Genomic DNA, 72,089 nt, shown 5'->3' with positions numbered 1-72,089 from the left:
TACGTCGAGGGATAATAGTGACGTAGCCGGACTCATCGGCTGAGGCGGTATCGCGGAAAGATGACGATGTTGACATACTGGACTGTGACATAGTTTCAATGAGATATGAAATAAATGACAATGCATGCCTATAATATGCAATGCTTACACACACCAAAATTAACCTTTTGAATTTTTTTTTGAAATAAAGTTTTCTCAAATATTTTTTTTTGTTAAACATATTCCCATTATAATTAGCTCATGCTTTGTATAAACCTTTCCTTAATTAAACATAGGTGATCAGGCTATGTTTAATCGAGGTCCAATGATACAACTTCCGACCTAATTATACTAGTAATATATTTGATGTAAAGAGAATTTCTTTGTAAGTTTTAATTATAGGTTGCGTTTTCTTAAAGAAAAACCGATGTTCTCTATAACTTTAGCTCTGATACCACTTCTGTCACACCCCGCTAAAGCGGAAACGCAAGGTATGACAGCGATAACGGTTTCATTGCAAATGATATAGATACATCACCATAGCAGTATTTAAAAGTTTACAACCCATAGCTTCAAAAGAAACAAAATACAAGTTTTTCCAAAATAACATTGTTCAAAGATAACTTCATAATTAACTTCAACACGATGCAGCATGCTCTATGATGATGAATCTTTACATCCACTTAGTAATTATTTCCTGAAAAAGCATGTAAAACGAGCGTCAACTATGAAAATAGTTGGTGAGTTCACAAGTTTATAAAATCGAGCGTACAATAATGCTTTTCGTAAATACAAGTACATTGCTTCAATGATAAACAGGTTGATTACTATTAATGAATACAAGTTTATTGCTATAACGAGAAACGAGTTTGTATGTGTATGAGCAAACAATGAGTCTCAACCAAACCTATGACTGAAGCCCTATCGAGATCTATGCTTATCGTTCCATAGATGAATATGGTATCATGCACTCCAGCGATTCGGGCGAGTGAGGAGTTGTCAATTCCTAATAGCGCTATCCATAATGACCATTGGCTCAAAGAGTTAATGGTTAGAGATAAGGGAAGGGCCTTAGTACGGTAAGTTCTCATGTTCCGTGTTGCATAAACATACATAAAGAAACATAGCAATACAATAGCAATCATGTTTGATAATAAACAATTTAAATACATCATGCAAACAATAGTTTTCTGGACATGCTTTTCCACCCCAAAACATAAAAACTGAAAATAGGGGATTGCGTGAATACTCACGATGTTTCGTGTAGGCACAAGCGGTACTTCGGGATGCACCAACGTCTTACTACCGGGATCCTACGACATCAAACACACACACTAGTGAGTTTCCATGTCGATATCTAATGCTAATATACTAAACTCTACATATAGGGAAATGCCAATTTATGTTTTAGTGTTGGATTTTATATCAATTGGTTACACTTTTTCTGATATATTGAAATTTTACAAGTCGTACGATTAATTACAACTTCGGAAGGTTAATTTTCCAAATTTTAAGTCTCTATAACAACATAAATTCACGAAAAATAGCATTCGAGGGATAAAATTCTCAAACTTTTTATTTAATTGTTATTACACAATACTAAGCTGGGAAAAATATAAAAATAGATTTCCAAGCTGTTTAATTATATTTTATGATTTATGAGCATTTATTCCAATAAAAATTGAAATAAATAGAAAACAGTTTCCAAAAGTAGCCAAATGTTTTATTTAATTGTTATTATACATAACTAGGCTAGGAAAAATATAAATGATATTTTTCAGTGGGTATTTCTATTTTTCCGTGTTTTATTCCTTTAAATAGTCATTAATTAAAGAAATAATATTAAACAGTTAAAATAAATCACCATAAATTTTTGTAACATCATTTACAGTATAAATAACCAGGGAAAAATATCAAAAGTGGTTTTCATAATGTATAAACTAGTTTTGGGTATTTATGTGTATTTAGGTGTATTTTAGTTCAATTAACTTTAGAAAATAAGAGAAAAATAGTTTACAGTAGAGAAAAATCCTCAAAATTTTTATGTAACCTCCTACTGTACAATATGATATCCTGGTAAATTTTCATGAATTTTGGATATTCAGCACTATTTTCCCATTTTTAGACCATTATAATTACCAAAAATTGGGAAAAATAGTAAGACATGATGAAAAATCTTGAAATTATTTTCTGGAGTCACTCATCACAGGTAAGGTATGCAAAAATTGTTAGATACAATTTTCACATTCTCTAAAGTAGTTTTGTGATTTATTATGCCCTAAAAAAAAGAAAATCGGAAATCATATCAAACTGTAACAAAAATTGATGAAAGTTGGTGAGGGGTCATTATTCACCATAAGGATCATCCATGAATTTAGTCAGGATTTATTGACCTCTTGAAGTATTGTATGTGATTTATGCCCTTGGTTTTCGCAATAATTTTAATAAATCAAAGATATAAAAAAAGCTCTTGAAATTTTCAAAAGGAAAATTGTTAGAAATGTATTCAGAAGAGAAATGAGGGTAATGAATCTAAACAAATTAAGAAAGGTTGCATGCAATGATGCATGAAATGTAGATGTGGCTGAAGTTCATGAATTTGTGTAGCCCATTTAGTGAGGTTTTAAGTAACGAAATTTCAGCCATCATTCACTAGATATGTTAAGTTTCTAAAGTATTTTTCCTCAGATTTATGGTTGGGTTTAAGGCCATTGATCATGCAAGACAAAAATAGTGATCACAGAAAAAGAGCTGTATGCGCAACCATTTTGTAAAAATGCCAAAAATCGGATATTTAATATTTTACAGTAAGACCAGTTGGGTTTGAAAGTTAACTCGTGTAACTATCCAATAAAAAAAGAATATCATGATTTGGTTAAGAAATGACCGAGTTATGGCAGTTCTAAGTCGAACAAAGTAATCTGGCAGGTTGCATGTTTGTTTTTGTGCATTATTAGGGTATTTTGACAAGAACATCATGCATGCCTTTGTTAAGATCTGATTTCTAACACATGAATGGAGTGAATGAGCATCCAAGATGTACTAGAAATGGTTTAAATGCTTTTGGTCATGCAAGAACACAAAAGAAATGGAGAAGAAGATGAAACATTCGGTTTTCATGTCACATGATCATATGTGCATCTTTTCATTCCTTGCATGGGTTTGATCCTGGATTTTCACCATCTCAAACACATGCATTGTGTTATGGTGAGAATCCACAAACCACAAGGGAAGATTAAAGATTTCTAGCCATGGAAAGGCATAGAATCTGAGAAGTAGAGAAAACTAAGAAGAAAAATAAGTTTAACCATGAAACTATGGAAGAAGATGTTGTTGTTTACCTTGGTTTTGACCTTGAGAGAAGTAAGAACACTTCAAGATCTTCAAAATCTCTAAATTTTGCGGATGAATGAGAGGATTTCGTGAGTTAGAGAGAGAGAGGAGGAGAGTGAAGTGTGTGAAGAGAGTGAAGTGTGAGAGAGTGAAGAAAGAAGAGGTGGAGTAAGGGAATAAGTTTAATCATTGAGTTTTGGGTAAGAGAGAGTGCATGGGGAGAGGGGATCGCCGGTTATTGAGTGGGTTAGGCCTCCTCTCTCCTAATTAAAATTTTTTAAAATTTAACTCCATTATTTATATAAAGACATTAATTTTTATAAAAGTGCTTATTAAGCAAATTTGATTTATTTAAAAATCTTGTTTTCAACAAATAAATTATGATTAATACTTGATAATTTAATTTCTATTTCATTGATTATAATTCATAATTTGATTAATAAAAATTTGATATTAGAAAGTTTATAGCCAAATTTTATTAAGTTTTTAAGCTTTATAATTCATAAGTTTGGATTTTTGGCTCTTTAGGGTTTTTGGAATATTGTTTGATGTTCATCAACATGTTGAAGTATAATTAGAATGTTTTAATTTATTTTTAGGGTTTTATACCCTATTTCAATTATAACAAAGCTTGAAGCTTTATTCTAATTATAGTATTGGCATTTCCTATTGTAGCTAAGCAACTTACTAGAATTGTAAGTATCAAGTATATTAGTCCTAGACCTTAGTTGGATCCTAGTTTATGCTAGATTTTGACCTAATTTATACTACTAGGTCATGGCATGTTGTGCATGAATGGTTTTTATAAAGATGCATGAGTCCAAAAATGACCTGAATTGACAGTTGTCACAGAATACCAGAAGCCATCGGGTCTCCTCCAACAACCGGAGATACCATAATGGAAGTGGGAGCGGATTACAATGGATTTCATAACCAAACTGCCAAAGACAGCGGGTGGGTTGGATACCATTTGGGTCATCGTCGACAGATTGACCAAGTCTGCACACTTCCTACCCATCAAGGAAACGGACAAGATGGAGAAACTCACAAGAGCATACATTAAGGAAATAGTACGGTTGCATGGCGTCCCTATATCTATTATCTCCGATAGGGATAATAGGTTTACCTCGAGATTTTGGCAATCACTACAAAAGGCACTAGGGACGAGGCTGGATATGAGTACAGCCTACCATCCGCAAACTGATGGACAAAGCAAGAGGACGATCCAAACTTTAGAAGATATGCTACGAGCTTGTGTGATTGACTTCGGTAAGTCGTGGGATACACACTTATCCCTTGTGGAGTTTTCCTACAACAATAGTTATCATACGAGCATCAAAGCAGCTCCATTCGAAGCCTTCTACGGCCGGAAGTGCAGATCCCCTCTATGCTGGGCTGAGGTGGGTGACACTCAGCTAGCTAAAGGACGAGTTCCTGACAGTGTTCTCACTGGTTCGGAGATCATCCAAGAAACGACCGAGAAGATAGTACAGATTCGCGAACGATTAAAAGCCGCTAGGGATCGACAGAAAAGCTACGTAGAAAAACGAAGAAAACCCTTGGAGTTCCAGGTGGGAGACCGAGTCCTTTTGAAGGTCTCACCCTGGAAGGGCGCGATACGCTTCGGAAAGCGTGGAAAGCTGAACCCGAGATACATAGGGCCTTTCAAGATTCTTCCTAGAAATGGCCCTGTGGCTTACAAACTCAACTTGCCCCATGAGCTAAGTAACATACATCCTACCTTCCACGTCTCAAACTTGAAGAAATGCATGTCCGACGAGACTCTTGTGATTCCCCTCGACGAGATCGAGGTCAATGAGAGACTCAACTTCGTGGAAGAGCCTGCGGAGGTTATGGACTGAGAAGTTAAACGAACGAAACAAAGCCGCATCCCAATTGTGAAGGTTCGGTGGAATACCAAGCGGGGACCAGAGTTCACTTAGGAGCGTGAAGACTTAATGAAACAGAAGTATTCGCATCTCTTTCCAAATCCATGATTTGTACCGTAACTTCGAATTTCAGGACGAAATTCCCTCTAACGGGGGGATAATGTGACAACCCGAAACTCCTAGCTATGTAATTGATCCGTGTTCAACACTAAAACTTGAGTTCATTATCTTTTATTACATCTTGTGGTTCCATATGAGTGCTCTAGACTTAGTATAACCTGGATATAAGCCCTAGGAAGGCTTGGAAAGTGCTTAAGTATCACAAAATCGGACCAACCACACCAAATAAGGTGTGTGCAGCCACACACTTGTGTGTGCGGCCGCACACCCAACAGTACACACCCTCAACCTCACATTCAAACTCTTATATGGATGGATACCCCTTCATTCATTCGTTTGGATGCTTCTTTTCCCTCTCTCTACTTTCTCTCTCTAAAATCATCAACCAAGAACACTTGGAAAGCTTCCTAATTGTGATCTACTCCATCTTCAAGCTAAGTATAGTGGTGAACACTTGAATCCCAAGCTTAAAACTTATCATATACATCATGTTCATCATCCCTTGAAGGTGTACGGCCGCACACCTTCATAAGGGGGCAGCATACCTTCAAATCTACTAAGTGTGAAGAGCAAACACATCAAAAATCATCATATGGACTCAAATGAGGTGTGTACAGCCGCACACCCAGTGCTGCCTCACACACACTCCTAGCCGCTCATTCATTTTCAAGGCCATACACTCACTTTAATGCCCACATTTGGACCTAAACTTGCATGAATCATTAATTATGGATCCTAGGGCACTTATTCTTAGAAATTCCAAGTCCTAAGGATGTTTTCCTATCATATTAGTCATGAAACACCTAAATTCTAACTCATTTATATGTCGTCACATGAATAATAGGGGCCATAGGCGTTCAGGGCATCCGTAGACACTCGGACCCTACATTAAGTGGTGAGTTCATACCCCTTTAATGAACCTTTCAAATGTTTTTATATGTTTTAGGGGGGAGATACAAGTCAATAATACATGTTTAAGAAAATTTATCACATGTGATTCACTATCCGTAGCTCAAATCACATGTGATTTACCACTATGACTTATAAAGAAATTCGCGTTTTCGAAACTATTTTGGATGAATAAACAATTTTCTAAATGTTTCCCTTTTGACAAGATTTTTATTAAATAGATTTTCCTATAAAAATTGTAACCGCACTAATATAATTATATAAGTAAGACTTGAAGGACTTAGGACCGATGGCTCGCCTTATTTCCTGTTCTTGTTTGATTGTGGGCTTAGGGTAGATGTTATCCGTCCGACTATCGTTGATTTCTTTAATTATATATCATGTATATTAGTGTTGGATACAAGTATTTTCATTCCATTTGATGACTAACCCACTAAATTGACAAGAACCATATACATTAACTTAACTATAATAGGTATAGTTAAGGCTACTGCTACTACTCGCTACTGCTACTACTTTACACACTATAATACACACTATTACGAGTCAATATACGAATAAGAGAACACATGGCGAACAAGATGAAAGGCCACTACACTATAATACAAGATAAATCACTAATTCGGAAGATACACACCAACTCACTACAAGATACACTATTCGCTACATACTATGCCCATAGTTTTCCGACAGGAAGACGACGCTACATGTATAGATCTATACGGGGCAGACACTATTACATCCCGACTGTTAACTTCAGTCCGAGCCGTGCAAGCCCAGGGATGACACTACTTTACTACACTGTGCATGACCGGAATGGTCATGGGGTTCTCTATTACTCATACTATCAGACGTATACAAAGAATACACTATAACCGCACTAAAATACTAAAATTAAAGTTTAAATAAATACCCCGAAGTAAACAAGTATCTATTACTAATGGAAGTTCACACCACTACTTCGGATGGCTTGCATAACCATTTCTTATTCACACTAAGTATTGGGAAAATTATTAAGGTACTCTTACAATAAACGATTTTTATTTCGAAACTTACATGCAACTTAACGATTTTCACTCACGATGTGTTTCTGGAAAATATAGGATTTTCTAGAGTATTTCTACTACTTTTAAACTGTAAATTACAACTTTACACACTATATGTTCTAATTCATTTTATACAAAAATTTACACTAAACTCGTATGAACTCACCAGCTTTATGCTGATACTCGTTTTCAAAATAACTTGTATCTTTAGGTCAAAGATAAACATGTACAGGTGCAGTATTTTGGAGAAGATGGAGTGTACAAGATCCATCTCTTATTTTTGTATTACTTTTGGTGATTGTTGAACTTACAGAACACACTTGTAATTCAATTCACTATGAAATGATATGGTTGTATGTTTTCTTGTTTTTACTATTATGCAACTGTGATGATACTATACATGACGTCCTCCACCCCGAAACGTATTCCGCCATTATCGATTTTGGGGTGTGACACTTAAACATGGCTTAATGAAGTTTACAGACCTTGCTTTGCGAAGCCTGATACTCACAAATGTCACACATGAAACCTGTCTCAATTGTTTTCACTCTATCTCTCTTTATCTAGAATCTCTCCCAAATGTCTCCAAGCATGTCAAATCTCTCCCAAATCTCTCTTTGTATGAGAAATCTCTCCAAGAATGTGAAATCTCTTCCAAATCTCTCTTTGTATGAAAAATCTCTCTAAGTATGTGAAATATCTCCTAAATCTCTCTTTTTATGAGAAATGTCTACAAGAATGTGAAATCTCTCCCAAATCTCTATCTAAAGTTCCTGAAACTTTTATAGTCTTTTGGGCCATCTCGACCCTTAACCGGGTCAAAAACGCCTTAAAACGGGGTAAAAACGAGTAAAATAGGCTTAAGGACCCGAAACCTCTTTTAAGGAGCCGAACCCTCTTAAGGACCCGAAACACCTCTTAGGAACCTAAAGCATCAGAAGCGAACCCATAAAAAGCGAAAGCATAAGAAGCGAACTAGTCAGAACCGAAGCACGCATAAGGACCGAACCCTTCCTTCGGATCGAACCTTCGGTCCATTTCGGTCCATTTCTCTCCATTTCACGCCTTACTCTCTTTTCGCCTCATTTCGCTTTCGGACCGAACCACCCTTCGCTTCTTGCTGTTTCGCTTCATTTCGCCTCTCGCCCAACACCAGAAGTGACCGAACCTTCGGCCAGGACCGAGAGGTCTCGCTCGAAGCCCTTTTCTTCCCGGTTTTCAACTAGTTTTGCGTTTTAGGCCCGTTTTTAATTGTTTTAACGCGGGATTTTCACCCAAAACTTTATTTTAACATATAAGACCCCATATTTACTAATTATCTATGTTTTTGGGAATAAACCTTATCCATGAAGAGTGGGTGAAGTACAATATGTGGAATGTTGACTTTGCTTTAATCTATGACACAAGCAACCTCCGATACCCATTCCAGGTCACTATTCCCCATGAGCCCATACCTAGTCACTTCATTGTACCTTTCCCACCTCTTTCCAACCATACACTTGGTCAAGGGTGAGAAAACCCTCCTCTCTCCTCACATTTCTTTCATTTCCTCTCATTCCTCCATCAAGAAACAAACTTTACTTTCTCTCATCTTCTCTCACAAAAATTCGAGATTCAAGGCTATACTCCAAGCGTTTCTTCTACTTTTGGTAAGTATTAACATCCTCCATATGATTATTTCACTTCCTTCTACTCAAATCATAGATATTTTACACAAACTCTAGCCTATTGTGTTAGATCTTCAAATCATCAAGCAATCTCCCAAGTGTTCTTGAGTTGAACACTTCTTTTCTCCATCATCCATCTACTGAAATCACTCAAGGTGAGTTCATACTCCTATATTTTCATGTTTTCTTAAGTTTTAAGGGGGGGGGGGGGGTGGGGAATACAAGTTAAAACACCAAGAACATAACTAAACTTTTCTAACAGCCTTCATCAGAAAAGTTCAACTCCATTCACGGACTGTTTTGGGAAACTTAAACATATTTGTTTTCAAAACGGTTTTAGGTATAAGTAGTTCCAGGTCTTAGATTTAAAATGAATACTTGCACATCCCTATACGAGTTTTCTACAATTTATGGTGATTTTTACAATATTTCCTATCATTTCAAACACCAATCCAGACCAGTCTATGATTATGGACTTTTTCACCCATGTTGGAGGTCATTAAAAATCGTGAAAAAAATTATGAGTAAACTAGATACATTTTGGGAACTCTCAGAATTTACAAATTTAGTTTTTGACTTCGTATGATTTTTCTATGACATTTCTAAAATAGCGTAGAAAGGTTAAAATTAGTTAACTGCATATAACTTTCATAACACTTTGTATTATGTTGAGCAAAGTGTATAACAATAAGTTTTACATATTGAATGTGTTTCCTTGTTAGTTGATCATCATAAAATGAAACTTAGTCATTCATGATAAGATTATTCATTCATTTAGAACACGAATATTAAGCTATAATAAGCATAGTTTATGGATTCATAACACTAATGCATCTTCATAAAAGAGTTCTTATACATTACAAACGTTTTGGATAAACTATAATAGGTATAGTTTATGTATCATTTACTTATCAAACTTATTTAGCAAAGGTTTTTAGTTTAGTTCACGTAAATCTGTTAATGAATAAATTTGTGAGTCATTCGCTTCGGGTTACTTCCAAAGTAACCAATTCAAAAAGTCCTGTAATTGTAACAAGAATCTCTAGTAGGGAGAAAGTGATAGTTGTGTTTAGATCTATATTGGGTTTGACAAACCCACACCATAGGTGCTTGCAACAGCTAGACCGGCAGGTCTGTGGTGACAAGTGTCATTTAATGGCGACGCCTGAAGAACGTCGAATTACGAGGCCGTCAAAGTCAAGTATGGTTATGATAGCTCACATGTGGTATTAACAAAACATAAGATTTACGGGTTCTAACTTTAAATTAGTGAGTTATGTCGATTTAGCTCACTGAAATTACTTTAAGTATGGAAAAATACTTGTACGCCTTCATATTAAAAAGGGTTTTATGTCGATTTAAAATCACTTTTTATATCAATAATTACATATATTGCTGTATATTTTCAGTCTTGGCATTTAAGACTACACACCATTCATTACGGAAGTTTTCTCAAATCAAAAAGGGTTTTTACGCCAATTTGAAACCACTTTTATATCTTTAAGTATGACAAATACTTGTTCATTTTCGGTCCTGGTATTTAGGACCACATAACCTTTATAAGGAAAATATTGGACTTTTCTTGGTAACATACATCTCTTTACAAAGATCGATTTTCAAACTCTTACTGTCAAAAGCTTATGAACTCACCAACCTTTGTGTTGACACTTTCCAAAACTACTTTTATTCTCAGGAATCCAATGAAATAGGAAATCAACAGTGTTTTGAGGATGGGACGATAATCGTCAATCAGTCATTTTGTATCATAATGTAATTGATTTGAATCATGTAAACATATACTTTGGTGTAACTTTTTCAATTATATTTATGATGGTTGTATTTACTTTGAGCACTATTATACTCGTTGTTATGATACTCTACGTGAAGTCCTCCACCCCCGAACGTTTCTGCCATCCTTGGTTTGGGGGTGTGACAGATTGGTATCAGAGCATTGTTTATAGTGAACTCAGTATATCGAACCACATAAGATATACAAACTATAAATGCATTGGGACTGATTTAAAGTTTTCAAAGCAATCATACTTTTATAAAGAAATAGTTTCTTGTTAAAAGTATACATACATGCATACATACTAAGGTCAACATCATTCTAGAACAAAACAAAAGTAACGATTGTTGGATATCACCGGTAAGCTCGGGGATGTATGGTTAGTCTTGGGAGTGGCATATCTTGATCAACTATGCTGGTTCAACGAGTGATTAGCACATGACCAAGAATGGTTGTGATATGGCAACAAGTCTAAAAACTTACCAACACTACCATAATGAGAACATTAGAACATAACATGAGTTTAAAATACTATAGGAGTATTTTGTAATATCATAACTTATATGAAAACTAAATGGATCCTTAATAATAGGTCTATGGTCCCTAAGTGGATACTTTAAGGTTATATATAAATTAGAAATCATAGACTTAGAATTTGTGGTCATTGCCTTACTTCCTTTTCCTTGTTTGGATGTGGACCTAGGATAGGATCACTTATTCGAAGGTCTATCGTATTTTGTTATATGTAATTAGTATGTACTATGTCATTATAGAAGTAACTAATAAGGATCACCCCTATAAGAAATTAATTATAGAGTTAGACGCCTAGTAATTATCTCTTCCACTCCTATTCTCGCAAGTACAACATAGCAAGATCCTACTTACCAGACGACCCTTACTTTCCTAATCCGAACCCAAGGAATGGTGAATGGTTATGTGAAGAATCAAAAGCGGAACCGGAGGTAATATGAACTGAACCACAGGGGACTGACTGATAGATCCCTCTCGGCGAAGACCCGACGGATCGCAAACATCGGGGATTAAAACAGGAAGACTACAACCCGAGTTCAGAAAACTGCACGCTACTACGGACCCTACCATCTCACGTACCCGTGACTCACAATTAGACTACTATTCCCGAGACCAACTCTCTTTTTAGGACCTTATCGCTGCTCGTGAAGAGGATAGAGAGTAACAGGGTAGACACACAACATTCAAAGAGAGGATGATTGCAGCCAAGCATCGATTGGCAAAGCTACAAGATGCATCGACGTTGCCTTAAGTGTCACAAGGGATGGATCGTCGTGAGTAGAGTTCATACCGCTCACAAGACCAAGTAAATTAGGTTCATGAGTATGCATTGGTGCTACTCTATTATAGTTAAATGCACGACACTGCAAATTAAGTGGTCATACTAATCGAGAGATCTATTTACTATCAAAACCCGTCCATGCACAAATGTGAGGTAGACCTGCATCGAGGTCAAAATTTTCACTAAAACCATGATTACTAGAGTCATATTAGAAAGATGGGCATAGGATGTAGCTAATAGACTCGAAGGTCTATTTAGTCTTAATTATATAACTAAGCATACATCAATCGGTCATGATAAGGACCTAGCTTGGGTCAAGTATAAGGTTTCACTTGGATACATAACTACTAAAATACATGAGTTTACCATATAAAGAATCTCGTTATGAATTGTTTTCAGAACACCCTTAACAACCGAATTACGTTACAAATCGATATGAGATAAACTTAGTTAGAAAACTCGCGACGTATAGCCATTCTAAAAACACATTTCTGTCTCACCTTTAAACACCTTGGTTGGGAGGTGCTTCCTTCGTATACCTATAGGGTGCGATCATACCAGTGCTGATGCACCGAATCCCATCAAAACTCCTCAGCTAAGTGTGTGGAAAATCATGATCCTAAGATGAGTAAAGCTTAACGCCCGTATGAAACCCACTCCTACCTACTTCCATAACTCCATCCCAGGAACGTTAGCAGAAACACTGAGAAAAATACAGTAATGTGCAAGAATTTATATATGTGAATATAAATCATAAGGATGCACTTGAGATAATTATTTCCACTCACAAAGTTGTTTTTCATCATGAAACAGAGCTATGTCTTCACCAACAGGCAACCAACCAACTAGCAAGGCGCCAACGCTGCAGATAGACTCTGCTACTTTTCAAGTTGCAGTCACGGTAGCCGTGACAGCCATCATGGTGCAATTAAATGCTGACAACGCCAGCAGAGACGAAAGCGGTACTAACAATGTAGATTGTTGTATGTAACACCCGTAGATCCGGACTAGTCAATTTAGAGACGATAGACGTCAAAAATGAATTTTTGATGAAAGATTATTTAGATTGAATAATATTAACTAAGTTATAGTATATGTTACAAGGTTTCCATGATTATAAAGAACGCCGAAATCCGAGTTATAATGAAGAAGTTATGACCTGTCGAAGTTTCGCGGCAGAACCGGCACGACGCTAAATAACGTAAAAAGTGATTTTACGTTAGAGTGATATATAGCATTAGAAATCTAAACTAAAGTCAAAGATTTCGTTAAACCATGAGCGTGCATAAAAAGAACGTCAAAATCTGACTTCGTATGAGGAAGTTATGATTTTTCTAAGTTTCGACTTAGCGTTATGCAACCCGAATACTCGATTTGAGATCGAGCGGTTTTTAGCCGAAACAATCTAAACGGGAATTGAAGATCTCATTAATTGTAGTGAAACGATGAAAAGATAGGCGAAAACGGACGTCGGATAAAGAAGTTATGATTTTATAAGGAGTTTTCCTGTTTCGGCCTACTAAAAATAAATAATAAAAATAAAGTAAAAATTATCCGACGGAGTCTAAACGAAAGTTATAAAGCGTAGTCTCACCTACGCAGGGATATAATGAAAGTCGAAAACGAAGTTCGTATGAGGAAGATATGAATTTATGAAGTTTAATAAATATTTTTGATATTTAATTTAATTATAAATTAACCGATATTATCCATGGGGGAAGTCAGCGATCTGAAGTGACAACCCAAGTTGCCCCGTTACATTTCTCCGTTACTGTTAACGGAATATTCCACTGTTCAAAAGTTCCGTTAATGAGAAGTCTTCAAGTTTAATAAACATTTCAATTGTGCCGTTAAGTCGTGATAAAAGGAAATGAAATACATAGCACATATTTCCATTTACTTGGAAAGTATTAGTTTATTATTACGACCACTAAATCGGGTGCGACCAAAAGCCCCGTTTAACGGCAGTATCGGGTAGACTTCCACTGTGTCCCAACTCAAAACCCTATATAAGGGTGAGTGGAGTCTATTGGAGACTTTTTACACTCTCTCTCTATACTCTCTCTCTAGACCCGTTTTCGCCCCGAAACCGCAACCAAACGCTTCCAAATAGTAAGTCCGCTTACCCTAGCTTATTCTAAACATATTGAATTGAGTTTATACCCCAAAAATCGGACTTAGAAGCAATGAAAAAGGAGTTTACGGTCTAAGAACCTCCTTAGGCCGTAAACACCCAAAATGAGGCCAAAATGACCCAAACTTGTCCCTATAGGCTTGGAAGTAAATTAAGGGGATTTCCTAGGAGTGTTTAAACATCAAAACACAATGATTTAGGGGACAAAAGAGAGTTTATGGCCCTAGCACAAGCATAGGCCGTAAACACCTCAAAATCATGTTAAAAGGCCCCAAAAACACTCCCAAACCACCCTTAGGCTTCATACATAATTTAGGGACTTGGTATTTTGGGTTTAGATCACTAAAACACATCAAAATGATAGATAAAAATGAGTTTATGGCCCAAGCACATTCTTAGGCCGTAAACTCCCCAAACATGCCCAAAAATGTTGGTTTTTGTCCCCCAAATGGCCTTAGACTATTTCTATAAAATGCTAGGAAGGATTTAAGGACTTAAACACAATGAAATGAGGCTTGATTTGGAGTTTACGGACCAAGCAAGTGTCTAGGCCGTAAACTACCCAAAAACCCCTCAAATGTTGGTTTTAATCACCCAAAATAGCATCAAACTTCATAAGAAAATTCTAGGAAGGCAATAGGGGCTTAAAACTTCACTAAACTCAAAGGTTGAGAGTTTACGGCCGTAAACTCCCTTGGGAGAGTTCCTAGGCCGTAAAATCTTGTTTAGTACCCTTAGAGGCCTCAAATCCACTCATGCCCTTTAGGAAAAATGCTTAGAATAATTCAATGAACAAGCTAGAAGCATCAAACACCCAAGAATAGAACCTTGGGAGTTTACGGCCGTAAACACCCTTAGGTTGGGCCGTAAACTCCTTGTTTGGTCGATGTTGGTGTTTTAAATCCATTTACACACTTGATATGTGAGTATAGCAAAGTCCCACAGCTGATAAGAGACCCTTAGCACCCGTAAACGTTACCCGGGACCCCAAACACTCAACCAAAAGTGTTTTCCACTCCTTTGAGTGTGTATAATTGTTTAATTAGTATATTATATGCTAATTGTATGTGAAAATATGTTATCATATGTTAAAATAGGTCCTTGTGTGTGTTCAAGTCCTTGCGTGACCCCGAACGCCCAATCGGCACTTTCGTCGGACCTACTTACACCAGGTGAGTTCATACCCCTGAATGAACCTTTTAAATGCTTTTAAATGTTTTATAGGGGGGGGGGGGAATACAAGTTAAACATGCCAGTTATCATGTCAATCGCATATGATTGATAACCCGCATGCACAAGATTTTACCACTTTTACACTGTTTTACCGAGTGGGACACTAAAATGACTTTTACCTGTTTCATAACTTTTACTTATACTGATTTATTCAAATTCATCCTAAATTGGTTTATGAAAGATCCTATAAGGTTTAAACGTATTTTACAAAGGAATAAAATTTGTGATTTTCTCTGTACATAAAGGCTTTTTATTAAAGATTTCCCTTTTTGACGTATACTTTTACTTGTTAAACAATGCTGCTTCACTTATACTTTTTTTATACTCTGACTTGGTAACACTTTCAATTATACCTATAGTCGATTATACTTGATGACGCTTATACTTATTCACGCTCTTACTTAGTGATACGATTTCTCCTTCACTTATACTGGATAACGACTTTACTCCACTTATACTTGATAGACGTTCTTACATCACTTATTGTCGTCTCTGCTTCGTGATACACTTATACTTTGTATGCTTATACTTCATGGTTCGATTATCCCACACTGTACACGTATACTTCACGACTCAGATGTTCCACTGTACTCTTATACTTCACGACTCAGATGTTCCACTGTACTCTTATACTTCACGACTCAGATGTTCCACTGTACACTTATACTTCACGACTCAGATGTTCCACTGTACTCTTATACTTCACGACTCAGATGTTCCACTATACACTTATACTTCACGACTCAGATGTTCCACGGTACTCTTATACTCCACGACTCAGATGTTCCACTGTACACTTATACTTCACGACTCAGATGTTCCACTGTACACTTATACTTCACCGTATGATACACACTCAAGCGTAGTTAGATGTATGTTTATGCTTGTATAGATGTATATAAATAATGATTGGAAGAATTAGGAAGGCTTGTCCGCCCTATTTCCTTTTCTTCGTTGAGATGTGGTCTGGTGGGATCGGATGTCCATCTGAAGGTCGTTCGATTCATTAGTTATATATTATGTATACGAGCATAGACATACGAGTTTTCTTCAGTCAATTCAGTTAAGAGTCTATACCTCTAGTCTACACTTACATAAGAAACCCACACCCTCCTAGTAACACATTATCCTCTATTTGGGATGCATCTTCGGGATGCAGCCTTCTCCGTCGTCTAGTTGGTAACCGGAGTCTCCTGTAGGGAGAGCGGACATTGTGTGTATAGGCCTATACGGGATTGACAACCCCGCACCCTGACTGCTAGCTACAGTTCACGGCCTACCAAGCCAAGGGGTGACAAATGTCACATTATATAGATGCTTGTAGGGCGTCTAGTACTCTAGTCAGTATGGTTACGAGTATCCTGGGTTGCCTTATAATTCATGGCTTTAAGGTAATAGTATTTCGTCAGCGATTTACACTGTATGCTGATGTCACCTTTTTCAGAGTCACACTGTTTTGACCTTGCTAGATGTATCTTCATTTGATACCGTCTGGGGTCTGTTATCTCTGTTTGACCTTACAAGATGTATCTTTCATTTGATACCGTCTGGGGTCTGTTATCTCTGTTTGACCTTACAAGATGTATCTTTCATTTGATACTGTCTGGGGTCTATTATCTCTGTTTGACCTTACAAGATGTATCTTTCATTTGATACCGTCTGGTGTCTGTTATCACTGTTTGACCTTGCAAGATGTACCTTCCATTTGGTATCGTCTTCGGTCTGCGTTCACTGTTTTAGACCTTACCAGTTGTACCTTTCATTTGGTACCTTCGGGGATCTGTTTCTCCATTTGTTAGACTAAACCAGGCGTGTCGTTAGTTCGATACTTTCCTGGAGTCTATGACTCTTTTGCCTTAGTCAGCAGTCCTCACTGCTGAGGCATATGTTATTCACTGATGCCTCTGCTTTCTTTAATAATCAAATTCAGTATTTTGATATTATTAGCAATTAAGGGAAACTTCTTCTTACCACATTACACTGACCAGTCTTGGTAGAAGGCTGCTTTTATTAAAGAAAATATAGGATTTTCTGGAAGGAACTCTAATACACTGAAATCTCTTAAACTATCACTTTATTAAGTTATTTGAATGAAATGTCACTAAATGCTTATGAACTCACCAGCATTTGTAAAAATGTTGATACTCGGTTTTCAAATAACTTGTATTCTCAGGTTAGCATTAGACAGGTACATCCCCGGAGCTGTTGATGAAGATAGCTTTGTACCATGCTGTATTTATTCTATTACTTGTATTACTTTAAATTGTTGTAATGTAACCTTGTAAAACTATTACTATTAATGCAATGTTTTGTTGTACTTTGATTACTATAATGCATGTGTTGTGATACTTGACATGACGTCATCCACCCCAGAACGTTTCCGCCGTTCCGGTTTTGGGGTGTGACAGATTGGTATCAGAGCATTGTTTATAGTGAGCTAAGTATATCAATTCATAAAAGATATACAGCCTATAAATACAAAAGGGATAAAACACTCTGACCAAGAAATTATACTTTAAAATATAACCATATTTTACCAAAGTATAATAACATCCGGAATCTAACCACTCGAACACAAGTATCACAAGAAGAACAAGAATAAAAGTCTTTGGATGTTGAGCACTACAGACAAATCTGGGCAGTTATGTAATCGTACGCTGGAATAAATGTAACCTGATCAACTACCTTTATTCGAGATGCGATGAACGTGTGCTCGGGAGTGATTGCGGTGTGCAACAGGTCTGAAACTTACCAACTAGGATTTGTTAGAGCCAAACATAAAGTTAAAATACTATAGGAGTATTTTAGAGCGCTAAAAGATTCACACTAATCCCAGAATGACATTCAGAAGATGAGAAAACGAACAAGAATTAAAATACCATAGGGGTATTTGGAATACATAGATAACCTGGTGTGAGAATTAAAAGATCCTTATTGATATACCTACAACTACAGAGGGTATACTTCCAAGGTTATATATAACAAGGATCCCATAGACTAAGAATGTGTGGTTTCGCTCTATTTCCTTTTCCTCGTTGGGATGTGGTTCTAGAGTAGTATCACATATTCGAAGGCCTATCGGATCTAAGCTATATATGATTTGTATACCCTGTGTAATCGTAGCAGGACTCGATGTGGATCATCCAGCGAAATGTTAATAATCTTTTAGGATTCTTTAGACATTTCCATTCTCGCATGAACCCTGTAGAAAACCCTACCCACTTCAGTGCATAACAGAAGAGTTGATTCCGACCCCGAAGAAGTTCATTTAGAAGATTTCCTGTTCGGAAATAAATGAATTGGGTCGAGACTATTGAATGCACCAAGTGCCCGTGTTCTTTTAGGGACAACGGCGAGAAATTCGCCTAAACTTCGGAGATTCCCAGTCATCCATCATGAAGTGATGACACCCATAGTCGGAGTCAGAAGCAAGGCGGAGTAGAAATTCAATATGCCCGTACGAGGAGAGAACCCTAGGAAACTACCCGAAGGAAACCAACGCCGATTCCAGTCAAGGATACGAGGCAGACCGAGGGAGCCAGTACGTGGAACCCCGAGAAGTGTCTTTTTCCTCGTGTTCTTCACGCTAATACACCCATAAAATAATACAATTTAGTGAGTTAGGGATTACACTGCTCACGCTATGTGTTAGGTAAATCGCCTTGCTCCCGTTGCCAGTAATGCGCTTAGAGCGGATCCTCACACCTCTGTGAGGTTATTTAGCCATAAGCCCTCATGAGCCTCTCTTCCCGCAGCTTCGTTCCGAACTGTTCTCAAATCTCTCCAGACCGGAGAGTGAAACCTTTCTCAGTATAAAGGTAACTTAGTAGGAACGACTCGCATCTTATGGCCTTTTTCCGATATTCATACACTCACTTCGATTACCAGGACTACATCATAGGGATGTAGGTCGACACTCAGACAACCAATACCCGAGGCACGGGAAAAATATTATGCGTAATACGTTCAGGACAGAAACGTCCAGGGTTAACCATCGTCTCTCATTACCTTGTATTCCTTTCCGTGTAGGAAAAACCATGCCACCGAAGAAGCGTAACCAATCCACAAGCAAGAAACCTACTCTCCTATTTGATGAAGCTACGTTCCAAGCTGCAGTTTCAGCAGCCGTAGCAGCTGTCATGGCTCACCTGAATGCTAACAACGCCAATGTTAGCAAGGTGCCCGTTGGAAATTCCAATCCTGACAATGGACAGCATCAACCCACACTTCCATACTCAGCCACCCAAGAACCTCAACTGAACCCACTAAAGAGAAAACTCAAGATAGAGGAGGGAAGTACCTCGGCTCAAGGACCTTCCGAAGGGCAACGAGCTGAGGCAGTCTGTACGCCTGTCAACCCTTCCCTCCCGACTCCAAGAAGACCGTATCTAGGAGACCTTCCCCACTACAGCAGGTGCAGCTACCATCATCATGGTGCCTGCCGAGAACTCTATTGTGCTAGGTGCCACATGAAGGGGGCATACTGCTCGTGTATGCAGAACTCCGGTGGAATGTATTGCATCAATCGCCAATGTGGCGGCCACACAGGTTTGCCGCTTATGTGGCGAGTTCGGACACTTCAAGAAGGATTGCCCAACCGAAGGAAAAGACAAAGACACAGAAGGAGCCTGACACTACTGCTTAGGGAGAAACGTCAAGGAACTCGGTAGATTTTTGGTACGACTCTCGATCTCAGATAACAAAGCTAAATACATTAAAAGAATAATTCAATGTAAATTCTTTCCAGCAAGGCGAAAGTCGCAGCACTGTTATAAAATTTAAAATTTATTAGGTAAAACTATAGTGACTAAACATATACGTTACGACCATGTATATTTAAGATGGACAGACCTAGAGTGAGCGAATGCCGCCTCATCTCCTCTTCCTCGTTTGGTTGTGGATTTAGGGCGGGGTCGCTCAGTCAACAGTCCTCCCCACCTTAAATGTACATGACTAGTATATGTGAGGCGATTATAGAAACGCCTCGTGAGAACCCGTTCATGAAAAGATACTCTATTCGGAAACACTTAGAACTCTCTATAGTTCCGCGTCGAATCTATCGGTCCAAGTATCCGTGGTAGTGATACGTAGGACGAAACCCGAGACGCCTCGAACTTGTGTGCCTGTTCGGCACATGACTCTATCGATCTTCACTTTATATCATGTCGAAGTGTGCCAATTTCGACGACTCTATTGATCATGGTTTGATTTCGTGCAACCGTGTGTAAATCCTTAAGTGCTGTGTAAAAAGAACTTTCTCCATAGCCATATCGACAAATAAAGGTTCTTCCGAACCTGAACCTAACACAAATAAACCAACTTAATACGATCCGTCAATCGTCCCTCTTATCTCAAACCTTCCGAAGCACCCAAGGGAAGATACCATACACTGTTGACCGACCCCTCGTAGTCAGATGAACACCGAAGTGAAACACACTACAAGATACTCTAGAAGACGACATACGACCGAAGCATACTCTGTATAATTTCCCCGAGAGACCCTTCGCACCTCGCACATCAGGTTCGTGAACCTAGAGAATAGAACTCATGAGACTGATCGCTATAATCAGGTATATGCATAAGGGCGGCATATAATTGAGATCAAAAAGATTAAAGGTGTGTGTTTCCTCCCTATTCCCTGTTCCTCGTTGGGTTGTGGGTTTGGGGTGGAGTCGCACAGCTGAACGTCCCGCCGACCTCAACTGTATACTGCTCGCATACACGTGGTATTTGCGGTTAGGCTTAGTATGAGCTCTACCACGGACCTCTTAGCAAAACACCTTCACCATATTCCATAACATAGGAGCCGAAGTCAAGAAAATAACTACGGGTTGAACTCTTAAAAGTTCCGAGTGAGAAGACTCTATACTCACTAGATTTAACCTAGACCGAGAAAACCCAGAATCTCCGGATGAGTAGTTGCAGTATATGCCCGCACTACTCAGGTACTTCGTCCACCTCGTTATAGACAAGTGGTGCCTATCATCCTCCACCTTATTGCATGGAGGAAATCGTCGTCACCCTGTAGATGATGGAATACATTCTCCGAAGTGAACACTAGGATACCGAGAACCACAGGATAACCTTCGCAGCCAAGAATATTTGGTCAAGTGTGAAAGTAGCTGCGTTAAATCTCATGACCTGGATTCCGAAGAGATCATAGGCTTGACACCAGCCTTGGTGTTAGTAGAAGGGTTATGCAGGAACATACACCTTCCATGCTAGGATAAACCACAGTCTTAGAGATTCATTGGATTATTAGGTGTTCCACGAATACTATCTCACGCAGAGATAATGAGAACTACCTCCCGAGATAGTCCAATGCTCGTTAGGTGAAACCCTATCTCCTCGACCCTCAGGGTTTCCGTATCTCAATCTTCGTTAGTGCAGGTCCATTTTGCACAAGCGTAAGATAGATACTCTATAGCAAACCGATAACCATAGTCACGCAACCCACTCGACGATCTAGAAAGCCTCTATCAGCCAGTTGAAAGAAAACACGAAACTGAAGACCACCTGAGCTTCCTAAGGACTAACCTGAAGAACTACACATCCAGTACAAGCGAGAACGTTAGGAACTTCGTAAATAGAAGTACACTATGTTCTTAGTACTGAAAAGCTCTACTCCTTTCCGAGAGCTTAGGACCATCCGAGAATCCTCATGGAGACATGGTCCGACCCTTTTCAGGCCGCTACTACTTTCGGATATACCACAAGGTTCACATTCGATCGATTCACTTCTTAGACTTGATACGTGAATTCCCGACAACACTCTTCGTACCTCACTCATCTTGATAGAATCCATCGAGAACCCTAACCTTGTAGATACACCAGTTGGAACCCACTAGCTACACGAGACGGAATCCGCATCCCGTACGCGAGGGTCTGTTGAAATGACAAACACAGACCATAGATCACTTGGGGATGCAAGGACAACCACATAGGAAGTACTCTCTTACCTCTACTTGGCCATTCATACCTACTTCCTTGCCTAGATCTGAATTTCGGGACGAAATTCCCTCTAACGGGGGGATGATGTGACAACGCAAGTTGTCCCGTTACATTTCTTCGTTACCATTAACGGAATATTCCACTGTTCAAAAGTTCTGTTAATGAGAAGTCTTCAAGTTTAATAAACATTTCAATTGTGCCGTTAAGTCGTGATAAAAGGAAATGAAATACATAGCACATATTTCCATTTACTTGGAAAGTATTAGTTTATTATTACGACCACTAAATCGGGTGCGACCAAAAGCCCCGTTTAACGGCAGTATCGGGTAGACTTCCACTGTATCCCAACTCAAAACCCTATATAAGGGTGAGTGGAGTCTATTGGAGACTTTTTACACTCTCTCTCTATACTCTCTCTCTAGACCCGTTTTCGCCCCGAAACCGCAACCAAACGCTTCCAAATAGTAAGTCCGCTTACCCTAGCTTATTCTAAACATATTGAATTGAGTTTATACCCCAAAAATCGGACTTAGAAGCAATGAAAAAGGAGTTTACGGCCTAAGAACCTCCTTAGGCCGTAAACACCCAAAATGAGGCCAAAATGACCCAAACTTGTCCCTATAGGCTTGGAAATAAATTAAGGGGATTGCCTAGGAGTGTTTAAACATCAAAACACAATGATTTAGGGGACAAAAGAGAGTTTACGGCCCAAGCACAAGCTTAGGCCGTAAACACCTCAAAATCATGTTAAAAGGCCCCAAAAACACTCCCAAACCACCCTTAGGCTTCATACATAATTTAGGGACTTGGTATTTTGGGTTTAGATCACTAAAACACATCAAAATGAAGGATAAAAATGAGTTTACGGCCCAAGCACATGCTTAGGCCGTAAACTCCCCAAACATGCCCAAAAATGTTGGTTTTTGTCCCCCAAATGGCCTTAGACTATTTCTATAAAATGCTAGGAAGGATTTAAGGACTTAAACACAATGAAATGAGGTTTGATTTGGAGTTTACAGCCCAAGTAAGTGTCTAGGCCCTAAACTCCCCAAAAACCCCTCAAATGTTGGTTTTAATCACCCAAAATAGCATCAAACTTCATAAGAAAATTCTAGGAAGGCAATAGGGGCTTAAAACTTCACTAAACTCAAAGGTTGAGAGTTTACGGCCGTAAACTCCCTTGGGAGAGTTCCTAGGCCGTAAACTCTTGTTTAGTACCCTTAGAGGCCTGAAATCCACTCATGCCCTTTAGGAAAAATGCTTAGAATAATTCAATGAACAAGCTAGAAGCATCAAACACCCAAGAATAGAACCTTGGGAGTTTACGGCCGTAAACTCCCTTAGGTTGGGCCGTAAACTCCTTTTTTGGTCCATGTTGGTGTTTTAAATCCATTTACACACTTGATATGTGAGTATAGCAAAGTCCCACAGCTGATAAGAGACCCTTAGCACCCGTAAACGTTACCCGGGACCCTAAACACTCAACCAAAAGTGTTTTCCACTCCTTTGAGTGTGTATAATTGTTTAATTAGTATATTATATGCTAATTGTATGTGAACATATGTTATCATATGTTAAAATAGGTCCTTGTGTGTGTTCAAGTCCTTGCGTGACCCCGAACGCCCAATCGGCACTTTCATCGGACCTACTTACACCAGGTGAGTTCATACCCCTGAATGAACCTTTTAAATGCTTTTAAATATTTTATAGGGGGGGGGGGAATACAAGTTAAACATGCCAGTTATCATGTCAATCGCATATGATTGATAACCCACATGCACAAGATTTTACCACTTTTATACTGTTTTACCGAGTGGGACACTAAAATGACTTTTACCTGTTTCATAACTTTTACTTATACTGATTTATTCAAATTCATCCTAAATTGGTTTATGAAAGACCCTCTATGGTTTTAAACGTATTTTACAAAGGAATAAAATTTGTGATTTTCTCTGTACATAAAGGCTTTTCATTAAAGATTTCCCTTTTTGACGTATACTTTTACTTGTTAAACACTGGTGCTTCACTTATACTTATTTTATACTCTGAGTCGGTAACACTTTCACTTATACCTATAGTCGCTTATACTTGATGATGCTTATACTTATTCACGCTCTTACTTAGTGATACGATTTCTCCTTCACTTATACTGGATAACGACTTTACTCCACTTATACTTGATAGACGTTCTTACATCACTTATTGTCGTCTCTGCTTCATGATACACTTATACTTGGTACGCTTATACTTCATGGTTCGATTATCCCACACTGTACACGTATACTTCACGACTCAGATGTTCCACTGTACTCTTATACTTCACGACTCAGATGTTCCACTGTACTCTTATACTTCACGACTCAGATGTTCCACTGTACACTTATACTTCACGACTCAGATGTTCCACTGTACTCTTATACTTCACGACTCAGATGTTCCACTGAACACTTATACTTCACGACTCAGATGTTCCACTGTACTCTTATACTTCATGACTCAGATGTTCCACTGTACACTTATACTTCACAACTCATATGTTCCACTGTACACTTATACTTCACCGTATGATACACACTCAAGCGTAGTTAGATGTATGTTTATGCTTGTATAGATGTATATAAATAATGATTGAAGGACTTAGGAAGGCTTGTCCGCCCTATTTCCTTTTCTTCGTTGAGATGTGGTCTGGTGGGATCGGATGTCCATCTGAAGGTCGTTCGATTCATTAGTTATATATTACGTATACGAGCATAGACATACGAGTTTTCTTCAGTCAATTCTGTTAAGAATCTATACCTCTAGTCTACACTTACATAAGAAACCCACTCCCTCCTAGTAACACACTATCCTCTATTTGGGATGCATCTTCGGGACGCGGCCTTCTCCGTCGTCTAGTTGGTAACCAGAGTCTCCTGTAGGGAGAGCGGACATTGTGTGTATAGGCCTATACGGGATTGACAACCCCGCACCCTGACTGCTAGCTACAGTCCACGGCCTACCAAGCCAAGGGGTGACAAATGTCACATTATATAGATGCTTGTAGGGCGTCTAGTACTCTAGTCAGTATGGTTACGAGTATCCTGGGTTGCCTTATAATTCATGGCTTTAAGGTAACAGTATTTCATCAGCGATCTACACTGTATGCTGATGTCACCTTTTTCAGAGTCACACTATTTTGACCTTGCTAGATGTATCTTCATTTGATACCGTCTGGGGTCTGTTATCTCTGTTTGACCTTACAAGATGCATCTTTCATTTGATACCGTCTGGGGTCTGTTATCTCTGTTTGACCTTGCAAGATGTATCTTTCATTTGATACTGTCTGGGGTTTGTTATCTCTGTTTGACCTTACAAGATGTATCTTTCATTTGATACCGTCTGGGGTCTGTTATCACTGTTTGACCTTGCAAGATGTACCTTCCATTTGGTATCGTCTTCGGTCTGTGTTCACTGTTTTAGACCTTACCAGTTGTACCTTTCATTTGGTACCTTCGGGGGTCTGTTTCTCCATTTGTTAGACTAAACCAGGCGTGTCGTTAGTTCGATACTTTCCTGGAGTCTATGACTCTTTTGCCTTAGTCAGCAGTCCTCACTGCTGAGGCATATGTTATTCACTGATGCCTCTGCTTTCTTTAATAATCAAATTCAGTATTTTGATATTATTAGCAATTAAGGGAAACTTCTTCTTACCACATTACACTGACCAGTCTTGGTAGAAGGCTGCTTTTATTAAAGAAAATATAGGATTTTCTGGAAGGAAATCTAATACACTGAAATCTCTTAAACTATCACTTTATTAAGTTATTTGAATGAAATGTCACTAAATGCTTATGAACTCAACAACATTTGTAAAAATGCTGATACTCGCTTTTCAAATAACTTGTATTCTCAGGTTAGCATTAGACAGGTACATCCCCGGAGCTGTTGATGAAGATAGCTTTGTACCATGTTGTATTTATTCTATTACTTGTATTACTTTAAATTGTTGTAATGTAACCTTGTAAAACTATTACTATTAATGCAATGTTTTGTTGTATTTTGATTACTATAATGCATGTGTTGTGATACTTGACATGACGTCATCCACCCCAGAACGTTTCCGCCGTTCCGGTTTTGGGGTGTGACATCTGAGCTACATTACGCCCAGCGTAAATGGGTTTCCAGCCCCCTATAAAAGGGTGTCGAGGGCAACCGACTTCTTTGCTCATTTCTTCCCTTTCTCTCGCGTTTTTGCATCGTTTTTCATACAAGAAATATCCTGAAGCCCCGGTATCCTTCCCGAGCCCCGAAGCTAGTCTCGAAGCCCCGAAGATCCTGAGAAGTAAGATTCCCAAGCCGAAGCTCTGCCCGCGAGGAGCCCGGTTTTTGTGAAGATCTTCCAGATCAACCGAAGAATACTACTTCTACAAGCCGTAGTGCAGTCCGATCATCTTTTAATCAAGTGAGTGTGTGGTCACTTTCTTCTAACACATAAATATTAAGTATTTGCTATGAAATACGTGCTATGTGTATAATATATTGTTGTTTATTTGAGATGATTGTGGAATTAGACGAATTATATAAGTTTTAATGAGTTAAACTATATATGTATTTTGTATTAAAAAATATGTTGGGTAGAACATGAGCAGATGAGGTGGTTGGTAGGTGATAAAAGGTGGGTTGGACCATGAGATAAAAGGATAAAGAGTTAAACTTGTTTTAGATCCGAGAGTATGGATCAGAGCAGGAGGTTAATTTTAGATCTAAGGGTATGGATCAGATCAAGAGGTTAGTTTTAGATCCGGGAATATGGATTAGGTAATGAGTCAAATTTAAGATCCGGGAGTACGGATTATGTATTTTAGAACTACGTGTTCATCCGATAAGGTATCATGTGTATAGTACCTTTTAGGAACATGATTTTAATACGAATATTGATTACAATATGTATGTGAAGTATTTGTCATTGTCCGAAATACGTGTTATATATGTTTGATAATATACAAAGTGCGAATCTAATATGGTTCAATATGTGTTAAGATGTGTATATATGATACTATTGCTTAAAACCTTGTGTTAAGTATACACTAGTTAGCGTTTCCTAAACGAAGATAGTATTAGAAAAAAATTGATTATAAACATTGTAGGTTTGCCTAGTGATGGGTTAAGACTTAAATGGGATGTTTAGTTCAATTAAGATTGGAATTTGTGTAGTCTCTTATTAATAGTACGTGTGGGGTGAGATTGATGATCGGTGGAGTACGTCCTACGTACAGAAGTACATTTTATGTACAAAGTATTTTTCAAAGCTCTGTGTCTTGGGTCCTTCTTGTGCCAGGGTACTATTATGTTCTCGGGTACGATTCTTTCGTATACCAAAGTACTATAATGTGCCAGAAGTACTATCATGTACAAAGTCTTTTTGACAATTTTGTGTGTCGGTTACGGGAGCGTGAGGGAGTACTCTAGTAGTATTTCCCCATACTTTTATTTTGAGAGAGCTTTGGAGTCAACGTTTCTTTTATGGGGTGATCGATCGAGCTTCATATGTCAGCGTTTTATTTCACAAAGTAATTAAGGGAACTTCGTAGATTGCCTAGTAAAGTGTGTCGGTAATAGACCAATGCTAGGTATGTTTGGTGCTATATTGCTGGATAGGGTGCATTTGGGGGTTAAATACCTCATGTATTCAGGCCACTGCTAGGCAAAGTTCGATGCTGGGATACGTAGAGACTGGGGGTATAATACCTCATGATAGTCGGGCCACACCTAGGCATTGTTATCTAGATAACTACCCCTGACTTAAAATGTCTTGTGGTTCTTTCTTTTAAAAAACAAAGGTTCGTGGTGAAACTTATTCCATTCCCCTTATTTTATGTCTTGGTTGATCCTCGTTTGCTGACAGGGAATTTCCGAAGCAGCTTCGTCAGTTTGTTGTTCATATCGATTCCTTATGCTAGATCTTGTAAGATCATAGTATAGGGTCAGTATGTGGGGATCGACGGGATGGGATATATTGTTTTAGAAATATATTTTATATGTGTTTATAATATTAGTGGTTTTGTTGGATCAAGATGTACTTTATTATCATGTTGTTTGAACTAAGAGCCTTCATTCTCTGTGTTCCTTAGGTGACTGGGTTCACCAGGGATATTTGAACTAAGTGTTCATTAGATATTTGAACTTAGTGTTCATCAAGGATAATTGAACTAAGTGTTCATTAAGTGTTTGTGAACTAGGTGTTCATTGGGTAATATTGGAACTAAGTGTTCATTAGGTGTTCTTGAACTAGGTGTTCATTAGTTATTGTGAATTGCATGTTCACCAGAGGTAATCTAAGAACCTTGGCAGCACTAGACATTGTGCCAGTTCCTTAGGGCAATCCTTAGGAATGAATGGGAGAAGGGTAATTGGTTCTTAGGATAAATCTTTAACAAATAAATGGAGATAATGTGGGTGGGCATTTGAATTGATTGTTTGATAATTAAATATGATAATTATATTATTGTGGGTTGAAAACCCTATATGATCACCAGGCTCCCAAGCCTGACCCACTCTGTTTTGTTTGTATCACAGGTATCGATACGAAGATATATTTCACGGAGAGACTAAAGGAGATGTAAAATCTTTAGTGTAAATAATGTAAGTTCTGTTTATGTTTATGTGTCTGTATCGGAACATGACATCCCGAGATTTTGTAATATAATGAAATTACATTTCTTTAAAGAAATACTTTGATAATTTTTATCATATTTTGTTTTGGGAAGTAATTCCGCAATTGTTTTCTTTAAAAGATTACTCTGATTTTATAAAACAAAGCATAAACAAATTGGTCTTTTCTGGCTGACAAATTAGGGATGTCACACTTGGTATCAGAGCATTAGTTTAAGCGAACTAGGAATTTATAGGAAATTTCTAGACTTAGACTTAGAATGCTAACTAATGATTGTGAGGAGTGTGTCTAAAATATGTTAGGTAGTACACCGAAATTGACACAAGCACTAGTTTATTTTAGGAATGATGCCTAAAATGCTTTTATGTGGTAAATGTTTTGTGTGATAGCTATATTGATGCTATTATTTGTTCGGATCTATGGTCTGTTGCCGACCGGATCTGGAAACCTTATGTGTTTAGGATTCTAAGCGTATGACTACGATATTAGAACTAGCATGTAAACATTTTGGGGTGATAATGAGATTTATACGTTTATCTTAATTAAAGCTTTCTTATCTTAAATTCTCGCTTGGTACACCGAATGTCTGCTTAGATGTACAAAAGGTCATGGTGAAGACTTGTAGAGAATTGAGTAAATAGAGGAAATAAAGAAGGCTTATGATAGTGAATGACACCTATCGGAAGATATCGTAAGAGTGGTATCTTGCCTTTAGAATATGTCTTATAAAATAACAATACGTTTAGAGGAGTACGGTACGTCTAAAGTACACCTTCGATTGGCAGGATGATGGAACGATTGGTGAAATTCTTGAAGTTGTCTCATCGTCTGATATTTTCATCACCAATCGAGTTGAAGTAGAGTTGATGATTGAAGATTGAGCAATGAAGAAGTCCTAGTAGAGTCTAGGGAAATTATTTATGATTACTTGGACACATTCGTATGTGTTAATTTGTTTTGTGGTTTTCTTGTATGGTGACTTGGTCGACTACGAGACAATACTTGGGACGAGTATGAGTAGGTGTGAAAGGTAGTAGATGCATATACTACCAGAAGCACAGGAGTCGCACTTGGATCAGGGAAAGTCACAAGGTTACCAAGAAGCTGGTGATTGATTCCATTTTATTCCGGTATGTTATTACCATTGTTTTGGTAATGACTACTAAGATGTTTATTGTTTCGAACCTAGTGGTCATATTTAAATTTGAGTTCGACTATGAGGAGTATGTTACGTGGTCTAGAGGACCAAGTTAGATGTAACATCTAACTTAAGTCAAAAGGTTGAAGTTAATGCGATTGATAGTGTCATGTTCGTTGTTAAAAGAAGTTTGCAGGTAAAAATGCTACACGCTGAAATGTGATTATATCACATTAGAATATGAAGAAAGGTATATTCTATTATGGAATTTAACTTTATTAAAGATCGAGTCTAAGCGTCGCATCGTGCGATGAGAGGTCAATAGAACACGACCCATCGGTTTGTTACAATAGATAAATGAAAGTAATTATCCTGAAAAGAAGAAGGAGTCCACAATAAGGACTTATTTGGTAACTTGAAGGTTACGATTGAAAGTACAACATATTACGATAAGCAGATGCAAGACTCGACATCTTCTGTGGTCAAGAAAGCCATAGAGTTAAATACTCTTTCGAGGAAACATAGAAGTTATGGTTATTACCTAGGATGAATGAATAACATGTGGAATCATTATGCAAGTCCCATTTTCTTTGATGATTCCGGGACATAATCATCTTAAGGGGGAGATAATTGTAACACCCGTAGATCCGGGCTAGTCAATTTAGAGGTGATAGGCGTCAAAAATGAATTGTTGATGAAAGATTATTTAGAATAAATAATCTTAACTAAGTTATAGTGTATGTTACAAGGTTTCCGTGCATATAAAAAACGCCGAAATCCGAGTTATAACGAAGAAGTTATGACCTGTCGAAGTTTCGCAACAGAACCGGCACGACGCTAAATGACGTAAAAAGTGAATTTACGTTAGAGTGATATTTAGCCTTAGAAATATAAACGAAAGTTGTAGAGTTCGTTAAACCATGAGCATGCATAAAAAGAACGTCCAAATCTGACTTCGTATGATGAGTTATGATTTTTCTAAGTTTCGACTTAGCGGTATGCAGCCCGAATACTCGATTTGAGATTGAGCGGTTTTTAGTCGAAACAATCTAAACGAGAATCGAAGATCTCGTTAATTGTAGTGAAACGATGAAAAGATAGGCGAAAACGGACGTCGGATAAAGAAGTTATGATTTTATAACGGAGTTTTCCTGTCCCGGCCTACTAAAAATAAATAATAAAAAATAAATTCAAAATTAGCCGATGGAGTCTAAAAGAAAGTTGTAGAGCGTAGTTTCACCTACGCGGGGATATAAAGAACGTCGAAAACGGAGTTCGTATGAGGAAGATATGAATTTTTGAACTTTATTAAATATTTTCCATATTTAATTTAATTATAAATTAACCGATATTATGCATAAGGGAGTCAGCGATCTGATCCACATTACGCCCAGCGTAATGTAAAGTTACGCCCAGCGTAAATGGGTTTCCAGCCTCCTATAAAAGGGTGTCGAGGGCGACTGACTTCTTTGCTCATTTCTTCCCATTCTCTCGCGTTTTTGCATCGTTTTTCATGCAAGAAATATCCTGAAGCCCTGGTATCATTCCCGAGCCCCGAAGCAAGTCTCAAAGCTCCGAAGATCCCGAGAAGTAAGATTCCCGAGCCGAAGCTCTACCCGCGAGGAGCCCGGTTTTTGTGATGATCTTCCAGATCTACCGAAGAATACTACTTCTACAAGCCGTAGTGCAGTCCGATCATCTTCTAATCAAGTGAGTGTGTGGTCACTTTCTTCTAACACATAAATATTAAATATTTGCTATGAAATACGTGCTATGTGTATAATATATTGTTGTTTATTTGAGATGATTGTGGAATTAGACGAATTATATAAGTTTTAATGAGTTAAACTATATATGTATTTTGTATCTAAAAATATGTTGGGTAGAACATTTTGGTAGGTGATGAAAGGTGGGTTGGACCATGAGATAAAAGGATAAAGAGATAAACTTATTTTAGATCCGAGAGTATGGATCAGAGCAGGAGGTTAGTTTTAGATCCAAGGGTATGGATCAGATCAAGAGGTTAGTTTTAGATCCGGGAATATGGATTAGGTAATGAGGCAAATTTAAGATCCGGGAGTACGGATTATGTATTTTAGAACTATGTGTTCATCCGATAAGGTATCATGTGTATAGTCCCTTTTAGGAACATGATTTTAATACGAGTATTGATTATAATATGTATGTGAAGTATTGTCATTGTCCGAAATACGTGTTAGATATATTTGATAATATACAAAGTGCGAATCTGATATGGTTCAATATGTGTTAAGATGTGTATATATGATACTATTGCTTTAAACCTTGTGTTAAGTATACACTAGTTAGCGTTTCCTAAATGAAGATAGTATTAGAAAAAAATTGATTATAAACATTGTAGGTTTGCCTAGTGATGGGTTAAGACTTAAATGGGATGTTTAGTTTAATTAAGATTGGAATTTGGGTAGTCTCTTATTAAGAGTATGTGTGGGGTGAGATTTATGATCGGTGGAGTACGTCCTACGTACAGAAGTACATTTTATGTACAAAGTATTTTTCAAAGCTCTGTTTCTTGGGTGCTGCTTGTGCCAGGGTACTATTACGTTCTCGGGTACGATTCTTTTGCATACCAAAGTACTATAATGTGCCAGAAGTACTATCATGTACAAAGTCTTTTTGACAATTTTGTGTGTCGGTTACAGGAGCGTACGGGAGTACTCTAGTAGTATTTCCCAATACTTTTATTTTGAGAGAGCTTTGGAGGCAGCTCTTCTTTTTTGAGGTGATCGACCGAGCTTCATAAGTCAGCATTTTATTTCACAAAGTAATTAAGGGAACTTCGTAGACTGCCTAGTAAAGTGTGTCGGTAATAGACCACTGCTAGGTATGTTTGGTGTTATATTGCTGAATAGGGTGCGTCTGGGGGTTAAATACCTCATGTATTCAGGCCACTGCTAGGCAAAGTTCGATGCTGGGATAGGTAGAGTCTGGGGATATAATACCTCATGATAGTCGGACCACACCTAGGCATTGTTATCTAGATAACTACCCCTGACTTAAAATGTCTTGTGGTTCTTTCTTTTACGAACAAAGGTTTGTGGTGAAACTTATTCCATTCCCTTTATTTGATGTCTTTATTGATCCTCGTTTGATGCTAGGGAATTTCCGAAGCAACTTCGTTAGTTTGTTGTTCATATCGATTCCTTATGCTAGATCTCGTAAGATCATAGTATAGGGTGAGTATGTGGGGATCGACGGGATGTGATATATTGTTTTAGAAATATAATTTATATGTGTTTATATTATTAGTGGTTTTGCAGGATCGAGATATACTTTATTATCACGTTGTTTGAACTAAGAGCCTTCATTCTCTGTGTTCCTTAGGTGATTGGGTTCACGAGGAATATTCGAACTAAGTGTTCATTAGATATTTGAACTTAGTGTTCATCAGGCATAACTGAACTAAGTGTTCATTAAGTGTTTGTGAACTAGGTGTTCATTGGGTAATATTGGAACTAAGTGTTCATTAGGTTTTCTTGAACTAGGTGTTCATTAGTTATTGTGAATTGCGTGTTCACCAGAGGTAATCTAAGAACCTTGGCAACACTAGACATTGTGCCAGTTCCTTAGGGCAATCCTTAGGAATGAATGGGAGATGGGTAATTGGTTCTTAAGATAAATCTTTAACAAATAAATGGAGATAATGGGGGTGGGTATTTGAATTGATTGTTTGATAATTAAATATGATAATTATATTGTGGGTTGAAATCCCTATATGATCACCAGGCTCCCAAGCCTGACCCACTCAGTTTTGTTTGTATCACAGGTATCAATACGAAGATATATTTCACGGAGAGACTAAAGGAGATGTAAATTCTTTAGTGTAAATAATGTAAGTTTTATTTATGCTTATGTGTCTGTGTCAGAACATGACATCCCGAGATTTTGTTATATAATGAAAATACATTTCTTTAAAGAAATGCTTTGAGAATTTTTATCATATTTTGTTTTGGGAACAAATACAGCAACTGTTTTATTTAAAAGATTACTCGGATTTTATAAAACAAAGCATAAAAAAATCGGTCTTTTCTGGCCAAGAAATTAGGGATGTCACATTGTAACAATCAGGACCACCAACGAGTGTCTGCCAACAAAAATGCCTCAGACCACAAACGTACGAACAAGAAGCGAAAGTTTTGGAACAAAAAGGAGCGTAACCAATCTCAGAAATCCGCTAAAAGACAACAACCCGTAGCCACCCCTACAATTACAACAACAATCACGACAAATTCCACGACACTAGCCACAAGGTCTGCCACCCAAACGTCGGACAGACAATATAAGGGATCACTCCCAAGGTGTAACCAATGTGGCTTCCATCACAATAGGGATTGCCGGGAGATGCACTATAAAAACTGCAACAAGAAAGGGCATACCATCTGTTTCTATAGGGCCCCGACTCCGTACATTGCTTCAACCCCCAATACCAAAGTAATTCCAGTGTGCTTCCTATGTGGCGAAACAGGACACTTCAAGAGAAACTGTCCAACTAAGAGGAATGACGGGGGAGCCGAAGGAGTGTGACAAACGAACCAACAAGGGTAACAGGGAACCACAGTAGGACTTTTGTAATGTTTACAATGACAAAAACGTTTAAGTACCATATGTTTGTAATGAATTTGGTATGTTTGCTAAAATCACCGTCTTTCTAAAAATAGTTGAAATACTCTCTTGTCAAATCAAACCAAAGACATTCATATATGACCTTAGGATCATTACCTGTAAGAGGTGATGACTTTGTACATACATCGGGGTTAATTATAATAAAAAATACTAAAGTCCTAAAACAAATAATTCCATCCTGACTCCTATTCCATGTCTAGTAGTAGGAATTGAGTAGGGCCACCCACTCCATGATTCCACCAACATTAACTTACATAGGACGTTCATGTATCACTCGATCGTAAGGAGACCTGTCAGGGATCATGATATTAAGTATCATTACTAGCTATCGAAACACACCTACTACCAGTGCTAGACATTGTGGTATAAATCATCTACAGTAAGAATAATATCGAACAAAACAGAAGAGAAACACAAGATGCTCTATCACTCTAGAGAGCACTTCATACGAATACAACTTAACACATGTTTTACCTAAAAGAGATATTGTTGTCACCATTCAATTTTGATTGGTATATTCCTCATCTTCCTAGTTTAACGATTACGAAAGGACCCTTCACCTAACTCACTAAATAACAGAACCTTTGTCCCCCCATAAACACATCCAACACGGACCTCCGGGCCATCTCTCGCTGTGAAACCCCAAAACGCGCACCAGAGGAGTGTTATACTTCCTAGAACCTTGTCACAAGTAATTCCAGGAGACCTTTCGGGAATGTCATGCATACAATAGACAAGGTTCAAGCACGGAAGCTTGGAAAGGATACGACCAGGTGCGACAACTGCCATGAACTTGGGGCTAGGTTACCAGGAGTACAAGTGAACGCCCTATCATTCAAATAATTATAGTCGTGTAATCCGAACCCATAATTTCCTAACTAATCTAATCAAACAGTAGACACAACAGCAGGCCCTATGCAGCGCCCCGAGGAGAAGTCATTGCTTATGGCTTAAGACGGCTAAAGACGTACGAGATCGGCTAGGTCACACATGAACTTGAGCCAGGAGCAGTAGTGTTCACCCTAGAGGTCTAGAGGAACCATCTCTACGATATGAAGCATACAATATTCACCGATCATAAGAAGCTAGAGGGCACAGACGGTGGGGCATGTTAGTCCATGAATCGGATCTGGACACCGAGGTTGATGGATTCAAAAAATAATGTTATGAACGGAGCACACAGAAAGTCACTACTTCCCTTCATCTTGGCTCGTACAAGATGTGTCTGGACCTCAAAGAATGCCATTGGTAGGCAAATGGTAAAGCAGACATTGTTACACATGTGGGCAATTATCAGACTTTTGCCAATGACAAGAGAGAATACAGGAAGCCTTCGCGTCTCCCACAACAACCAGTGATACCTGAAAGGAAGCGGGAGTAGCTAATCATGGGCTTCATAATCAAGCTACCCAAAGCAACGGGTGGTCTCAATACCATTTGAGTAACTGTTGACGGACTGGCCGAATCCACACACTCCTTACTAATCAAAGAAACCGACAGAATGGAGAAACCGACTAGAACGTACATCAAAGAGATTATGCGACCGTTGCAGGGAACTAGGTTAGACTAAAGTATGGCCTACTAACAGAAAACCATCGGGCATAACTAAAGGGGCTGTTCAAACCTTAGGCGACATGTAAATAGCTTGGGTGATTAACTTTGGTAAATCTTGGGAATGCCCACTTACCACTTGGTGAAATCGAAATGATCGAGAGTCTCAACTTTGTAGAGGAGAGCCTAAAGGCACACATAGAATACCCTATCATTTCAAAACAATAACTCCTTTAAATCGACTTAGCCCAAGTTACAATAAGAAATTCCAAGGCGTCATTTAACACCAGGCGGATTGGTCCCCGCCATATCAATTTCTTGTACTACAAGAAGTTTTCATCACCTTCCCTCTGAATTCTTGGATCCCCATTCAAAATGCAAATTTCGGGACGAAATTCCCTCTAACAGGGGGATGATGTGACAACCGTCAAATTTTGGTCAAGTCAAAGTCAAATAAAGTCAACAAGTCAGACCGGTCAACCCAACTAACCCTTGTGTACTAAGGCTCATGTTAGGTAAATTCTATACAACTCACTATTCTAATGAGAAGTCATAAATTGAAAAGTTCGTACATCTAAATTTCTTTAACCTAAAACTATGGTAAGTAGCGAACCAAACCGATAAAATAATGTTGCATACTCATTGGGAGTGTGTAACATCCTTAAACATGGCTTAACAGAGTTTACAGACCTTGCATTGTGAAGCCGGACACTCACAAATGTCACACACGAAACCTTTCTCAATCTTTTTCACTCTATCTCTCTTTATCTAGAATCTCTCCCAAATCTCTCCCAGCATGTCAAATCTCGCCCAAATCTCTCTTTGTATGATAAATCTCTCTAAGAATGTGAAATCTCTTCCAAATCTCTCTTTGTATGAGAAATCTCTCTAAGTATGTGAAATCTCTCCCAAATCTCTCTTTGTATGAGAAATTTCTCCAAGAATGTGAAATCTCTCTCAAAAGTTCCTTAAACTTTTATAGTCTTTCGGGCCATCCCAACCCTTAACCGGGTCAAAAACAGCTTAAAACGGGGTAAAATCGAGTAAAATAGGCTTAAGGACCCGAAACCTCTGTTAAGGAGCCGAACCCTCTTAAGGACCCGAAACACCTCTTAGGAACCGAAAGCATCAGAAGAGAACCCATCAAAAGTGAAAGCATAAGAAGCGAAAGCATCAGAAGCGAACTAGTCAAAACCGAACCACGCATAAGGACCGAACCCTTCCTTCGGACCGAACCTTCGGTCCATTTCGGTCCATTTCGCGCCTTACTCTCTTTTCGCCTCGTTTCGCTTTCGGACCAAACCACCCTTCGCTTCTTGCTGTTTCACTTCATTTCGCCTCTCGCCCAACACCAGAAGGGACCGAACCTTCGGCCAGGACCGAGAGGTCTCGTTGGAAGCCCTTTTCTTCCCGGTTTTCGACTAGTTTTGCGTTTTAGGCCCGTTTTTAATTGTTTTAACACGGGATTTTCACCCAAAACTTTATTTTAACATATAAGATCCCATATTTACTAATTATCTACAGTTTTGGGAATAAACCTTATCCAAGAATAGTGGGTGAAGTACAAGATGTGGAGTGTTGACTTTGCTTTAATCTATGACACAAGGAAACTCCCATACCCACTCCAGGTCACTATTCCCCATCAGCCCATACCTAGTCACTTCATTGTACCTTTCCCACCACTTTCCAACCACACACTTGGTCAAGGGTTAGAAAACCCTCCTCTCTCGACACATTTCTTTCATTTCCTCTCATTCCTCCATCAAGAAACAAACTTTACTTTCTCTCATCTTCTCTTTCAAAAATTCGAGATTCAAGGCTATACTCCAAGCTTTTCTTCTACTTTTGGTAAGTATTAACATCCTCCATATGATTATTTCACTTCCTTCTACTCAAATCATAGATATCTTACACAAACTCCATCATATTGGTGTTAGATCTTCGAATCTTCAAGCAATATTCTCCCAAGTGTTCTTGAGTTGAACACTTCTTTTCTCCATCATCCATCTACTAAAATCACTCAAGGTGAGTTCATACCTCTATATTTTCATGTTTTCATAAGTTTTAAGGGGGGGGGGGGGATACAAGTTAAAACACCAAGAACATAACTAAACTTTTCTAACAACCTTCATTAGAAAAGTTGAACTCCATTCACGGACTGTTTTGGGAAACTTAAACATTTTTTATTTTTAAAACAGTTTCAGGTGTAAGTAGTTCCAGGTTTTAGCTTTAAAATGAATACTTGCACATATCCATACACTTTTTCTACTATTTATGGTGATTTTTACAAAACTGCCTATCATTTTAAACACCAATTCGGACCAGTCTGCGATTATGGACATTTTCACCCATGTTGGAGATCATTAAAAATCGTCATAAAAATTATGAGTAAACTAGATACATTTTGGGACAGCGCAGTGTATAACAATAACAGCGCAGAAAGGTTAAAATTAGTTAATAGCATATAATAACACTTTGTATTATGTTGAGCAAAGTGTATAACAATAAGTTCTAAATATTGAATGTGTTTCCTTGTTAGTTTATTATCATAAATTGAAACTTAGTCATTCATGATAAGATTATTCATTCATTTAGAACACGAATATTAAGCCATAATAAGCATAGTTTATGGATTCATAACACTAATGCATCTTCATAAAAGAGTTCTTATACATTACAAACGTTTTGGATAAACTATAATAGGTATATTTTATGTATCATTTACTTATCAAACTTATTTAGCAAAGGTTTTTAGTTTAGTTCACGTAAATCTGTTAATGAATAAATTTGTGAGTCATTCGCTTTGGGTTACTTCCAAAGTAACCAATTCAAAAACTCCTGTAAATTGTAACCAGAGTCTCTTGTAGGGAGAACGTGATAGTTGTGTATAGATCTATATTGGGTTTGACAAACCCACACCAGAGCTGCTTGCAATAGCTAGACCGGCAGGTCTGTGGTGACAAGTGTCATTTAACGGTGACGCCTGAAGAACGTCGCATTACGAGGCTGTCAAAGTCAAGTATGGTTATGATAACTCACATGTGGTATTAACAAATCATAAGATTTACGGCTTCTAACTTTAAATTAGTGAGTTATGTCGATTTAGCTCATTGAAATTACTTTAAGGATGAAAAAAATACTTGTACGCCTTCATATTAAAAAGGGTTTTATGTTAATTTAAAATCACTTTTTATATCAATAATTACAGATATTGCTGTATATTTTCAGTCTTGGCATTTTAGACTACACACCATTCATTATGGGAGTTTTCTCAAATCAGAAAGGGTTTTTACTCCAATTTGAAACCACTTTTATATTTTTAAGTATGACAAATACTTATTCATTTTCGGTCCTGGTATTTAGGACCACATAACTTTAATAAGGAAAATATTGGATTTTTCTTGGTAACATACATCTCTTTACAAAGTTCGATTTTCAAACTCTTACTGTCAAAAGCTTATGAACTCACCAACCTTTGTGTTGACACTTTTCAAAACTACTTGTATTCTCAGGAATCCAATGAAATAGGAAATCAACAGTGTTTTGAGGATGGGACGATAATCGTCAATCAGTCATTTTGTATCATAATGTAATTGATTTGAATCATGTAAACATATACTTTGGTGTAACTTTTTCAATTATATTTATGATGGTTGTATTTACTTTGAGCACTATTATACTCGTTGTTGTGATACTCTACATGAAGTCCTCCACCCCCGGACGTTTCCGCCATCATTGGTTTGGGTGTGCGACAGGTTCAATTTAATGTAGTTCTTTTATGCTTTAAGAAAAACACGAAAAATCAAAAATATTTTCATTTGTTTGTCTATTTTTGAAAAATTCAAAAACAACAAAAAGATTTTCTTTTATTTTGTCTTTAGTTTTTGAAAAATACAAAATCACAAAAATATTTTTTTTCACTCTGTTCTTTAAGTTTTGTGTGTTTTCAATTTTAGTCCAGAGCAAAATGCGAAAAGGTCATGCTTATGTGTCTATGGGAAGGTATCATTTCTTTCAACTATGTACTAGTTAGGATGTTCCTAGAAGCATGTTGCAGCATGTTGACCCAAGCCTCATATGACTCTATGTGTGAGAAATGAAAGCCTTAATGAAATTATCTTATGAAAATTTCTTCCCAATCAGGCTTGTATTCGCATTAGTCAAAAGAGCTACCTTACTCTTCTTACATGAGTAAAGAGTTTTCTGTTTGGTCCACAAATAACAGAGGTACAATCGACCTTATAACCAATCTTTTTCATCACTAAATTTCTTAACACGATGCACACACAAAGACACATGTCCAAGTGGTCACTTGATCAAACCAATCGTGATTTCGACATGTCATCATTCTGTCTTAATGATCTTGTTTCATGAGTCCGTGAATTAAGTAAAACCCACAAACTTCGCAAGTTAAGGAATTGACGAGGAACTACGTTCTATATTTTTACGAAACACTTGTTTCTGTACCTAATATTTCATATACTCCAAATTATATTCATTCTTATGAGTGATCCTGAACAAATTTTCGCAGCACACGAAGTTTTTTCCCAACAGGGTCTAGCACATAATTTTTTTTTATGAATATAATTTATGTGTGAGTATATGTCTGAAATCCTTGTCACTTTTCAAAAATAATCCAAAGCAATCTTGTCCCTAAACACAATGTTTACACAAGTAATTTCGGTTACAATTACTCACCTTATGTTTAGGATGATATGTAACGAAATTCACAATCCATCATATTAAGCCTATAAAAGAAGCCCTTCGATACTTCTCTATAAGTATTTGATTGTATGTCATGGGAAAATGCGAAAGCAGTTGATTACCTCTCTTGGTAATTAATGAAGTAACCTTTGCCCAGGGTTTTACTGCTTTATGTCAATAAATTTTGACATCACAGAATTCCAAATTTTTTTTTACTTGCTTCTTATCTCATTTCTTTGAATCACATGTACTCACAAAATCCTTGAGGTTCTAAGTAATACCAACTTAGGCTGAAGATTTTTCAAGACTGGTAAATGACTTCATTTAAAATCCCATAAACGAAAGAGCCCAAACTCAATACCGAAGAGTCTTCTATCATACAACTGTACTCATGAACAGTTTCAAGTAACCGTCAGCCCTGGTTTCAAGGCACTTTATGCGGCATGATCATCACAACGGCTATTGATTACACGTTTCCCGGAACACGTAGCCTACTCTATTTTTGAAACGGATCGTCTTTGAGATTAACATATAAAAGCGATAATCTTTTATGTGAATCGTTACGCGATTCAAAATTCTCAGACGAACAAAAAGCCCTAATCTTTCTCTCAAGAAATTTCTCAGATTAACAATGGTTGCCACTCAATCCAACACAGATGAAGTTATTTCACAGTCTCTTATGAAGATTCAAAGCACAAATTTCCAAGTTGATCCCAAAGTCTCATCTTACCCAGACGAATTGAAGATGTTGATCGTTGCACTCAAAAGATCAACATTGTTAACTGCTATGTTCAGTTCATTCCCCGTTCCTATGACTTGGTTGTCAATGGCGGCATCAACTGCATCATACAACTATGCAACCGATGTGATAACCTTCAATTTGGTGAATAACAAGATGGTTCATCTTACCAAGAACATGTTCATCGACTTCTTGAACATTCCTAATAACCCACCGTTCTTTAAGCCAACCAATTCACAGATTATCTTCATGTTCAATGAGATGGGTCATCAACCCACTCTTGAAAAGATAAGTGATTTCAGAAAATCAAGCTTACCCTGCATTTGGAATTTCTTGTTTGGAATCTTTCTAAGATGCTTGACTGGAAGGAGTGTTGGTTTAGATAGGGGAAGAATGGAGGTCTATGAAATGGTTATGGGACTTTACTATGATCTCAGTGTTGATTATGGAACTCAACTTTGGAAGGAATTCAACAAAAGCTTAGAAAGCACACGTGTTGATAAGGGCATTTCTTGTGCAGGGTACTAGAGTTTGATATTGGAAAAGGTATATGTGAAAGAAGGAATTCAAGTTCCTAAAGGAGAAGATATCGCAGAGTTCTCTCTGTATCAATTTCCCAAAGTTGTTGAAGATGATGAGAATATCTTCACAAGTGTTGCCAAAATTCTAGATGCAATGCTTCGCAAAGTGTCTTCTACTCACAAGGTGTTAGTTCGATACATGAAAAATGTTGATCCTAACGTGCGAACTGGAGTGCTACTTGAAGTCACTAGTGAATCATCCAAGAAGAAGAAGAAGACTAAAAAGGAGCAAAAACATGAATCTCCAAAAGTATAAAAGGATGAAGATGTTGCGAAAGTTGAGTCTACTTCTAAACCTGCGAAGGAGATTATACTGACTAAGTCAGGGGTCCTAAAGAAGCTACACAAGTTGTCACACAAGAAGACCTCCTCTCCTACTATTCACAAAACTGAAGTGAGTAGTAAGGGGGATATGTTTCGAGAAATTCACGCTCCTGTTTCTCCTATATTAAAGAAAAGAAGAGCTCAGGAAGTTGAGAAGCATATTACAAAGAAGATGTACAAGAAAAGAAAGATGATAATTCAAAATGAGTCATCTGATGAGGAAGTGGTTTCTGCGACTCCAGCTGTTTCAATGGTAAACATTTCTTTTCCTATTACTTCGCAACTTTCCACCACCACAACCATTCCACTCGAAGTAGTCACTACCAAATCAGTTCATGAGGAGGTACCTACTTCTGATATGGTTGTTCACGTATCTGATACGGGGACACCTATCAAGAGTGTTGAACCTTCAATGCCAATCATTTTATCTACTTCATTACCCATCTTATCTGAGAATTTCTCTACTTCATTACCACCATACATTCTCCAAAATACAAATGTAACCACATCATCAATCTTTGATCATCCATTACAAAATACTTTCACTACATTTTTTCTTTCACAATCCCCTGAACCAATAAAACTTACATCTTCGCAAGCTCAATCTGATGAAGAAACCGAAGGATGAGGTTTTGGAGTAACATTTGATGCTTTGCACTTTGATTCAGAGGAGGAGGAAATTCCTGATCATATGCTTATGTCAGGAAAGCAATTTAAAATCCTGAATCGAAAGTTGAATGACATCATTCAATCACAAGCTGATTCTGGTACAAAGTCTTCTGTATCGCGTTTGGAGGTTGAAACTCTAATCAAATTTGCTGAGAAAAGAATAGATGCGAAAGTTGATGATTCTGATAAGAATAATGAGCTTCGCATTAAAGCTCAAGGGAAATCTTTTGACAGTGCTGTACAAGAACTGAAAACTACTACAAAAGAACGCCATGTTCTTTTTGTACAAGATGTGAAAAAGGTCCAGGAAGATGTGAACTTCAAGGTTGAGGAGTTAAAGAAGGAGATTACAAAAGACCTTCAGCAGCTTAATTCGCAAAATTTGGATGTGCAAAAACGTGTTGATATTGTTGCTGCAGCACTTACCAAAATTGCTATTGATTTTCAATCCTCTGCTCCAATTAACGAATCCAAATACAAAGAAGTTCAGGAGCAGTTCGCAAAATTAATTCAGTTGGTTACTGAATTAAAAAGTTGTGTTTCAACACCTTCTTAACCATCAATTCTTACTCCTGGATTTTTAGTGCTTCAAGTCAACACTTTGGACCAAGCTATACAGAAAGCCTTGGCCCCAATTACAAGTTTTACTTCCATTTTGCCAAAGAATGCCCTACCTGCTTTCACAGGGGTGCAAGGGAGATAAAGAAAAGGAAGTAAAGAAGATGATGCGATAATAGTTGGAAAGATACATTCTACTCAGCTTAAAACAACTCTGCCTGTACTTACGAAACCAATTCCTTCAATAATAGTAACAACAAAGCCATTCACAAAGCCAATTCTCAAGGGAATTATTATTGGTTCAACAGAAAGAGGGAGTTCAAGTGCAAAACCTCAATTAGTGAATACTGGAAAAGGTAAAGAGGTGGCTTACGAAAACTCGAAAGAAGAAAGGAAAGCAGAGGTTGAAGCAGAAATGGAAAAAAAAGGAAAATTCAAAGCATTCTAAGACAAATGGCAAGTGATCCACCAAATTTGAACAAAGGTGATCCTACAAAGTTGTACTCATATGAAACCATTGAATCCAAAGTCTTGGGAAGTCATTAGTATGATTTTGAGAAAAAACCTAGAAGGAGTTATGATGTGGCAAATTCAGACAGATGTCAGCTTGACTTTTTGATAAATGAAATGATGTTTGTCACAGCGCAATACAAGATCAGTGAAAAGTTCAAAAATGCTGATGAATATATCTTAATGAAAATTAGATTTCATGTTGTACTTGTGAAGGATCAAGATGAGGTTTGGTCGTTGATGAAGATAAAGAAAGTGCTAACTATTAAGAAGGATGAGCTGTTCGAGAACATTCTTCAAAAATTTTGATACTTTGTTGTTCAAGCAGACAACAAGCCTTTTGATTTTTCCATTACTAACTTTCCCTTGATGAATCTAAATGATCTCATTCAAGTGGCTCTTATCTTGAAAGAAATGGAAGAAAATAAATTCAACGGATATGATACTAATGTGTTCAAATTTTGTTTCGCACATATCAAGATATTTATAGATAACTACTATGATTGCTTGGATTTAACTGATGAAGAACTCGCATCAGGTCGTGGTAGACAAGTCACAGTTCCTTGGGAATCCAGACTGCCTCAAACAGAATTAAAGAAATATGCAGACGGGGAAATATGCCTTAAACCTTTTGGCATGGTTTTCGCAGGCAAAGATACCAAGGGGAAGCCTAAAAGATTTTTGTTTCAAGTCTCAGAGATTGAAAGATACACCACTTTGCAATATACGAATTTCATTGTTCGTATGAATAATTGCTCAAAGAATAATGAAGGAGACAGGAAGGAGCTTAAAAATATCATCACTTGGTATTCAGAAATTCGAAGAACAATGCACTCAGCTGTTCAGAATTTAACAAACTGAATAGCTTCGACTGTTTACAAAGGGGGAGAATGTAGAGTCTAGTTTTTGTAAAAGTCGAAGTGTTTGTTTTGAGTTTCACATGTTAGTTATTTTACTAAGTCTTCATTTGTGCGAAGCATATAGTTCAAGACTTAGTATACTTTTTGTACACTCATGTTTCCTATAAATAGGGACAGAGGTTAGAAGTAGAGAAAAGTTTTTCTCTGCTTAGTTTGTAATCAGTTTCTTCATCAATATAAGATCTGATTAATATTTACTCCTTGTGTTCTTACTTTTCATTCATATAATCATGACTGCTTTCTAAATCTCGATTACAATCTTCATCACATGTCGGTCACATCTCAAATGAATATAGTTGATCAGGCTATATTGATCCCATATACGATTACATAACTGCCCAGTTTTGACTGCAGTATTCAACCTTTAAATACTTATGTTTTGTTCTCCTTGTGATACTTGTTCTAGTATGTATACATGTATAAGCAAGTAGGTATATTTTTATAACCTATCGTTATACTCTAAAAATATATTATTATCCAGAGCACTTAAGCCCCATTGTATTTATAGTTGTATATATTTTATCGGTTGATATACTTAGTTCACTATAAAAGATGCTCTGATACCAATCTGTCACACCCTAAAACCGGCACGGCGGAAACGTTCGGGGTGGAGGACGTCATGTTTAGTGTCACAAGACATGCATCATAGTAAGTAAAGTAATAAACAACCATTTCATTAGAAAGAAAGTGTTTACAAAGTGTGTAGTTCACAACACATAGAATACATAAGCAAATAACAAAACAAGACTTGAAGCTATTATGCTCCATCTTCTGAATTCACAGCGTGAGTACCTGTTTACTAGTTTCCTGAGAATACAAGGTATTTGCAAGAGTTTATCAGCAATTAAGCTGGTGAGTTCATAAGATTTTAGTGATGTATGTAAGTTGTAAAAAGTTTATTAAGTTGTAAGTTATGTTTCTAGAAAAGTTCGCCTGTTCCTCCAGAAAATCCTATATTTCCTACTTTGATGAAAGATAAGTAAAAATGACTCTACAATCCTTTCTATGAGTACTAAATGGATACAAGTTTAATAAAACTCAGAGTAAAAAAACAATTGATTGTGTCTATCTGCCCCAAGCCCACAACCAAACAAGGAACAAGAAATGAGGCGGATGTCACACATCCCATTGGTTGTTATATCATTATTGTATATAACCTTGGTGTATTCCCTTGGTACTCATGGAGTTAATTGTAATAGTTCCTTTATAATTGATGTAAAAATTCTTTAAGAAAAACCTTATTTCTTATAATAAAATAGTAACCACAGTAGTTCCTTTTGTAATCACTTAGTTTATACTAGCTATATATAATCTAATATCGAACAGATAGTTAATTGTGTGAATCTAACCTAAGCCCACAACCAAACAAGGAACATGGCATGAGGCGGAAGGCACACATCCAACTACCTATTGGATATTAGTTATATATAATCCTAGATATATAAACTAAGGTATTGTAGAGTTAATTACTTAAGGTCCTTTAAAAATGATAGCTTAATAAAATGGATTAAACCCTTTACAGGTAAATTTCTAGTTTTGAATACCCAATGTTCTGTTTGAAAAGTATGTTTTGTACTAGAAAGTTTTGCATTGAATTAGTGTCCTATGACCTGACCCATACCTGGTACTCCTTATGATTACTTAGTGTATACAAAATATATATGAAATTAAGGTAGGATAGATAGTAAGATGGGTGAATCTACTCAAAGACGACAACCAAACAAGGAATAGGAAATGAAGCGGAAGGCACACATCCTATTACCTGTCAGACCTCATTAATATATATCCCTGATGCATATCCAAAGGAATCATAATGTGACAACCCCAAATATATTGCCGTTACAAATCCCATCTTCACTAAAGGAATGTGTCGCTATACGTTATTTTCTGTAATGTTTGGAGTTGTCAATAAACAAATATCTAGTTATTTATATGTCCCGATATTATCATAAGTAATTATAACTTGTAAGTGTTAACCCCGTTTAACTAAATAGAGTTATATTACTTTTCAACCACTTCACCCGTGTAAAATGTTTTGACCCCGTTAAACTTTAACATCGGGTAGCCGTGTACCGGGTGCAATCCCGAGACATATATAAACAAATGAACACCACTTTTAAGCCTTTTACCACTCATTCACTCTCTCTCACTACTTTCTCTCTCTAGACCCGAACCCGACTCCAAAACCGTGAATTCCGGCTTCCAAACGTAAGGGTTTCTTCCCCATCTTGTTCTAATCATAGTCCATAACATTTAGAGGCCAAAAATTATAGGATTTAGAGGATTAAAGGGAGTTTACGGCCTAGTAAGCCTCTTAGGCCGTAAACACCTAAAAACTTGCCAAAAACCCCATTTTTCCTTCCTTTAAGCTTGTGTACTAATTAAGGGATTTACCTAGGTGAGTTTGGACATGAAAACATGAGAGTTTGAAGCCTAAAAAGGAGTTTACGGCCCAAGCTTATGCTTAGGCCGTAAACACCCAAAAACCTTTGATATAAGTCCCTAAAACTCATCTAGGGCATTTAGTAATTTAGCTATAAACCTAGGAAATGTTAAGGCCATTAAACAACACCATTTGGAGTCAAAAAGAGCAGTTTACGGCCAAGCCTAAGCTTGGGCCGTAAACACCTAATAATTATGCCAAAATGTCCCTAAAACTCCACTTAAGGCCTTCAAAAATTTATCTAAGGTATAGGGAAGTGTTTTGGACCATTTAACATATCACTTTGAAGAAAAAAATGGAGTTTACAGCCCAAGCACAAGCCTGGACCGTAAACTCCCCAAAATGAGGGTTTAAACCCTCCAATTTAGTTCAAGACACTTGCTAGAAAACTTGAGAAGTGAAATAAGGCCTTAACTTGCAATTTTGGAGGACCACATGAGTTTACGGCCAAGCCTAAGGGGATTATGGCCGTAAACTCCCAAGGAGTGGCCTTTGGGCCGTAAAATCCAAGGTAGTGAACTCATGGACTTCCCCGTAAACCCTTCTTGGCCTTGTACCACTCCCGGGTACCCCTTCTAGGCCCCAAAACCCCGAATTGATGCTAGAATGCCTAAATACTTAAATGGAAAGCATAAAATGATTAATTTCTTTTAAAATAAATATTTCATATGATATTAGGGTCCTAAGAGGTGCACAAGTCGTTATTTCGTACAAAACGCTCAACCGACACTTTTACCCGATTTACCCGATTCACTCGATTTACGCGATTTCAGGTGAGTTCATACCCCTTCAATGAACCTTTCAAATGTTTTACATGTTTTAGGGGGGGGGGATACAAGTCAATTATACATGTTTATGGAAATTTATACAAGTAAATTATTCATGTTACAGGAATTAATCACATGTGATTCACTATTCATAGTTCAGATCACATGTGATTTACCACTATGCCTTATAAAATGATTTTACGTTTTCAAAACTATTTTGGGATAAATGGACAAGTTTTTAAATGTATCCTTTGGACAAGATTTTCATTAAATAAATTTTCTTATAAAATGTAACCACACTAATATATTTATATAAGTAAGACTTGAAGGACTTAGGACCGATAACAGACCTTATTTCCTGTTCTTGTTTGATTGTGGGCTTAGGGTAGTTGTTGTCCGTCCGATTGTCGTTGATTTCTTAGTTATATATCATGTATATTAGTATGGGATACGAGTATTTCTCATTTCATTAGATGCCTAAATCACTAGTGACAAGAACCGTACCCACTAAGTTAACTATAATAGGTATAGTTAATGCTACCACTATCCGCTATAACCACAACTCTATACACTATAGTACACACTATTACGAGGCTATACTTTAATAGAAGAACACACTATAAACTATACTAAAAACAACTACACTATAACGCAAGAGAAGACACTAATCAGGCGATAATACACTAACCCACTATGAGATACTCTATTCCCTAATCACTACGCCTGGAGTTTTCCGATAGGAAGACGACGCTACATGTATAGATCTATACGGGGCAGACGCTATTACATCCTGACTGTTAACTTCAGTCCGCGCCGTAGAGGCCCAGGGATGTCACTACTTCACTACACTGTGCATGACTGGGAAGGTCATGGGTTCCTCTACTATTCTCACTAACGGTAATATACAAGGAATACACTATAACCACAGTAAAATACTACACTAAATGCTAAATTACATCCAGAACTAAATAAGTATCTATCACTAAAGGAAGTTTGCACCTCTTTCAATGACTGCAGGCTTAACCTATTTGATCACATTATTCACTGGAGATTTGCTAATATACTTTTACAATAAACTATTTTCAAAGATGAAGAATACATACTTTTCACAGATCTTCACTTACAATGTATTTTCTGGAAAATATAGGATTTTCTAGAGTTTTCTACCACTTATGAATGTAAATTGCAGTTTTTCATACTATTTGCCCAAATGCATTTTTATACAAAAACTCACACTAAACTCTTATGAACTCACCAGCTTTATGCTGATACTCATTTTCAAAATAACTTGTATCCTCAGGTCAAAGATAGATAGGTACAGGTACAAGTGCAGCATTTTGGAGAAGGTGGAGCATACAAGATCCATCTCTTATTTTTTTATTACTTTTGGTGTTTGTTGAACATTACAGAACACACTTGTAATTAAACTCACTATGTAAATGAAATGGTTGTATGTTTCTTGTTTTTACTATTATGCAATTGTGATGATACTGTACACTACATCCTCCACCCCGAAACGTGTTCCGCCGTTATCGGTTTTCGGGTGTGACAGATTGGTATCAGAGCATTGTTTATAGTGAATCAAGTATATCAACCTATAAACGATATACGAACTATAAACACTTTGGGACTAAAACACTCTAACCAAGAATATATACTGTTAAGTATCTAAAAGATCTAACCAAGTATATATAGATACACATCTCACTATAAAACACAGAAGTCAGTATCACGCTAGAACAAAACAAAAGTATTAAGATTGTTGGACAACACGATTGGGATTAGAGACATATAGTCACATTTGGGGGATGTAGCCTGATCAACTACGTTTTCCTGGAAGTGACTAGCATGTGCTTAAGCTTGGTTGTGGTGTTACAACAATTCTAAAACTTACCAACACTACCACACTAACGCTAGTATGAGAATACTATAGGAGTATTCTGTACCTCTAAAACATACATGTATGAGAACTAAAAAGGGTCGTTACTGATGGAGTAATAGTTTCTAAATGGATACTTTACGGTTACATGTAACTAGGGCGTTATAGACTTAGAATCTGTGATCTTTGCTTTACTTCCTGTTCCTTGTTTGGTTGTGGATTTAGAGTTAGGGTCACTTATTCGATGGACTATCCTGCCCCGGTCACATGTAATTAGTATGCATTATGCAAGTATTGGTATAGATCGTGACGATCATCTTATAAGTAATTTAGGTTGGTGCGCCTATTAATCTTCTTTTCCCCTTTTCTCGCATATATATCATGGCTGGCTTCCACCTTCCAGGCGACCCGTACTATCCAAACCAGGACAATGGAGGATGGCTCAGCGAAGAGTCGGATGACGATCACCCAATCCCTCTGGATGACCACCGAGCAGAAGGCATTTTGGATAACTCCGACTCCGAGCCAGAAGTTAATAACCTACCTCCCAGAGCTCCGAACCCCAACCCTCGTCCGACATTTCGGGGTCCCACTCCTATGTGGGTCGTATCCTTGCACCGATGGAGCGAGGAGCAGGGCCAGCCCTTGCCTTACAATGGAGATCGAAACTTCTACAACGTAAGCGAAGGAGGATCAGCGGACCGAGTTCTACCCATCTTGGTCCGAAGGATCGCTAGGAATGTTGAGCAGGGTCAAGCTGCTATCGGTTGAGTTGTAGAAGTGGATGCCAATTCAAATCTCAACACTGTTCGCATCCGCCAACTCGAAGAGGCCATGGACATGACAAGGAGGACCAACGAGGCTCTGCAGCATCAGCTGGCTGCATCCCGAGCCGAAGTGAGGGAACTCCGAGCACGCCAAAGGACTCATGATCGACTCCTTCAAGAAGTTATGCGGCAACTAGCGGATCTGAGAATTCGCCCAAAAAGTAACCGTCAACAGTAGAAGACGTCTAGTTAGCTCACTCTTTTGTTTAAAGGACTAGCCTTTTTCTCTCTATGTTCTGTAGATCTCCTGTCTGTGAACATTCCTAACTCGAAAGTACTCTAGTTAACCCCCTAAACTGCCAACATTTTCTTTATTGTTTGATGTAAGACCTACTCTTAGGTCAAATTTCATGAACTTGTGTTACATCATTAATACCAGTATATTGGCAGTTAACTACTCTATTGCTATGACTCTTATTCTGATCTTGAATTATGTGATTGAATCCATGAGACTCTTTATTCATATTCGCAATAGGATCTTACTATTGCTATCATTTCTATAATCTTCCAGTGAAGGATGCCTCCATGAAAGCGTCCAAGTAGAGGAAGACCAGAAACTCAAACCCCTCCTCCACCACCTCCTCCTCCGCAGTTCGACCCGGTGTTGTTCCAAATAGCAGTAACCGCGACTGTAACAGCAGCCATGGCCTAAATGAACTCTGGGGATGCGAGCGGTGGTAACTCTAGGTTCGGTGAATTCCATCAAAGGGTGCAGGGATGCACTTATAAGGATTTCATGAACTGTAAACCTACCTTCTTCGATGGTACCGAAGGAATTCTGGCACTGTCCCAATGGTTCGAAAGGACCGAAGCTGTATTTGAAATGTGCTCTTGCCCCGAAGAGAGAAAAATCAAGTTCACTACTACTACCCTCACTAACAGGGCCTTGACATGGTGGAACGGCCATGTCAGTTTACTCTCCTTGGTCACAGCCAATGCCATGGGCTGGGACACTCTAAAAGATCTCATGAGAGGGGAGTACTGCCTTAGGGGCGAAGTTCAGAAACTTGAGGAAGAACTCTGGAACCTCAAGATGAAAGGGACTGACATAACAGCTTACACGGACAGGTTTTGCAACTTGGCGACTATGTGTCCCAACATGATCCCGTCCGAAAGCAAGAAGATTGAACTGTACATCTGGGGTTTAGTGCCCCCGTATTGGGGAAATGTTCTAGCCTCACGCCCTACCACTTTTGACAGCGCCAAGGAATTGGCCAAGAGTCTGATCAACCACGAAATCTCCTCCACTCCAGCAACAGCAACCAGAATGACCACTGCACCACCCGATTCATCTGATAGGAAGAGGAAGCGATGGGATAAGAAGAAGGGCAAGAAAACTCAAACCTCCTCCAAGGACCAGAAGATCGTGACGGTCCATGCTGCCACCACTCCAGCTACACGAGCCCCGCCAAAAGCTTATAGCGGGAATCTGCCCAAGTGTCCTAAGTGCCCTTTCCACCACAACGGCCCCTACCATGAATTGCAGTGTTCCAACTGCGGCCGGAAGGGCCATACTGTCCGATTTTGCAAGGCCCCTCCCAAACCTATCACATAGGTTCCTGGTGCGGGAGTGACCCCGACTTATTATGGCTGCGGTGAAGCAGGTCATTTTAAGAAGAATTGTCCGAAGGCTACAAAAGCTGGAGGAACTGGAAGGTTACTCGCTATCAGTCACAAAAGAGCGGTGGCTAATCCCACGGTGGTCACGGGTACGTTTCTTCTCAACAACTCTTATGCCTGTGTCTTATTCGATAGTGGTGTAGAAAGAAGCTTCGTAAATCATAACTTTAAACACTTACTCAAACAAACCCCTCAACCACTAAAAGAAACATTTGTCATAGAAATGGCTAATGGTAAAACAGAAAGCTCTAGAAAAATCTACATAGGTTGCACTCTCACGTTAGACGATCACTCATTTCCAATCGATCTTATACCAGTCTCAATCAAGAATTTCGATGTTATTGTTGGTATGGACTGGTTGAGTCTTCATCGCACTGATATCCTATGCTACGAGAAAGCCCTTCGCCTGAACCCTTCGGATTCCGAAGCCCTAATGATCTATGGAGATAATCCAGGTACGAGTCTTCGTATCATCTCTAGTATACAGGCTCGGAAATACTTACGAAAAGAATACCGCGCCTTCCTTGCTCACGTCATCGACACAAGTCAAAAATCGAAAGATCCAAAAGACATTCCCGTAGTATGCGATTTCCCTGATATCTTCCCAGAGGACCTTCCAGGCCTACCTCCCAAACGTCAGGTTGAGTTCAGAATCGACCTAGTCCCAGGAGCTACCCCCGTAGCTAAGTCGCCCTATCATCTAGCGCCTGCCAAAATGCAAGAACTATCCGGTCAACTCAACGAAATACTTAACAAGGGTTTTATAAGACCAAGTTTCTCACCTTGGGGAGCCCCGATCTTGTTCGTGAAGAAGAAGGATGGATCGTTTCGAATGTGCATTGATTATAGGGAACTCAATAAGCTCACGGTCAAAAATCGCTACCCTCTCCCTCGTATCGACGATCTGTTTGACCAACTACAAGGAGCAAGTTATTTCTCCAAGATTGATCTTAGGTCCCGGTATCATCAGTTATGGGTGCTTGAGGAAGATGTTCCGAAGATAGCCTTCCAAACCCGCTACGGACATTTTGAATTCGTAGAGATGCCCTTTGGACTGACTAACACCCCCGCAGTATTCATGGACTTGATGAATAGTGTGTGTCGTCCATACCTGGATCAGTTCGTTATCGTCTTTATTGACGATATCCTCATCTACTCTAGGAGCGAGGAAGAACAAAGGGATCATTTACGACGAGTCCTGGAAACGTTGCGATCCGAAAAGTTATATGCAAAGTTCTCTAAGTGCGAGTTTTGGATCCGAAGAGTTGAATTCTTAGGTCACGTGGTTAGTGAAGAGGGAATCCACATGGATCCCTCCAAAATTAAAGCTATTGAGAACTGGTCAGCACCGAAGACGCCTACGGAAATTCGTCAATTTCTATGCCTCGCTGGCTACTACCGCATATTTATCCAAAACTTCTCTCGGACTGCGAAGCCTCTCACTATGCTGACACATAAGGGTGTATCATTCGACTGGGAAGAGAATCAGGAGAAGGCATTTCAGACCCTGAAGCGAGCCCTATGCACCGCACCAGTATTATCCCTTCCCGAAGGGACATAAGATTTTGTTGTATACTGTGATGCATCCAATCAGGGGCTCGGTTGTGTCTTAATGCAACGAGGTAAGGTTATCGCCTATGCCTCGAGACAGCTAAAGACCCATGAAATAAACTACACTACTCACGACCTCGAGTTAGGAGCGGTAGTCTTCGCACTAAAAATGTGGAGACACTACTTGTACGGGACGAAGAGCGTGGTGTACATTGACCATAAAAGACTTCAACACATACTGAACCAAAAAGAACTCAACATGAGGCAGCATCGGTGGGTCGAGTTACTTAACGATTACGACTGTGAAATTAGATATCACCCAGGAAAAGCCAACGTAGTAGTAGACGCACTGAGTAGGAAGGAGTATTCTGGTCGAAGGACCTAGTCATTAACGATGACTATCCATTCGCATCTATCCACACAGATCAAAGAGGCTCAGCTGGAAGCCATAAAGTCTGAGAACGTGACGGGAGAATCCCTGCGCGGAATGGATAAAAATCTGGAGGTTAAGGGTGACGGAGCCTACTACTTCATGAACCGAATCTGGACTCCGCACCATGGGGGTTTCAGAGACTTGGTTATGAGAGAAGCACACAACACTCGCTACTACGTCCACCCGGGTTAAGATAAGATGTATCTGGATCTCAGAAAGCTATATTGGTGGCCGAACATGAAAGCAGAGATCGCTACCTTTGTGAGTAAGTGCCTTACTTGCGCGAAGGTCAAGGTCGAATATCAAAAGCCATCAGGACTCCTTCAACAACCAGAGATACTGGAATGGAAGTGGGAGCAGATCACAATGGACTTTATAACCAAACTGCCCAGGACTGCGGGTGGATTAGATACCATTTGGGTCATCGTTGACAGGTTGACCAAGTCCGCACACTTCCTACCCATCAAGGAGACGGACAAGGTGGAGAAGCTCACTAGAACATACATAAAAGAAATAGTACGACTGCATGGCGTCCCTATATCTATTATCTCAGACAGGGATAGTAGATTCACCTCTAGGTTTTGGCAATCATTGCAAAAGGCTCTAGGGACGAGGCTAGACATGAGTACGGCCTACCATCTGCAGACCGACGGACAAAGTGAGAGGACGATCCAAACCTTAGAAGATATGCTGCGAGCTTGTGTGATTGACTTTGGTAAATCATGGGACACACACTTACCTCTTGTGGAGTTTTCCTACAATAATAGTTATAATACGAGCATCAAGGCAGCTCCATTTGAAGCCCTCTACAGCCGGAAGTGCAGATACCCTCTGTGCTGGGCTGAGGTGGGTGACACTCAGTTAGCTAAACGGTGAGTTCCCGATAGCGCCCTTACTGGTCCAGAGATCATTCGAGAAACAACGGAGAAAATTGTACAGATACGTGAACGATTAAAAGCCGCTAGGGATCGACAGAAAAGCTACGCCGACAAACGAAGAAAACCCTTGGAATTCCAGGTGGGGGACCAAGTCCTTTTAAAGGTCTCGCCCTGGAAGGGCACGATACGCTTTGGAAAGCGTGGAAAGCTAAACCCAAGGTACATAGGGCCTTTTGAGATTCTCACTAGAATTGGCCCTGTAGCCTACAAACTCAACCTACCCTACGAGCTAAATAACATACATCCTACCTTCCATGTCTGAAACTTGAAGAAATGCCTGTCCGACGAGACTCTCATGATTCCCCTTGACGAGATCGAGGTCAATGAGAGCCTTAACTTAGTGGAAGAGCCTGCGGAGATTATGGATCGAGAAGTAAAACGAACGAAACAAAGCCGCATCCCAATTGCGAAAGTTCGGTGGAACGCCAAGCGAGGACCGGAATTCACTTGGGAGCGCGAAGACCAAATGAAACTCAAATAACCCCATCTCTTCGCTTAGTAGTACTATAATTCTTATCTGTATAAATTCTAAATTTCGGGACGAAATTCCCCTAACGGGGGGATGATGTGACAACCCCAAATATATTGCCGTTACAAATCCCATCTTCACTACCGGAATGTGTCGTTATACGTTATTTTCTGTAATGTTTGGAGTTGTCAATAAACAAATATCTAGTTATTTATATGTCCCAATTTTATCATAAGTAATTATAACTTGTAAGTGTTAACCCCGTTTAACTAAATAGAGTTATATTACTTTTCAACCACTTCACCCGGGTAAAAAGTTTTGACCCCATTAAACTATAACATCGGGTAGCCGTGTACCAGGTGCAATACCCGAGACATATATAAACAAATGAACACCACTTTTAAGCCTTTTACCACTCATTCACTCTCTCTCACTACTTTCTCTCTATAGACCCGAACCCGACTCCAAAACCGTGAATTTTGGCTTCCAAACGTAAGGGTTTCTTCCCTATCTTGTTCTACTCATAATCCATAACATTTAGAGGCCAAAAATCATAGGATTTAGAGGATTAAAGGGAGTTTACGGCCTAGGAAGCCCCTTAGGCCGTAAACACCTAAAACCTTGCCAAAAACCCCATTTTCCCTTCCTTTAATCTTGTGTACTAATTAAGGGATTTACCTAGGTGAGTTTGGACATGAAACCATGAGAGTTTGAAGCCTAAAAAGGAGTTTATGGCACAAGCTTATGCTTAGGCCGTAAACACCCAAAAACCTTTGATATAAGTCCCAAAAACTCATCTAGGGCATTTAGTAATTTAGCTACGAACCTAGGAAATGTTAAGGCCATTAAACAACACCATTTGGAGTCAAAAAGAGGAATTTACGGCCAAGCCTAAGCTTAGGCCATAAACACCTAATAATTATGCCAAAATGTCCCTAAAACTCCACTTAAGGCCTTCAAAAATTTATCTAAGGTATAGGGAAGTGTTTTGGACCATTTAACATATCATTTTGAAGAACAAAATGGAGTTTACAGCCCAAGCACAAGCCTGGACCATAAACTCCCCAAAATACCCCAAAATGAGGGTTTAAACCCTCCAATTTAGTTCAAGACACTTGCAAGAAAACTTGAGAAGTGAAATAAGGCCTTAACTTGCAATTTTGGAGGACCACATGAGTTTACGGCCAAGCCTAGGGGGCTTACGGCCGTAAACTGCCAAGGAGTGGCCTTTGGGCCGTAAAATCCAAGGGAGTGAACTCATGGACTTCCCCGTAAACCCTTCTTGGCCTTGTACCACTCCCGGGAACCCCTTCTAGGCCCCAAAACCCCGAATTGATGCTAGAATGCCTAAATACTTAAATCGAAAGCATAAAATGATTAATTTCTTGTAAAATACATATTTCATATGACATTAGGGTCCTAAGAGGTGCACAAGTCGTTATTTGGTACAAAACGCTCAACCAACACTTTAACCTGATTTACCCGATTCACCCGATTTACGCGATTTCAGGTGAGTTCATACCCCTTCAATGAACCTTTCAAATGTTTTACATGTTTTAGGGGGGGATACAAGTCAATTATACATGTTTATGGAAATTTATACATGTAAATTATTCATGTTACAGGAATTAATCACATGTGATTCACTATTCATAGTTGAGATCACATGTGATTTACCACTATGCCTTATAAAATGATTTTACGTTTTCAAAACTATTTTGGGATAAATGCACAAGTTTTTAAATGTTTCATTTGGACAAGATTTTCATTAAATAAATTTTCTTATAAAATGTAACCACACTAATATATTTATATAAGTAAGACTTGAAGGACTTAGGACCGATAGCACGCCTTATTTCCTGTTCTTGTTTGATTGTGGGCTTAGGGTAGTTGTTGTCCGTCCGACTGTTGTTGATTTCTTAGTTATATATCATGTATATTAGTATGGGATACGAGTATTTCTCATTTCATTAGATGCCTAAATCACTAGTGACAAGAACCATACCCATTAAGTTAACTTTAATAGGTATAGTTAATGCTACCACTATCCGCTATAACCACAACTCTATACACTATAGTACACACTATTACGAGGCTATACTTTAATAGAAGAACACACTATAAAGTATACTGAAAACAGCTACACTATAACGCAAGAGAAGACACTAATCAGGCGATAATACACTAACCCACTACGAGATACTCTATTCGCTACTCACTACGCCCGAAGTTTTCCGATAGGAAGACGACGCTACATGTATAGATCTATACGGGGCAGACGCTATTACATCCTGACTGTTAACTTCAGTCCGCGCCGTAGAGGCCCAGGGATGTCACTACTTCACTACACTGTGCATGACTGGGAAGGTCATGGGTTCCTCTACTATTCTCACTAACGGTAATATACAAGGAATACACTATAACCACAGTAAAATACTACACTAAATGCTAAATTACATCCAGAACTAAATAAGTATCTATCACTAAAGGAAGTTTGCACCTCTTTCAATGACTGCAGGCTTAACCTATCTGATCACATTATTCACTGGAGATTTGCTAATATACTTTTACAATAAACTATTTTCAAAGATGAAGAATACATACTTTTCACAGATCTTCACTTACAATGTATTTTCTGGAAAATATCGGATTTTCTAGAGTTTTCTACCACTTATGAATGTAAATTGCAGTTTTTCATACTATTTGCCCAAATGCATTTTTATACAAAAACTCACACTAAACTCTTATGAACTCACCAACTTTATGCTGATACTCGTTTTCAAAATAACTTGTATCCTCAGGTCAAAGATAGACAGGTACAGGTACAAGTGCAGCATTTTGGAGAAGGTGGAGCATACAAGATCCATCTCTTATTTTTGTATTACTTTTGGTGTTTGTTGAACATTATAGAACACACTTGTAATTAAACTCACTATGTAAATGAAATGGTTGTATGTTTCTTGTTTATACTATTATGCAATTGTGATGATACTGTACACTATGTCCTCCACCCCGAAACGTGTTCCGCCGTTATCGGTTTTGGGGTGTGACACATAAAGTTAACATTATAGGTCTCTATGTACTGAATGTACTAGACCTGACTGTTTTGTTTGTCGTTTGTAAAATGTAAGTTTTCCCTAGTTTATAACTATGTTGACTCGAAAATAGTTTGCATTAACTTTCAAGTAGAACTGTCAGTTTACGAAAGTAATTTGAAAATGTAAGTACTGTACTATTGTATATAGTAACTACTGTTGTACTAACTACCTTAAACGAAATGTTATTTAAGTTATAATGTGATATGATTGGACCATACTATCGACTAAAAACAAGACAATGAAAGACGTCAGAAGAAATGACATTTGGCACCCATAGACCTACAGGTCCCACTATAGCTAGTAGCAAGGTGTAGGATAGTCAATCTAGTATAGATCTATACGCAAATTCACGCTCTCCTTTCAGGAGATTCTGTATTCAAATCGAACCATGGCAGGTGATGCCATGCCTCGAAAAAGTGGTTCACATTTATGTTAATGTATACTTGTATATGTATTGTGTGTACTAGAGTATTGTATGTTCTATCTGCTATTGTATATTGTATGTTCTCTCTGTTATCGTGTATTGTATGTTTTCTCTGTTATCGTGTATTGTATGTTCTCTATGTTATCGTGTATTATATGCACCTCTTTGTTTCTCTTTATAGTGTGATCTATTATCTAGTATGTCTGAATCTCTAAACTATACCCATTATAGTTTACTAGTGTTTTACTCGTACTGATATCGAAAAGACTCATTCTTCTACTAAGTTATGCTTGTACTTTAAAAATGGAGTTTTTGATGAAACTATAAAGTACCATAACTATAAAAGAGTTTTTGAAATGTTTTGATCACTTTTAAAAGACATAAGCAATATTTTGAAATATTTTTAACAAACATTTACACAATTTATCAATTGTGTTCAACTTGTATCCCCCCTAAAAGCATTTAAAACAGTTAAAAGATTCACTACGGGGTATGAACTCACCTGATGTGTGTGAATCAAGAGAATACGTGTGTAAGGATGAGAAGCTCCATGAATGAAGTCCCACAAATTAACAAGTCCTAAATGAAATATAATGGCATATAGTGACATAAATATAGTGTTTGGAAGCAACCTAATGTAAGGATACACCTCACGGGACTTGGATTAAGTGTTCAAATGATATGTGATTGATCAAAGGAAGGTGCAATGGCACTAACATGAGTTTACGGCCATGGGAAATTACGGCCATAAACTCATGGTCAAACATGCATAAGAGGGTCTTTGAAGGCTAGGGAAACTTGAGGGGCCAATGCTATACACAAGGATGATAAAGACCATCATAATGCAAGGCTTTTGATGAGTTTAAGGCTAAGCAAGGAGCTTACGGCCGTAAACTCATGGATATTATGAAATGTGTTTGGTTTAAGGTCCTATACTCGTCAATGAGTTGTTCTAGGTCACAAAATTTGCATCTAGTAGGGGTTTATGGCCAATATGGCACCCTTATAGGGGTTTACGGCCATGGGAGATGGCTTGGCCGTAAACTCATTTTGTTCTTGTATTCTTGATGATTTCAAGGCTCTAATTAGATGTTGTAACTAGATAATAAGTTAAGGGTAGATTACTTACGATATAGAGGCTTGAAATGGTTGATTTTGGCCAAGAACACTAGTGTGTGTTTCTTCAAGACGTAAGAAAACATGATTTTCACGGATGCAATCAAAGAGTGTAACTAGGAGATGAAGTGTAACAATAAAATAAAGGATGAACAGTTACACTTTTGAAGATCTAAGATGAAATGTTGGATGATACCTAAGAGAGAATGGAAGAAAATCGGCTAAGGAAGGAAAGAATGGAAGAAATGGCGAAGTCTTTTATATATAGAAGTGAGTTTACAGCCCACTTGGAGTTTACGGCCATAAACTCTAAGTGTTGTGGCCGTGAACTCATGGTGGTGATGGTTAAGGCTAGTATGTTAGGGTACAAAGTTTTCCATGAATAACTTTGTAATGTTTGACTTTTGTAAAACCCACTTGCATGTGGAGTATTAGCCTTATGACACATGAGAGATAGAGAGTGAGAGAGAGGCATGTAAACACCTCTATAAATAGTGGGTTCATACCACTTGTAGAGGGTGCTTGAGAGATGTAAAAGTGAGTGTGTAAGTGTGTGTTATTTATGTAGTCTAGATCTAGATCCTTTTTGTAACACCATATACAATCTATACATCTCTTAAAAACCCAAATCACCATGTTCAATTGTGCAAGCTTTAACTCCGCATGCCAAACCATGTTCTTTTGTCACTACAATTGGTATTAGAGCTTGGTTTTCACGATCAATGTGAGTTTTGAAGAACGATTCTCGGTTTGGCAAATTTTGTCGCAATTTAAACAATTTTGGTGAGTCTCTCTCTATGATCTCTCTTAATTTCATTGATTCGTTCGTTACGTTTTTGATTTGTGATCATTTGACTCGTTGGATAAAATTTTCCTTGAAAAACCTGTTTGTTATGATCCAATAATTTTTTTTTGTTCATGAAGCCCGATCCAATCTAAAATTTGTTTGTTTGATTCAATTCTAAATTTGAACTTGTTTTGAATCAAAATTGAGTTCAAAAATCATCTTGTATTTGATTCGAATTTAAGAGTTTGTTACTGTTCATCGTATTTGATTCAGCCCAAACAATCAATCTGATATTGTTCATCAATAATTTGTTTTTCATTCCAATCAAAAATATTTGTTTACTGTTCATCCGTGAGCTTTCAAAGCCCAATGAATTTTCCATTAAATCCAATCTTACAATGGTGTGAGCCCAAATTCGATTCCAGCGTATGGTTTATCAAGCATATCCCTGAATTAGTCACACGCTTAAAATGGTTGTACCATAGATATGCATCTGTTTCGCATCTGGTCTACATTCTTAAATCGATTGTTTTTGATTATTCATCTCGTTCTCTTGTTAATTTCATCCATCTTTCTTTTGGCTGATATCGATTAGTGATCAAATAATATGTCTCGATTTCCTATGATTTGGATCATGATGAAATCGAGTTCATGCTAGTTCAAATGAAGAAATCATCAAAATTGATTCTTGATTTCGATGAACTTTTACAAAGAACACGTGAATGGGATGAAGAGCAGTGACAAAATCATTTTGTGATCCAAAATTGTTCATTTGAATCATCAATTTCGTGTTTATGTTCGTTGACTTTAAAAAGTCAAATTGTGAAAAAGTCAAAGTCAATGATTGTGTGATGAATTGATGAACTGGTAGATGAAATCGATAGATACAAATTGTTTTGAGGCTGTGTGTGTCAAAATCAAGTTCAATTTTGAGAGTTAATTACGAAATTGGTTGGGTTCATGGACTTGATGTTGAGCACTATGAATGGGTTCATGTTCGCATCTTGAAAGTGATTTGGAAATTGAACATCTTGTGGTCAATATTGATGTCGAACGATGGAGTCTTGGAAGTCAAAAGGCGTTAATTTCGACATATAGGGTCAAATTTGGTTTGGAATTGGATCATGGTGTCGAACGTATTTGGAATGATGTTGATTTGAGAATGAAGGGTTGTATTTGTGGTTAATAGATAAATTTTGGAGTCGATTGTTGCTTGGGTTAATTGGTGTCGGAATCAGGTTCAATTTGTGGTGATTAGCTTGATGTCAAACGCTCCAAACCAGTTTGATATGTGAATAAAGTGATTTCGCATTTGTGGTCACAATCGTGTTATGGTTTGGTTTTATGGGTCAATATCAATTTTGCATATGAGGTTGTATTGATTAGGGTTAAAGATGAAAAGGTTTCACTTCTATGATGTTGATTGGGTTTGGAATTAAAGGTTTGTGTTGACGAATGAACCTTGGATTGTGAATGAAATTGGAATGATGATAATTTTGTGGTTGATGGTCAAATAAGATTCGCATATGAGTGAATCAAAATCGGGTTTGCATAATGTGCTTTGGCCAATTCGAAAGTAAGGTCAAAATGAGTTTCGCATTCATGTTTCAGTGTGCAAAGAATTTGACATGCGAAGTTTATGCCACGTGCTAAGGGGGGCATTCATGTTTCAGTGTGCAAAGGCAATCCGTGAACGACAATAAAAATTGAATATATTTTGGTTTTCCGAATTAAAGCTCAAAGTTTATGCCACATGCTAAGGGGGAGTTTTGACATGAAAAATTCCAAATAGAGCACGTTCTTTTTCCTTAGAGTTTTATAATCAAATTTCGATTATAAAAAGGGGGAGAAGTTTTATATGGAAATTCGAACTTGAATTTTTCATATTACGCTGATTTGAAGACGGAAGTGATCTTGAAGTTTTGAAGCCTACGAGATGATGTAATTTGAAGTTCGGAAGTGATGTATTCGGAATGGGTTTGGAATTATTGAAGATTTTTGGGGTATGTTTTTATGCGCAACTTTAGGGTGATTATTTGGAGTTTGGAATACTCATTATCATTCGTTGCTGCTCGGATTGTATGGTCTCACATCTTAGAGCCCAAATTGAAGAATCATGGAAGAATTGAAAATTGAAGTTCGTGTCGACATGTGTCACCTTTAAGGCTCGAACCGAGTAGTTGCTCGAATTTGGACTATTTGAAGTGGGTCATTCATTCCTAACTTTGAGGGGGAGAATGTTAGGGTACAAAGTTTTCCATGAATGATTTTGTAATGTTTGACTTTTGTAAAACCCACTTGTGTGTGGAGTATTAGCCTTGTGACACATGAGAGATAGAGAGTGAGAGAGAGACATGTAAACACTTCTATAAATAGTGGGTTCATACCACTTGTAGAGGGTGCTTGAGAGATGTAAAAGTGAGTGTGTAAGTGTGTGTTATGTATGTAGTCTAGATCTAGATCCTTTTTGTAACACCATTTACAATCAATACATCTCTTAAACACCCAAATCACCATGTTCAATTGTGAAAGCTTTAATTCCGCATGCCAAACCATGTTCTTTTGTCACTACACAGTGGCTCTAGTAGGTACTTTCTAACACTCATTCCTTGAATGCATTGGGCTCAGAACACTCTAACATACTCCAAATTCTGCTAAATGATAGTAGGAGAGAGTTTGACGTTGAGTTGAGTTGACTGAACGAGCTTTTAAAGCAAATTTTTTTTGGGTTGTCACAGTTGCACAAAGATTTCCTTGACATATGCTAGTAATGCATGAAGCATAAGCCACATCAGGGGGAGTACACATCATATCATATACGATCCATCCTATAGCTAAACCATATGGGACTTAACTCATCGCTGTTATTTCCTTATCACTACTAGGACATTGAGCTTTTCTTAATTCTATAGTGTGATGCATGGGTAAATCCTTTTATTCGAATTCTCCATATGAAACCATTTTAATATTTTATCCAAGTAAGTACTCTTGCTATGCCCATGAAAAAGTATTTGTTTATCTCTAAATCATTATTTCGATAATGTATGTTGCCTCACCTAGATCCTTCATAGCAAAACATTTCCCAAGCAAAGGCTTCTTCTCTTGCAAAGATGGAACGAATTTTCCTATAACGAGTATATAATCAACATAAAAAACTAGAAAGTTCACTACACTTCCACTAGATTTGACATACATGCAAGACTCATCCTCACTTATAGAAAATCCATACTATTTGATCTTTTATTGTAAGCAAATATTCCAGCTGAAGATTGCACACCTTATTATGGAATTTGGAATGTTCAAATCCTTCTAATTGAGCCATCTAAATAGACTATGTCAGTTTTCCATTAAGGAATGCAATTTTAACATCCATTTTCCTTACTTCATAATCATGAAAAGCTGGTATGAAAAGTATTATCCTAATTGACTTGATATTGGTAACTGGTGAAAAGGTCTCATCATAGTCAACCCCTTGGTTTTCACTAAATACCTTGGAAAACAACATGCCTTGAAAGTCTACATATTAGCATCCATTTCAGTATTCTTATTGAAGATCCATTTATAACATGTTGTATTTCGACTAGGCATATGATCAACCAAAGTGTGTACTTTCTTATCTTACATGGATTGGATCTCGCTATCTATTACCTTTTCTTTTTTTCATTTTGCAGCCTTAGGGATTTCGATCAGTTCCTTTTAGTTAGTTGGCTTATCTAAATTTACTATTATGTTATCACTGATAAACCTGTCCTCATCTGCTATTATATGGAAACCGTAGAACTCTAGTGGCACACTAATTCTACCGGATCAACGAAGAGGTAACAAATTATCAATGGCTCAACAAGTTCATCCTCTAGTTAAGAGCTAGTGTCATATAAGGTTCCTTCATTGCATAAATCTTACATCTCTTCTGTTAGATTAATGTCTAAGTCCATAACTATAATTGGTAAGACTTGACCCGACCCGGCATGGTCCATTTGGGTTGCATGGCATCATGCACTTGGATAGACTATAATGAGAGAAATAAGACACTTATGGTTATTAATATATTATAAGTTCTAGTATATTAATAATAAGAATAATAAGATTATTTAATTAGTATTGATCAAGAATTAATCTTGGATTAATTAAGTGATCAAAAGAAGACTAATCAAATATATGGGTTGATTGTGTAAATCATCCATACTTATATAGTGGGCTAATGCTCCATGGATTATCTAGTTGGGCCAAAACCCATATGATGCTCCATGGATGCTCCATGGTGTATTTGAACCCATGGATCCAAGGAAATGGAAAGTCATGACAATTAGAGTTTACCCTAATTGTATAACTATATAAGCATCATATTCTTGACCAAAATCGGCCACTAGTATTATTCTAGAGAGGGCTAGCCGATTTTATGAAGTGTAGAATTCTCTCAAGTTATTCCAAGTGTATTTGGTGTTGTGTGAACCATTTGAGGTGTCACACTTAGGGCACTAGGCACTCAAGCTTCATGAAGACATTCTACATCAAAGAGGTATGTATTCTATCTTGTTATATTGATAGTTTTGTATGCTAGATTAGGATAATACCTTGGATGTTCATATTTGCATCTATAATAGAGAAAACATAGATTCAAGGTATTTAGGGTTGCATGTACACTTAGGAGTGTTAGAATGCTCATAACCCAACAGTGGTATCAGAGCCAGTTTTTTTTCTTGTTATACCTGCAATAGAAGCTGAAAAATCGAGTTTTGATGTTGTCAGCCCAGCTGACTCGCCGAGTCCAAGGCAAAATGCATCCAACTCGCCGAGTTGTGTTCATGCACTTGACGAGTTGGACCCCAGACAGCATATCTTCGAGGTTTTTGGCTAGAAATGGACTAGGAACATTACCCTAAGTTGTTTTTTAACTTATAAACTTGTTTTTAATGTGGTAATGTTCATGCTAATCCATTCTCAAAGATAATTGTCAATAGATTCATGTTTTGTATTAGTTTAAAGGTTAGACTAATTACATGAAAAAGTTTGATTTGAATTATCTTATTCTTATGAGTTGCTTAGATTAATAGAAAAGTTGAGTGAAAAAGTTGTTTTCAATCCAAATTAATCTAAGAGTTGATTCTAAAATGTGTTTTTGTAACTTGTCCTCAAGTTATATGAAAAGTCACATTTAAGTTTCATAAAAACTCATAAAAGTTGGCAATGGTTACAAAAGATGAAGAGTCTTGTCCTTAAGTTATGGAGGTTCAAGAGTCACTTCATTAATAAATAAATAAACAAAATATGTAACCTTAATTAATTCCATAAGTTATAAAATAAAGAAAAGAATAATTCTTTATTAGTTTAAAGTCTTCCATAATTTTTCCACAAGTTATGGAACTTGAAGAGTTTTTGGATTAAAACTACTTTAAATACATAAGTTATGGAATTAATTAGTTTTGAATAGTTTCAAAACTTGCCCTCAAGTTTTGGAATTTATAAAGTTTTCTCTTATGAATACTTTAATTCCAAGTTAGCCCTTAGAATTTTAAAAGTTAAAATTCAACCCTTATACTTTATAATATTATAAGTTAATAATATTTATATGTGTAAGAGTAAAGTCGGTCTTACCGCTAGTACGCCTCATTCACGAAGCCGGTCTATAAGGTGGGTATAAGGTTGTTGCCTATAAAATGGCAACTTAATGGGTGTCCACTCTCACCCACCGCTTGCTTGACTGGTGGAGGGTCGTTAGCCGAACAGGTTTGACATGACTATAATTCTCCCTTCATTAAAAGTATTAATGATAAATACTAAGTAACTAAACTTTTAATAAATACCCAATCTTAGTTACTTAGAAAAAATGTGAATAAGGTGCTAATCCATGAAATTACACTTTGCACTTTGTTTAAGTCGGTTAGTGGAGCGTGTGTGGTTAACCGGCACACTAACTCGTATTTAACAAGGTAGGCAAAGGGTAACTTAATGTTTATCATAGTATCGATGGAGCGTGTGTGGTTAACCGGCACATCGATTGAGGGATAAACACTTAAGGGTACCCAGTAATTTGCATGGTTACTTCACACCTTGTTTTGTGATCCTCGGCATCCCAGTCACAAAACTTGAAGGGCACACTCGAGATTGAAACATGCCATTGAACAATTCAATGAATCTCAAAAGATCTAGGAGTTTCAAAACCAATTAAAACCTAATAATACATTTCGTTTATCTTGGTGGAAATTGGTGAATCGTCATTCACCTACCTTCAAATTGTTTTATAGCTTGGATTACGGCATACCTCTTCTAAGTTATAAAATAGTTTGTTGGGTCCTAGCCTTAATATTTCATATTGGGTGTCATATTAAGGACTTTAAAATCAACTATCTTGAATATCTCCCAAAAGATGTCTGGTTTAGACATTTATGATCTTCCCAAATATCTTGAAACAAGCTTTCCTAAATGAAGATGATGTCCCATGGAAATCATACTTCTTTCTCCTCCTCCAATTATTCTCCCTACCCCACAAGTTCTTGAAAAGTTTAAGGTCACTCAAGCCCTATTGGCAAGGCAAGGTCTAGGTGTGATCATATCTTGGAGATGTAGTCACATATTGACAAGCCGGGAGAGTTGGGTGTCAAAGTCTTGAGAAAGTTGGTGGTTCAATCACTTTCTAAGTCACATAGTGAGTTCCTTTGGGACACCTATGAAATAGACTATGACAAGACCCTTAATGATCTTATCTATTGTTAAGATCAACTTCCTGAAACTTTATGGACATTGACAATGGTGACACTGGAAATACAGAAAAAGCATTCTCTTCCCAATGGAAAGGGATCGGCTATAGTCAACTCGGTTGACCAAATGGTAAAGAGAAAAGTCTAAGTCTGTGATAGTCTCGTGTACCATTATCAAAGGGTCCATATGTTTATATTGCCAAAGGAAGGGGCATTGGTTGTGAAGCTGCCTGATTTACCTAAGGATGTTAAAGTCAATAAGATTGACTCTACTTCAGGTAAAAGTCCACTACTCTAACTCTGTTAAGTTTCTATTCTGAGATTCCTTATACATGATGTGACTGGGTCACATGGTGATGTTTTAAGAATCAAAGAAAAGTAAAGGAACTTAAAGAAAGAATATGCTGAATCTGATCGCATAGATGGATTTCTATCGCGTAGTTTGAAAATCGGATTCTTGAGCTACTTCTTAGGAGTTATGAGATATTGCTAAGGAATAGATAACAAAAAGTTTTCATATGGATTGTAAGGATAAGTTTTTCCGCATAGTTTTAAAATAAAAGAAAATTTTTCATTTTAGTTATTTTAAAATATCCTTACAATGGCATTTGAGGAAAAATTGTTGCTTATATAATTCCATTAATATCAAGAGTGGAAATATGAAATTGATTCTTTCATTTGTGGTAATGTCTAAATTTATCAAATAAAGGGAAGATTCTCATCACCCAAGTCTCAATTGGACCGGAACTTGGAATCATGCAAGGTGTATAGCATGATGAATGAGAACTTTCAAGTATTGGAAAATTAAGACTAATTACTTATTCACATGGATCTGTGAGTCAAGTAATGGACTAAGGGATCGAGTACATAGTCATGTGCACTGATTAAGTCCACCACAAAAGATTGATAAGGCTATTCGTCATAGTTTACTAAAGCTTAGTAAATATGATTATACTTACAAGCGTAAGTGTAACTCTGAGACATTGGAAAAGGTTCCAATGCATAGTAGAGCGGATAAGAAGAATCAAATTAGGCAGAAGGATAAAAGTTTCTCAAATCTGAAAAGATGGGAGAGTACTTTAGTATCAGTTTTGTGATCATCTTAATGATTAAGAAACCATATCAAAATTAGTTCTCTAAGGAAGTCTTAGTGCATTCTTATGACTAAGAAAAAGGGATCTTGAATTGTTGAAATGGTTAAATCAAGAAGATGAGTCATACTTCGTTCCAATACAAGTCTTAGAGTCATACTCCAAGATTGTAATTTGAGTGACATGTCTTAGAGAAGGTTTAAAACACTTATCAAATGTAAAAGTAAAAGTTTTCTACTCTTGTACATTTGAAATTGGTAAGTTGTGATGTTTTGGATAAAACAAAGACCAACTAAGGCCAATTGTGTGAAGTGTTTGTCTTGATTAGAATCCGCACTATCTCTTGGATGTTTGACAAGGGAGTCTTATAGGTCAAGAGGACAGTGGGAGTCTTAAAGGTCTTGAAATTCTCAAGAACTAATCAAGAATGAAACCTGAAGTTCTTCACTAGCACACGACTTAAGGTTTATCACCTATCGTGTTGACATATTCTGTGCCCATTCCAGTTAAAGTTGGCTTTGCATATGAGTTCTTAGAGTTCTCAATGTGTTGCACAACAACTTGGAAGCAATGGTAGGCCCTTGAGCTGCCAGGTGGCAAGAAATTAAGATTGAGTTCAGTCCATATGAGTTTGGATTTGTCATTATCCTTGTCTTGTGACTATGGTTATGACAATTCACATGGATAAGAACACACACACCATTAAATCTAAGTGTTATAAGGTTTCTCTCCGATTCATGAAAATGATGGTGAGGAAACACTTCCACTAAGTAGATTTTAGCTAGATAGCAATTGTGATCTCAAAGTCGTTAGTGGAGCGTGTGTGGTTTACCGGCACACTAACTTGGACTTGTGAGAAATGGCAAAGGTCAAAACGATCAAGACTATGATTACGGCATCCCTTTTCATAGTTCTTAAAATTGTTTTGACACACCCATGAGCTATCTAAGGGAAGGTGTATGATTTTGATAAAGTTCTATCAAAACAATCCAGTATCAGAAATTTGAAATTTGGTAAGAAAGTCAATAAAGTATTGATTTCTAGAAGTCCAGCTGATTTCTGAGTACATGTCAAAGCTAGTGGGAGCATAAGTGTTATGCTAATAATCATCATGTTAGTGGGAGCATGATAATTACGATAAGTATTGCAAGCTAGCAATGTTAATTATAGAAACCAAAAGGTTTCAATTGGGAAAAAGTTGTTTTGCTATAATTAAGGGAGAGGAAATTATACTTCATCTCAAATCTATAAGCTTAGATCGTGAGGTTTTAATCATTTAGTCAAGGATATATATGAATTTCATGTTGGAATGGCTCAACATAAGGAAATTCTGTATATGGGTCCATTATTTGCGTTCTTAAATTCGATTATGATTACGACATCCCTTTTCATAATCTGAATTATGAGAACTTGGCAAATTGAAATGGAAATGTTATAGCAAAAGACTGGTTTAGTCTTTATGTGAGACATCATGAATCGTGTCCCATATGCTTCGGATATAGGATCGATTACATGTGCTATATTCATCCTTTCTAAAATTTTCCAAATGCCTAGGGCATTAAGAAGGGAAAAGGTTTAGAACTGGATATGACTAAAAGGATTAAACAATTGTCGAGGACAATCTAAGGTTTACCAAAGACTGGTTTCTCAAGGATAATTGGAAGTATAGTGATAATTCTAGAAGGACCATATTGACATAATCTGTAAGGAGGCAACTCTTGTTCAGAAGTGATAGTCGAAATGGAATCTGGAAATGTTTCAAAGTTAGAATTTTTCAATCTGTGTAAGATTAAGGAAACTTAATGCAAGAAGGATGGTTCCAAGGACTTGATCTCCTTTGGAATGCTCTGTAATGATTGTTGTTAAGTCTTTCTGACTTTGTGCATAATCATTACAAGAGGATTGATGCATATAAGTTTAGAATCTAACAGATTTCAGTAAATGACATGAATTTGGAATTCTTGCATTTGCAGTAAGGATTTGGGAGTGTCAAAAAGAGAATCATTGAAGTTATGCTCAATTGATCTAGTTCACAAAGTAAAGATCATAGACAAACATAGTATGCATACTTGGTGTATGGCATGACTAGTGTTTAGAAAACATAGTGTGCATGCTTGGAGCATGGGACAACTATCGTTTTAAATTCAAGAATAATGTTGATAGCTGAAACAGTATACAATGAATAATGTGTAATCATATGGTGATAAATAAAAGGTATTTTATTTATATTCATAAGTTCTGAGACCATATTGGATTCAATTATTATTGTGTTTCACTTTGCATGTTTTGACTTCCCGAATAAACTAGGTTATTCTTCCGGAATGACTACGTTATTCAAACCATCCACAGTCGGTCATATGTTGGAAGTAGATATGAATTAAGACTGTCATGGGTTGGCTTGTAGAGGTCTAAGTTGTTGGACAAAGGGCTACAACACTCATGAGTGCTCATAAGTTCTGAGTATTGGATTCAACCCGCGCTCATTGGAATCACTTCATGGATTTTATCACGAGTGATCATGAGACGATAATATCTTATATTCTTCAAACCTAGAGATATGAGTTGTTACTATGAGTTG

The sequence above is a fragment of the Lactuca saligna genome, chromosome 9 (assembly GCF_052625555.1).
Source record: "Lactuca saligna cultivar CGN05327 chromosome 9, ASM5262555v1, whole genome shotgun sequence".
In the NCBI taxonomy this organism is placed as follows: Eukaryota; Viridiplantae; Streptophyta; class Magnoliopsida; order Asterales; family Asteraceae; genus Lactuca; species Lactuca saligna.
This window is presented reverse-complemented; position numbering follows the sequence as displayed.